The sequence below is a fragment of the Centruroides sculpturatus genome, unplaced genomic scaffold (assembly GCF_000671375.1).
Source record: "Centruroides sculpturatus isolate CEXI.00-Female unplaced genomic scaffold, Cexi_2.0 scaffold1248, whole genome shotgun sequence".
NCBI classification, from domain to species: Eukaryota; Metazoa; Arthropoda; class Arachnida; order Scorpiones; family Buthidae; genus Centruroides; species Centruroides sculpturatus.
The window spans coordinates 27,372-99,460 of NW_019385387.1; the positions used below are offsets into that span (position 1 = coordinate 27,372).

At 28.0% G+C, this 72,089-nt stretch overlaps 5 protein-coding genes and 2 long non-coding RNA genes across 9 annotated transcripts; 3 read left to right on the forward strand and 4 right to left on the reverse strand.

Moving 5' to 3' along the window:
- Positions 1-4,675: 4,675 nt before the first annotated feature.
- Positions 4,676-22,561, reverse strand: LOC111638414 (neprilysin-2-like). The gene is made up of 22 exons (XM_023384124.1): positions 21,951-22,561; positions 21,676-21,788; positions 20,808-20,867; positions 20,248-20,403; positions 20,074-20,157; positions 19,816-20,000; positions 19,446-19,625; positions 19,223-19,294; positions 19,011-19,150; positions 18,688-18,928; positions 18,315-18,413; positions 17,015-17,092; positions 16,358-16,461; positions 16,207-16,271; positions 16,025-16,076; positions 15,876-15,943; positions 6,031-6,170; positions 5,754-5,819; positions 5,567-5,662; positions 5,417-5,473; positions 5,045-5,115; positions 4,676-4,942 (listed from the first exon to the last, which is right to left on the reverse strand). The coding sequence occupies exons 1-22, from the start codon at positions 22,025-22,027 to the stop codon at positions 4,834-4,836; spliced, it is 2,313 nt and encodes a 770-aa protein (XP_023239892.1). The 5' UTR covers positions 22,028-22,561; the 3' UTR covers positions 4,676-4,833.
- Positions 7,019-9,449, forward strand: LOC111638413 (testis-specific serine/threonine-protein kinase 4-like). 2 transcript variants are annotated; one of them, XM_023384123.1, is made up of 4 exons: positions 7,019-7,390; positions 7,591-7,726; positions 7,983-8,036; positions 8,102-8,216. In XM_023384123.1, the coding sequence occupies exons 1-4, from the start codon at positions 7,086-7,088 to the stop codon at positions 8,108-8,110; spliced, it is 504 nt and encodes a 167-aa protein (XP_023239891.1). In that variant the 5' UTR covers positions 7,019-7,085; the 3' UTR covers positions 8,111-8,216. The 2 variants fall into 2 exon arrangements, with proteins under 2 accessions (XP_023239891.1, XP_023239890.1); XM_023384122.1 differs by having other exon boundaries at positions 7,983-9,449.
- Positions 22,562-26,598: 4,037 nt separating the features above from the next.
- LOC111638411 lies at positions 26,599-28,392 on the reverse strand. Its single transcript, XM_023384121.1, has 7 exons — positions 28,240-28,392; positions 28,066-28,149; positions 27,808-27,992; positions 27,438-27,617; positions 27,215-27,286; positions 27,003-27,142; positions 26,599-26,920 (listed from the first exon to the last, which is right to left on the reverse strand). The coding sequence occupies exons 1-7, from the start codon at positions 28,286-28,288 to the stop codon at positions 26,659-26,661; spliced, it is 972 nt and encodes a 323-aa protein (XP_023239889.1). The 5' UTR covers positions 28,289-28,392; the 3' UTR covers positions 26,599-26,658.
- An 11,385-nt stretch (positions 28,393-39,777) lies between these two features.
- LOC111638402 (serine/threonine-protein kinase 17A-like) lies at positions 39,778-46,046 on the reverse strand. The gene is made up of 7 exons (XM_023384108.1): positions 45,856-46,046; positions 45,568-45,780; positions 45,342-45,480; positions 43,519-43,672; positions 43,120-43,132; positions 42,606-42,785; positions 39,778-40,902 (listed from the first exon to the last, which is right to left on the reverse strand). Exons 2-7 carry the CDS (start codon positions 45,669-45,671, stop codon positions 40,506-40,508), a joined length of 987 nt encoding a protein of 328 aa, XP_023239876.1. The 5' UTR covers positions 45,672-45,780; positions 45,856-46,046; the 3' UTR covers positions 39,778-40,505.
- A 1,347-nt stretch (positions 46,047-47,393) lies between these two features.
- Positions 47,394-56,054, reverse strand: LOC111638409 (serine/threonine-protein kinase 17A-like). 2 transcript variants are annotated; one of them, XM_023384118.1, is made up of 8 exons: positions 55,896-56,054; positions 55,443-55,629; positions 53,075-53,287; positions 52,849-52,987; positions 51,053-51,179; positions 50,483-50,531; positions 50,218-50,397; positions 47,394-48,514 (listed from the first exon to the last, which is right to left on the reverse strand). In XM_023384118.1, exons 2-8 carry the CDS (start codon positions 55,586-55,588, stop codon positions 48,118-48,120), a joined length of 1,251 nt encoding a protein of 416 aa, XP_023239886.1. In that variant the 5' UTR covers positions 55,589-55,629; positions 55,896-56,054; the 3' UTR covers positions 47,394-48,117. The 2 variants fall into 2 exon arrangements, with proteins under 2 accessions (XP_023239886.1, XP_023239887.1); XM_023384119.1 differs by lacking the exon at positions 55,443-55,629 and having other exon boundaries at positions 55,896-56,051.
- A 4,275-nt stretch (positions 56,055-60,329) lies between these two features.
- Positions 60,330-63,382, forward strand: LOC111638415. Its single transcript, XR_002758861.1, has 3 exons — positions 60,330-60,418; positions 62,065-62,747; positions 63,069-63,382. It is a non-coding gene; the product is annotated as an uncharacterized LOC111638415 (long non-coding RNA).
- A 2,366-nt stretch (positions 63,383-65,748) lies between these two features.
- Positions 65,749-68,850, forward strand: LOC111638416. The gene is made up of 3 exons (XR_002758862.1): positions 65,749-65,837; positions 67,485-68,167; positions 68,489-68,850. It is a non-coding gene; the product is annotated as an uncharacterized LOC111638416 (long non-coding RNA).
- Positions 68,851-72,089: the final 3,239 nt, after the last annotated feature.

A 72,089-nucleotide genomic window follows, 5' to 3' on the forward strand; every position in this document is an offset into this window, starting at 1 on the left:
TGTAAAAGACTGTAGAATGTTAAACCATACGAGAGTATAAACTTGTATGATATTTTGAAAGTTTGAAAATTAAATAGAAATGAATCAAATATTTTGAAAATTTCATCATTTATATTAAGAAAAATTCCATTTTTACTCAAATATATTCGTAAAAAAGTTTCTATTTATAATAATCAGCATACAAACTAACTCCAATGTGTTATCATTGCTTATCAACTATTGACAAGTTTCTTAAAAGAATTAAATGCTTTATTTTGTTTTTCTTTTTAGTCCTAGAATGGATTATAAATTAAAATTAAATGTTAAAATACTGTCAACATCGAGATGTTCACCTGCTTAAAAAAATTACAGAATTTACTTCAAATTTCTTTTCATGTTTTCATATTTGTTTGATGTAGAATATAATTATTCTTTTCATTAATTTTCTTATCTAAGTTTTATTTTTATATTCGTTAATTTCGGTAAATTATACACCTACATTAATTAAAATATATAACTGTCAATTAAACAATAGAAATAAATAAATTTCGAAATTTAAACTTATTTATAGTTTTAATTAACACGAGAATACATCGCGTCATCCTACCATTTACTGACTTCTCTCTCTCGCTCTCTCACTTTGTATTATAATCTCCAGCTGTCCGCCATTCGATATTAGCTTCGCGGGCACCAAATGAATTTACTCTCATTGGTGATTATTCGTAAAATCAATTAAATTGCGTATTTATTATCGATAATAATAATAATTATTACTATATATGACGATAGGAAAACAATCAAGGAAACTCATATAAACAGCATTAAACGCGTGCAAAATGAATAAATAACATGATGAACAATCATGAAAAATCAACCGGAGTTCTTACGATTTCCCTAATATGAATCGTGGATTGAATTGGAGGAACAAAGAAACGCAACATAGGGCGATCCTCCAAGAAAAAGTGCCTCACACGAGGACATTCTATGGGAAAGTAGCCCTTATTTAGGTGTTAAACACGTGAAGAAAACCGGAAAACTTCACGTGGCCCACCCTCGGTCGGGGGCTAATCCGCGACCAGTGATCTATGAGTTTATCTGCTTGACAACTGGTGAGACTAGCATGAATCTCTATTGATTATGCATAAAGACATACAGGATTTAACTTAGAAGAATATGGACAGTGAACTAGCCAAGGCTTCTTGAAGTATTTCTCTAAATAAATGGAATTAATGTATATGCAAGTTTCCAATTGCAGATGTGGGACTGTACAGATACCACATCATATCAAACTGCTTAATTTATAATTTTTGAAAATTTTTAGCATATTTCCACAATATTAAAGAAGATACAACAAGAAGATGAATGAAAATATTAAAGACGAGTTTTTATTTTCGCAGTTTTTATTTTCATATTTCACAATACTGTATCTGTAATTTACAAGATTAAAGAAATAAGTAAATGTAAACCGTATGTGGAATGATCATCATTAAAGTCACTGGTATGAGTAGCTCTGAATGAAATGGTTGGGATCTTATCGGAGCTGTNGTAAAATTTCGCTATTTTTGGAAAATACAGTCGATAAATAATAATAAAATGCAGCTTTGTAAAACAACAATAAATATTACTTATATAACTGGTATCGGAACAAATAATTTTGGTATTTGCTCGACAAAAATCAGAAACTATTATGATATATAAACTTCATTTTTTCGTGTACAGAGTTTTTGTGATTTTGGCCTAGAACAGTTTTTATACAACATTTATTTTACATCTGGAAACTTTTGCATAAATATATTTGTTATTAAGACCATTGTTTTATCTAGATGCAAAGGTCTGGGAGGAGATTTGGCTTAATTGGAAGTTGGGTATTTCCAATTAAGCTAATCCCACTCTACCTCCAATGATATAACAATGGTTCCATAAAAGATCTAAACTTCTACTGCGGGTATTATATAAAATTTACATTAATTGCTTTTATTAAGGAATTTATAGACTATTTCGCTAATATTTTATTTGATGATCCAATATGGCATTTGTAAGTTTTAATGTACAGTACATTATGCATTGAGGAGAAAAACTGTCACATTTATTTGATAAATACAAATAAAAACTATAATATGTATGTAAAACTGTTCGTAATGCTTACGTGTTTGTATTTGTAACTGAATTTTCTTTGGATGTACTGTATTGTACTGTATGTACAGTACAGTACATTGTGTACATATAGTACAACATGCATCCAAAGAAAATGCAGGTGCCTCGGCATCACTCATCTTTTCTATACAAATTCATTTAATTTTAAAAGTGCTTGCTTGGACTGTTTTTGAGGAAAATTTCTAATCCCTTAAATTTTCAGCTTATCCATGTATAGTGCTCGTTATTCTTACAAAAGAAATATTGATAATTTCTGTTTTTCCCATTAGTATGTGTAAGGCAGTAGCGCACCCAGAAGGCCCAAGGAGCCATGACTCCCTCCAAAGAAAAAGGAAAACAAACAGTAAAAATTTTTCAAAAATCTTTTCCTAATTAAAATTCATTACTTTATTTATATTCTGTGGTGTCTTCCATTTCTATACTAATTAGGAATGCACATAAGGTAGGAATTTAAATTATTAGTTTACGAGATTTTTTTAAATTGTCTGACAAACGCTCTCCGGAAGAAAAGCAGCTCAGTCTTTAAACAAAACTCAAATTTATTTCTTTTATTTACTTATTTTACTACCTTTATCAATCTATATTTCTTACAGTTTCTATCGTTCAACTTTGTGAGGCCTGGTTCCATTGAAAATATTATTGAGGGCCGTGTATGAAAACCTTAAAACAGCATATACAAATAATTTAAGGAAAAAATAACAAAATTAAATACCCTAATAATAAATTTAAACACGAAAAGAATAAATAAAATACATAAACACTGTAAAATAAAATGAAAATTGTATTTACTACTTGCACGCGTTCGATTTTGGCTTCATAAACTTCATAAACATGGCTGCCAGATCAGTCACACGTGTACAACTTTCATGCTTCGCAATAAATACCTTTCATGCTTCGCGGTAAGTACTTTTTCATCTCAATAGTCTGTCCTGGATGTTGGGTGAATCCCTCATTACCCGGTGGCCCTATTGACTGAATATGAACATGGTAAAAAGGTCTTAAGCCTGTTTCACATCGTCGAGAAAGTGGAATCTGCTTCTGTTTCACAATTAACTACATTCTTTAAGAGTATTCCTATTGGTTGAAATCGATAGTAAAACTAAGTTTATTATTGGAAGCTATCTTACCAAAATGTTTCACGACTTTACTGCTCTCCGTTGGCTGAAATGTTTGCGGATCCGCAAGATTTTAAGCACGACTTTAAGTAGAAAATCCACTGGTAAACTGGTTGTGGAAACTGATCCACGCAAGTTTTCACTATTGTGAAACGGCTGGCTTAAGCGGTAAATTTGCGATTGCGATGAGAAACCGTATCCGCCTGTTTTCCGTGTCGTAAAGTAAGATTATGAAACAACCTTTAGTGCCCATAGGGCGAAGATAAAAATGAAACAAATAAGTTCAGTCATTTAAGTTCGAGATGAAGATAATTTATAATAAAATTTGCTGTAATTGTTGAGAAGTGTACAATTTTTCTTCAAAAGTTTTACGTCAAAATTGACTTAAAATACATTTGATTGTTAAAAAAGTAAATGAAATTAAATAAAATACATTTTTTTCATATATTTTTCAATCTATTTAGCAATATAAACAATTTAAATATTTATTGTTTATATCAATGTAAATAACAAACAATTCCAATAGTATTGACAACCATCAAGCCCATCTAAATTGAACTTTTTCTGATTTGACCAGGCGATATTCCTCTACTGTTCCTCCCGGATCATGTGATTTCTGGCGCAAGTCATACTGGCAGCCTTATGTTTGTGTGTAAGCTTTAGTTCTGCGTATTTCTTTTGGCGTATTTGAGATAATTGGTGGCATGAACTTTGTTCCAAGCAGTCCCCAAGCTTACTCCATATTCGGGTTTCACAGCAATATTTCTGAAAGAGCGTGTTACGTTCGTAATTTCTCTTAAAATTTTTCATTTCTTACGTGAATTGTTCACTTCCAGGACTCTTCTTAATTCCATATTCTTCGCCTAACTTCAATTAATTCCTGATCACTCAAATCGATCTTTCGTGTCTTTTTAGCAATAGATCTTATTGGCTCACTATCTTCACTTTAAACACTTATTTACCCTTTTCAAACGCCGAAATTATCTTGTCCTTACCCATTTGCTCTTTCCGAATTAACAATGCCTTGCTATACAAGTAGATAACAATTTTTGGTTGCCACAGTACAATAACAAATATCGATAGTTAGATGACATGGTTCCACAGATAATTTTTAAATATGTTTAACTAGATAATGAATTACTGTATATGAATTAAAATTTTGTGTGTTCTTATCGTTATTAAACGTACCGTAATATAACTTTTAAATGTTAAGTATCCCGAGATTTCATGTTTAATAGAACTTTTCTTCTTTCGTTAATTAGCGTTAAAACATCATTATAAGCATATAACTACCGTGTAAGTTTATAAGATTTGTAAGTTAACTAAAAATTCTAAAAGTAATGAAAAATACAAACAAATTATAATAAAAAAAAACTTAAAATTTTATTTTATATCTTTTATTTTTAATTATAACATTAGAATATTCTTTAAACTACATTTTTTAAATGGTATTTGTATTATCTGTTTATAAAATTTTATAGAATTAATTTGCGTTGCATCTAGTTCTGATATTAATCGGAGTATAATTTTTTAAAGAAATTGTTAAAATTATATTCCTTAAAGTTTAGCTTTACATTCAAAATTGTTATTTCCAACCCCATAATTTACATTTCTCTTCTGGATTCATATAACTATTCAGTGGACAATTGAAGACTTTGGAGAATTCTGGAAAATTCATAAGAGGAACAAGTACCCTAAAATTTTTAAATATAATTTTAAATTGTTCTTTATTAACAATAAGTATTGTTTAACAGAATAAAAAGTAAATAAAAACTAAGCAATATAGCATTTATTACCTATATCTTCCTGGACTATGCGATGAATGATCGTAAGATTCCTTCATAGATTCCAATCTCTCACACTTCGTCTGAATAAAAGTAATTTTTAAACATTTAAATGAATGTAAATTTACGAAATTCACATTAAAAAATCTTATCATCATTTTAGTATGATTATAAATAAATTGCCAATTATAAATAATTTATTTTATATCATTTAAATTAATTCAAATGAAAGTGGATAATAGATGATCAGCACGACTCTATTGTTAAAGGAAAAGTATGATGTACATGGGCAAACCAGTACTAATTTGAGGTGGAGAGCATATATTTTAAATGAAATAAATTATTAAAGCAATATATAAGACGAATATAATAATAAAAACATACATCATGCAACGTATTATTCAATGGGAGCAGTACCGAAAATCGTTCTATTTTCTGAACCTTTTTAAAACAAACTGTACATAACATATTGGGAAAATACGACTAATCTTACTTTATAAATTTGCTACATAGTTTTGAAAACTTTTTTAATACCTGTGCATATCCAATAAAGAACATTTGCCTGTTGCTAAAGTCAAGTCCTGGAAGATTGGGCTCTAATCCATGCTCTTTAAGATAATTATCATATGCCTGAAAAGTTATTAAAATTTCTTTAAATAACATAAGCGTTAGCTTTAGTTTTCAATGTAAAAGTCATAAAATTGCTGAAATCTTTAATTACCCAATAAGCTTGAATCACTCCGCTATTGTCAGCGATATTATCTCTAATTGAACTATTTCCGTCAATCTAAAAAAATCAAGAAAATTAAACCAAAAACAAATAAAATTTATATCATCCAATAATAAAAATTATACTAAAACATATCCATTCAGCATTAATAAAGCATCTATTGATTGAATTTCATTGAGAATAACAAGCCTTGAGCAAAACTTAAGAATATGTAAAAACTACAAAACATAACTTGTTATAGATCAATTTAATTTATATTTAAACTCACCGTAACATTTCCTTCCAGGATAAATTTGGAGTATTGATTAATTAAACAAAGTTTTCTCTTCGTATATTCCTCTAGAAATTCTTTTGGCCATATTATTGTTTCGTTATTTTCATTTTCTTCTTCTTCTGTCTCGTTTATTTCTAGAGATTAAAAATCCTGTATTATCTACATTTATTTACGTTGGTGAAAATAAAGGTTAACATTAACATCTGTATAGTTTCTAAGTACAATTCCATGTACTGTAACTTGTTTATTCAGACAACATGGTTTGATTTGTGTTCATTTTGAAATATTTTCGGGAGTTTTTATAATGGACAAGAAAAGGTAATAAAAAACAATTATACATTATTCACATGGGATATCTTCGGGATTATCATGAACTCTAAGTCAGGAGAAAAGGGTGTTTAGAGAATTATATAAATTTAATTATTGAAATGCATAGAAATGTTAAACCGAGTGTAGGATAGGTTAAAGTGTTAGAAAAAGCAATTAGAATGTAATAGAATTACAGTAATTACAAAATAATTACTACTCCTGTTCTAACTATTAAATGCAGAATTAATAATTCATCTTCATAAACATTTATTGAAGTAAATTTACAATACAGTAGTAGAGAATTCTAAATGTATTGTCATCAATGATAAGGCGATAAAAAAAAACGAGTATGTAAAATAAACATTGTTTTTTTAGCTGACATTGCAAAAAATTCGAGTAACTAATGATCTAAACTTAATTTTAATACAGTATGTTTGATCCAAGAGAATTAAATTAACTTATATATGGTAAGTTTAATAATCCGATTATTTTTATACTAAAAGTAGCAATTCTGTATGATTAAATCGATTCTTTCAGAACAATTTTCAATAATAATTTATTTTCTGAATTACGGTTTTTATAGTGCTTATTAGAAGAGAGAACTTTTGAATGTAATTTAATATTGTTATTCAATAATGAAATTTTACTTATCTGTTATTATAAGAATTAGAGAATTTTAAATAATTAATTTCATAAAAAGAATTCTAAATAATCGTAAAATATATTAGTTTAAAGCTAGGATGAAAACTTTAGTTGAAAATCAACTGAATTTTAAAAATAAAACGGAAGATTATACAAAACTCAAGTGTTCATTACAAGAATTTTATGGCTATAAAACTGGAGAATTATTAGGCAAAGGAGCTTTTGCAGAAGTTAGAAAAACTTTTTATGCAAAAGAAAACTGTGAAATTGCTGTGAAAATTGTAAAGAAGACAAAATTTTCAAATACAAATGATCAATTTTTAAGAAATGAAATAAAAATTATTAAATTTCTAAATCATAAGAATATCATCAAATTCCTGAAATGTATAGAAACTAATAAAACGTAAGTATTCAAGTTTTATAATTTAATATCTTAAACTCCTTGTTTTTAAAATGAAATGTAAAAAATCACTATTAAGATTTATCTGGTTTGTTTTTTTATGTTTTGGTGTTTGTTGTTTGTTTATACACACACACATCAAATGCCAGACTTTTCCTATAAATATAACGAAATAAATTTAAACTTAAATAGTTTCTTTTTAGAGTTTACATCTTTATGGAATTTGCCCAAGATTGTGATTTATATACTTACATTAAAAAATATCATTACATTGATGAAGAAAATGCTTGTCGTTGGTTTCATCATCTAGTTGAAGGAGTTGAATATTGCCACAACAAGGTAAAAATTTACTTTCATAATTTGTAAAAATATACATGACCAAGTTTATAAAATAAAACATAAAGAAAACCACCCATTTACAAATTGAAAAAGTGATTTAACTTAAGGTTACTGTATTACATTTCAGAGATTCGTTGTATTTCGTGATGTCCAAGTATTTAATAATATATTGTAGTAAATGATATTATATATTTGTATTGAATTTACCTCGAACAGAATTTAAAAATTTATATAGAAATAATTTTTTTATTTTCAGAATATTGCACACAGGGATTTAAAATGTCAAAATTTATTGATTTGTAAAAATAAGGTACTAAAAATTTCCGATTTTGGATTGGCTTGTCATATTATAACATCAAATGAATATACTAATAGTTCAGATAACAAGCATCTCAGCACGACGTTTTGTGGAACTTTAAATTATGCGTGTCCAGAGATACTTTGCAGAATACCTTACTATCCAGATGAAGCTGATATATGGTGTATGGGCATTATTCTCTATGTTATGATTGTGGGAAAAATACCTTTTAAGGGAAAAAATGCGTGTTCTATGATTATCAAAATGGCACAACCAATAATATTTCCTCATAGGCCAAAAAGTATAATATCGCAATCATGTATCTCTTTAATCAAAAAGATATTGAAACCGATGGAGGATCGCATTAATATTCAAGATATTAAGAATGATCCATGGTATCAAAATACGTGGGATTTAAGATGGGAATTAGTCAAAAAGAATGCTTTAAAAACGTCTTGTAACAAATAAAATGTCATGGAGCAACAGTTAACAATTAAAACAATCTCATCTATTAAAATAAAAAATTTAGATAATGTTCCAAAAATAAATTTACTAGACAATACATTTCAAAAATCGATCGCTCTTGATAAAAACTATTGATGATAAAATTCCATATTCCATAATAAAGTCCAAAGTCAAAAATTCCAAAGAAAATGTACAAAATATATGTGAAAGAAAGACAATTATTTCTGAAGATAAATCACATTTTTGAGAGCGATTAACGATACAGTACAAATAAAACATCGTGTTAATTTAATAATATCAATAAAAATATTAACATAAATTAGATTTAATTTTATTATTATTAAAACATCAATACGGAAATTACCTTAATTAAACCAATTAATACAATAATTAAATCACTTGTAAACCGCTAATCTCAGTTCGGAAGAATCGAGCTTAATTGATAAACCAAATACAGTATTTTCTATTACAATACGCAAACTCCTAAGATTTTGTCTTGTATCAGTTAATTGGGCATGGATATATCACCCCGTGGTAAAGTGTGGCGTAATAGTCATGTAATAGTAGTCGTATGCGTTTATGGTGGTCTTTACGCGGGGAATAATGGCTCCCGGGGTCTTTTAAGGGTAACTGGTCCCTTATTCATACGTTATAGACATGAAAAAACCCGGAAAACTCCAAATATATTCGTCCGGGAGAGGCGCGAACTCACTATCGAACTCCCAGTGATCAGGAAATGGAACCGCTTGGCTACTGGTGGACCCACTCCTAAGATTTCTGAGACAATATGAAGCGGCTTCTAGTGACATGAGATGATAAAAGTGCTTCGGCCGGTTCATTTTCTTTGTTTATCGTTACCTCAATACAGTTTATTAACAAATTTGTTCTATTAATTTTTTTCTAATATTGTATTATAAATATTATAATGGTTTTCTCTCTTTTTTTTGATAATTCGGTATTCACAAACCATACTTATAACTTTTTTTTTTTTATTAAGTACGGTAAATTGGGGTGATTTCGGTCCATGTAGGCGATTGTGGCCAAACTTTAAACAACAATAATAAATTTCTACAATTTCTGGATATCAATTTGATTTATAGAAAAAATTATATTAAAAAAATTTGAATACATTTATTTTTATAGTTATTTTTTTATATTTAACCATAATGATCATAATTAACCTGTAAAAAGTTGATCTAGAAAAAAAGAAATGGTGATTGCATTTGAGTCTATATTTTGATAAAATAATTATTAATTTACATTGCAAGAACAACTTTACAAAATAAAATTAATGGAAACTATCCTTTGAAACGAGGAGGTCAGACATTTTGACCACAGAAGAGGAAAAAAAATCATTAGTTACTATCTTATTATGGCATTAGAATTTGGATTTCCATTACAACAACTGTGTTACGACATGTGATAAAAGAGCGAAAAATCGTCAGTTTAGAGATAATTTATCTGGATATGATTTTATAAAAGGATTTTTACAACGCAATAAGGAGCTAGCTATACGAACATCTGCTAATATAACAGCAGGAAGAGGTACAATTTCTACTGAAACTATAGAAAAGTTTTACAAGAATTTGGCACATTCATTGGATGGCGTTGAACCAGATGGCATTATTAACATGAATGATCTAATAGGGTTCAGAATTTTCAGGAAAAATATTGAGAGCAGACTCTAAAAATACCATAGTTACCACAATGATAATCAGTAATTCTTATTTGAAAGTAGCCTACTAAGGATATATCCTACTATAGAAGTATCCTACTATGAAAAAAGAAATATAATTCAAGTTATACAAGAACCAATTGCTGTTAACAGGCAAAAGGATGTTACAATCCCTGAAATGAAAAAGTACAGGATGGGAAAGAAAATCACTTAACACCCCTGTTACAAAATATAGAATATACCCAATGTTAATTCCCTCATGTCAGGAACACATTACACCAAAGGGTAAACAGATTGATGTGTATTGAATGCAACTCCAAAACTATATGGGAAGGGAGTCATGTGACACATCATTTAGGATCAGAATCTCACATGAAATTGATTATTGAAAGACTCATTGGCCTTCCTCAAACGGTACAGAGTTATTAATTGTTATAGGTTGAAGAACAGACAACACAATGCTCCTAACACAAGAAAAACGCATCGAAAGTGTTCTAATGACAAGAGAGAGAAGTTCCAGGTTGATTGCACAGGCCCGAATGTTTTTTATCATGGACCAATTCAGTCTCCCTAAATTTCTGGAGTAGGCTAAGTTGGCAATTGGACATAAGCTCTCGGTGTGGATTATATTGATTAAAATCATGTGCAATCACTCTGGAATTCTCCCCCTGCCATCAGGACAATTTCGATGCATTTTTCCAGTGTTAGGAGCATTATGCTGTCTGTTCTTCAACTTGTAACAACGAAGGAAACACATTAATAACTCTGTAACCATTTAAGGAAGATCAAGAAATCTTTCAGCAATTAATTTTTTGTAAAGTCTCTAAATGATGTGTCACATGACTCCCTTCCCATTTACAGTTTCGGTGTTGCATTCAAGATAGCGGCCATGAGTGTAACACACATCAATCTGTTCCCCTCTTGGTGTAATGTCTTCCTGACATGAGCAAATTAACTTTGGGTGTACAGTACTGTATTCTGTATTTTGTAGCAGGGGTGTTAAGTGACTTTCTTTCCCATCCTGCATTGATGAAAAACATACCAATATCTTATTTTATTTTTATAATTTTGTAATAAAAACTTTTATTTTGATAAAAATATTATCTGTGATATTTTTGATAAAAATGTAATCTCTACGACAAAAATATTTTTGTTAATGTTGTGAGAAAAATAATCTCAGTAATATCTTTATGATCAAAATGTCTATAATAATTATTTTATGATACTTTTTTGCGGTTTTAGGCCCTTTACCGCTCAGAGAACACAAAAAGGCCAGAAATACTATTTCTAATATTTTATTTTGAACTAGCAGATCCCTCCACGCGATGTTGTGGCTCAAAATGTATCTATTATAAATGTTTAACACTTCCCCCGTGGGGGAATTTTTCGAAAAATCCCTTCTTAGTGTACATTCTCTTGACTTACTCTATTAAAACGCAATCAAAAACGCAAAAAACCGCATCTAAAATAGTATAAATAGAAGCAGAGTTCTTTATGGTAAGTCTTAATCCTGTCCATCTCCCCCCAGTGGGGGGAATTTCGACACATATATTATATAAAAACACTTGCGTATTCTAATGCATCGTTGTGTCAAAATTTCAAAGGAATCGGTAGAACAAACTAACATTACATTTTTATTTATATAGATAGATAGAAGATGATCTGCTTTAGTTCATCCTCACAGAAAAGCATAATGCCTCACAGAAAAGCAAACTTAGGTCGTCGTACTCGTAGCGCCATCTGTTGGACATAAAAGCCTTAATCCTAGATTATATCTTTTAATTTATATGAATGTTTAACGGAATAGTATACAGCCTATGTCCACCCTGAGGTTCCATTCTAAATATTGGTGAAAGAATTTTTGAAATCGGATGAGTAGTTTCGGAGATTACCCCTACATACAAACTTACAAACATTACTTCGTTATAATATTAGTATAGATGAAAACATTTTAAATCTTGTTTTATATACTTTTTCACGGTTTATAAAGTTTAAAACTTTAAATAAATAACATAAATAAATAATATAAATAAATAAGCTTTAAAAGCATAATTTTTATGGTCATATTCAACTCATAGAAGATTAAATGTAGCATAAAATGCAGTTTCCAAAGTCAGGACATATTCACCCATCATAAAGGTAAATATGTGGCCACCATGTAACTTTTAAAGAAATGAATTGCGTGATTTAAAAATTAAATATTTTCTATCAGGAGTGCATGATACTGTTATTATTATTCAATATATTAATTGCAATTCTATGTTTATTAGTAATGATCCCATCTTTTTGAAACAATTGGCCGAAGTCACCCCATTTTACGGTTGCCTATATCTCAACTTTTCTCTTTGTCAAATGCTGTTGTAGCAACCGTTCAATCTTTTCGATATCTCTATTTTAATATTGGAAATAATAGATACTGTCAATTATGTTAAAACTATTTGTATCCCTATAATTTTAATTAATATTCAGTTATTAAAATTAATTATTTCTCACTGGGATTATATATTTCAGTATAATAATACGGGTGGTATAATTATGTATAAATAAATACTGTATATAAATATATATATTGTATATGCTCTTAATGAACTATTATTGTTATTCTGGTTTTTATTATTGTTTTGGGATCTGGTACTTACTTGCTTTTAGAACTCTACCATTGTAATTTAATTAATAGATAAATATTAGAAAAATATCCATGTATTAATATTAATTCTAGTTTAGATCCCCCAACAATATCGGTTCTAGTTGCGCTACTGATAAATAATGTAAATCATTAATGTGTAATTTTAATATTGATTAACGTAATGAGTACAATTACTGTATTACGTTAAAAATATATACAATGAGATTAAAGTGATTTTTATTTAAATATGTTACTTTTAAGTTGACTTAAGATCTGTATATTTTCTGTCTCTACAATATACTGTATATTTAAATCTGAACAGAAATAATTGAAACACATTAAATTATTTTACTGTTACGCATCTTTCTTACACAAAAAATATTTATAATAATAAACTAATTAATGTAATTAAACTTATATGTTTTTGTTTATAATAACATAATTTTCTGTATTTTACTGTTCAGTTTTATTTTATCAAAATTAAGAAATAATTTGAAGTGAGAAACATAAATTCAAAATATATTTATTAACGTAATTAAATATATTATATTAATGATTGCAATTGTATCATCTACTTACAAAAGATGGTAGTGTAAAACGTGTCTTCTATTTTTCTTTATGTTAATTAATTAATTAACTAAACAAAGGAGCGTCGCGTGTTGTTAACGAAAGTATTTGAATAAACTACGATCGAACAAAAAGCGTTGCACCAACCACATTTGATCCACGATTCGTGGAAATAAGTTGAAATGATGTAGATCAAAAATTTGACCAGAGAAAAATGCATTGGGCATCGTAATTAGTGCGTTCGTGTCAGCTGTCTTTCCAATGATTCCACGAGTAGGGGGAAATGGGGCAGGATGAGGACGTTAAGGTTTGAAAAGTCATAAGATGGCAACCACTTTAACGAGAACAATAATTTTTTTATTCTCGGCAACTACAACATTTGATAATATATAATACAATATTTGATTTTTGAAAAACGTTTTTAAAAACAAGAAAATTTAATATTTTAAAATTATACGTAAATGCATCATCTCGCCCCACCCGTGGGGTAAGACGGGAATATTATTTTTATATACAAGAAGGACAAATTAAAATTAATCTTCAATATTGGCACAAGAACAATGCGCCCATTTATCACAGCGGCTACATTTATTATTATTTTCCGAATAAATAAATATAAAAGTTTGAACTTACTCGTATTTACTTTACCATTACTTTACGATACCGTCACTTGGCGCAAGATGGGGCCATGGAGTAAGACGGGGACGTCTGTTTATTCGTGGTTAATGCGCTTTCATCTAGCCGTTATTTGGGGAATTAAATGTCAACCTCAAAAGAGATCGCGGGATGAGAGAACGTCCGAATCGCTCTCTTTGTTTGGAAGTAAGACATTTTCCACGTTTCGGCAATACTTCATCTAATTTTACGCCCGCTACAAAGTTTCTACAAAGTAAGCATCATTGCGAACCTCTACATTATCTTACAGATGAAGATATTATGGTATTCGAAGTAATCTTTAAGACCGAAATTGTTTAGTTTTGAAATAAAGTTGACCCGTGTTTGCAGTCGGTATAAAAAGTGCACGTTGGGGCAAGATGGGGTATCCCGTCTTGCCCAAAGTTGGCCACGAATTCTGCCGCTGGCTGCACTGCAGTATAGTGCAGCGAACTAGTTTTAAATTCGTTGTCATTGTTAATTCTATATCATTTTTTCGAATATATAAAATAATAAGTTTAAAAATGATCTTTTTATAGAAAATGAAATATTCTACTTTTAAATCATATCTAGCTGTAATAAATTTATACACTATATACTGTATTACTTTATTATTTATGTTTTACGTTTTATTTTATTTGCGAAAACATTTTTTTAAATTTAAATACTATCTTAACAAGAAATAAAATGTGAAATAACAATCGAAATAAAAATCTTTTTCCACGAAAAAAAATATCGTCTGCTTACAAAATAGCGAAACCGAGCATGCGCGAAGTAACGGTATCGTCTGGTAAAGTAAATACGAGTAAGTTCAAACTTTTATATTTATTTATTCGGAAAATAATAATAAATGTAGCCGCTGTGATAAATGGGCGCATTGTTCTTGTGCCAATATTGAAGATTAATTTTAATTTGTCCTTCTTGTATATAAAAATAATATTCCCGTCTTACCCCACGGGTGGGGCGAGATGATGCATTTACGTATAATTTTAAAATATTAAATTTTCTTGTTTTTAAAAACGTTTTTCAAAAATCAAATATTGTATTATATATTATCAAATGTTGTAGTTGCCGAGAATAAAAAAATCATTGTTCTCGTTAAAGCGGTTGCCATCTTATGACTTTTCAAACCTTAACGTCCTCATCCTGCCCCATTTTCCCCTATATAGTAATATACAGTTTCTAAATATTCCAAGAGCATATCACTATCAGACTCCGCCATTTCCTTTCTGATTCGATCACCACGTTTGATCAGCCAAAATCGGGAGGATCAACTTGATCGAAGACGTGAAAGTCGATCATAATTTAAATCGCATTGGTGCAACGATTTTTTCCCTTTATCCCGGATCAACTATATTTGATCTGAGATCAAGATGTTGGTGCAAGTGATCCTAAATAAAATATTTATTATTAAAAATTAATTATTTATTAATGTAATAACTATTTTGTAGATTGTAATAGATAAAAACATCAAAATATAATTTAAATAATTTTAAATTAGCACATTCTGTGTCTCTTTAATATGTGGCCGGCTCTTTATTCGGCAACCGAGTTATCATACGGCAACCGGGATAAATACGGTGTTCAAAATTTTGTTCGTTATCCTAATTGTTTTAAAACCGAGGCGTTCGAAACCCGAGGTTTGACTGTATTTAATAAGTTTTGAATTTAATTAAGCTGCAAATAGATTTTATCATTGTCTTATCTTTATCTAAATGATTTTCAAGTACAGTATATTGAATTTATTAAGTTATAGGAATATTATGACAAAAATAATTTTGTAAATAAATAAATATTAAATAGTTAATAGAAATAATGAAATGTATTACATTAAAATAATAGAAATGTAAATTAAAATACGAACCTAGATCATCGAATTTATGCGAAAGTTCATGACCGATAATTCTTCCAATTCCTCCGTAATTAAGATAACTGCCAATAATCTTAAAGTTAAAAATATACATATATATATTGAATTGCAAAGTATATTAATACCGGTATTAGATCACTTACTTCGGTGCATCGTGAGAATAAAATGGCGGAAGCATTATTCCCAAAGGTAAAACTGTAATACATGTACAGTACTTTCAATTTCCTTTTACTAATATACTTAAAAATGGCACTAATATCATGCTTTTGCAAAAATGAATACCATTAGTAATATATTCTTAATTATTTAGTAAAAAAAAACTTACTAAATCTTCCCTTAAAGCGTTTTCCAAAGTAAAAAGCGTTAACTATAAAAGGATTAAATGTCTCCCTGGAAAAGTAACCATTTAAATGCTTATATTATTGATTAAAATAATAATAACTTGAAAAAAATTAGATTATTGAAAATATACGTACTCTTTATTGAAGTTTTGATTTATTATTCCATTGAATAAAAAATCGGAAAATTGGTATTTTTTTGTATTAAGAATATTTTCTAAATAATTATCGCCGATATTTATCTAAAACAATATACAGTACATTTAGCATAGTTTACTTTAAGTTTATTATACTATTTAAATAATTCATTTAATTTTTATTAAAAATTCCACTTTCCAAATGAATGTTAAGAGGTAATATCTCAACCTACGACCACCCGACAGATTACTTTCAATTCATTTATTAGCAATTTTAGAAATAAAAAGTATAATAATTCAAGGAAAAATTATAGACTGGGTTAGATTGGATTAAATTGATGGAATAAAGCAATATAACACATGGGCGGTCTGCCAAGGGTTAGGTGCCACCCAGGAAGACTTTTTATGGGGAAAATGGCCTCTTATTTAGGTGTTAAACACGTAAAAAGAACAGGAAAAACTCCAGGCGGCCAGTACGGTGGTGAGATAAGAACCCACGTCAAACTCTGTTTTCAGTGGTTTTATACATTCGACCACGAAGCAAAGAAAGAAAAAAACATTAAAAATGTTTTGTTTAAGCTGAATTAAATTTTTGAAACTAAAAGATAAAATGTTTATAAATTAAATGAAAAATTTTTATAGTAAAATATTTACTTACTTTATCAAAAGTCATCTCAAGTTTCTTTATATCCAAAGAAGAATTGTGGTATCCGATTCCGTATTTCATATTAGCAATCTTTAATAAGAATATATTTTTTATAAGTTGACGTTTTACTATTAAAATGTAGTATATATATTGTAATACTAAAGAAAAAGTTATGATTCTTTTCACTCATTATTTTATTCTAATCCATTCTGATTGTTAATCTGTTCTGATGATTGATAGCTGAGGAGAAGTAAAAATGACAACAACAGATACACGCACATACACGACAATCCACCATTTTGAAAACGTACGTAACGTGGCCCCTCCGTATTTTCAATTTCGCTGTAGAAAGAACATAAGGAGCAGTCGTGATCAACCAGGGCCCCATTGGTATGCCCCAGTCAAGAGATAATTAAAATAGTAATTTCTTTATCTTTAAAATGAAGTAATTTACTTCAGCACGAGTAGCTATTACTGTCTTAAATAAAATATTTAAGGACAGGAGGCCTCGATTAACTAACTATATTTGAACTTCCGAAAGATATTAGATAGATGATTCTATTGTTAAAGGAAAAGTATGATGTACAGGGACAAGCCACTACTAATTTGAAGTGGAGAGCATATGTTTTAAATTAAATAAATAAAAAATAAAATTAAAAATTGTAGCCCGGGATTGTGACTATGTCACAATAAATAATTGCTCGTTATTACAGGAAATAAACTTAAAAATTATATAACAGTATAATTTACAGCAATGTAAAATGTTTAGTAATTACAGTAATATAATGTATGGAATTACAAAGACTCCCGAATATCGGAAATACTCGCTAAATATTATTTTTTTATTGTCAAGAAAATCTAAATTACTAAACAATTTTTCGAAATTTGTCCGAATCAGAGATTATTTGCTATTCCAACAAATATAACAATCATACAATGAGTTTTTTGAAACATTTTAATACAAAGAAAAACAATTGAGATGTAAAAAAATTGCGTCAAGTAAACATAAAATTAAGCCATAAAAGTAAAATAGCTATGTGGGAAATCCCGTGAACTTTGACCTATTGACCCGGAAGTTTCGCCAATACCTCACTGATAACGTGAAAGGCTTAAGTTTAAAATCTGAGTATTCTAGACCCAGTAGTTTTTTCTCTAAGAGCGTCTACAGTGAAGGATGAAGAAAAAGAAAATACAGCTTTATTTTATATTTCGGTAATCTCTTTATAGAAAAATCTGAAATAAATTCTAAAATAATAGATTTATGAATCTATGTACACGAGGCATCAATTGAAAAAATTTAAATAATTCTTACCATTATTTTTGTAATGTTTTTACTGTAATCGTCAATCCAAGATTCTTTAGAAAATATTTTTTCTGACTCTTTTATGATCCGTTTAGCGTAATTTTCCATCTAAAAACAATACAGAATTTTATATATTATAAAATAATAAATTTTAAAATCATAAAAAAAACTGCATATGCTTCTAAGTTGGAAGAACGAGTATTTAATACATGTTATTTAATTTCTTTCATCGTATTACAATTTATTTAAATTTATTTATTTTAATATTCTGTAATTTTTTAGAGGAGATTCGCTAGATAATAACGAATATAGAATTAAATAAATCAATCCCTTTGTAACAATTTTATTGCAGAAGAATTTTTTAGAGAATGGAAGAGCTTACCTTTCTGACTTTATCATCGTAGTGATCGGTTTGAGTATTTAACAGCATAAAACGTACTCCAAATTCAAATATAAATTGGAAATTTGATATACAAACTTTCCATTTCAATTTATTAGTCATTGATTCTGTTACACGAAGTTGAGTATCAAATCCCATAATGTTTACGAGTTGAGAAAAAACAAAATCGGTTCTATATAAGTATTTGGCAAAAGTGTTCCAAACAATCAGATTATACATTATCCTATTGAAAGTTAAATTTTAAAATACAGTTACGAGTGTAAATAACAATTACATTAATTAATTAATTCACTAATTTTATATACCTGTGGTCATTTTCTTTTACAAATTCACATATACTGATCATATAATCCATATCGTTTACGTTAATCGTAAGATTCGTGCTATAATTGCTCGAATAATCCAAGTAATCGTAGATAAGTTTAAAGACGGATGTCCATTTTATCTAAATACAAATTTATTATAATAATTTATTTAAAATTTAATTCAATATTAAGTTTATTAGAGAGGTTATTACCTCAGGACATTCCGACTCTAATTCTAAAACTGTCTTTTTTGTAGAATTTGAACTGTTTTCTTTTTCCGTAATCTGAAAAAAAAAATTGTTATTTAAATATTATTAGCTGTGTTTTTCATTGTTTATTATAATTATACTGCAAAGTATTTAGAAAAAATAAGATCTGGCTCTTAATCCGTATGGAACAATTAGAATTTAGAATATTTCTTTACGAAAATCTTACTTGAGCTAAAGATGTTTCCATCTCAATTATTTCCTCTGTAAAAGATTCTGAATCTTTTAAATCTAATTTTGAAAAAACGTATCGAAATAAATCTAAATAATGCGTTTTTAATCGAATAGAATCTTCTTCAGTTGTGTTTAATAATCCATGTTCGTTTATTGTGATTCCAGCGGGAATAAGCTGAAAATTATAATGTCATTGATATTTTATAATTTAAAAAATTAATTATTAAAATTTATATTACTTATTTGATTTTAATATACAATTTTGATAATATACAATGTTGATTTTAATATACAATTTTTATTGTAATAAAAACAAAATTATTAATATACAGTATTTTTGTAACGAATAAATACAAAACTCTTACTCCAATATACTCGAAAAAATCATCTTTATATGAAGTATACACATCAAAAATAAATCCTGTATTTAAATAGATAATTGACTTTGCTATTGTTTCTTCCAATACTACAGAATCGGTTTTGGAGAGAGGCCATTCATTAAATTCGGTAACATTTAGAAAGATTTTCAGAAGATCTTTGACAGAAGGAGCTGAAATATATATATACCTGGCATATATAATAAATTCACTATTTATTATTATTAAATGATATTAAATACTTACATTTTTTCAGACACGAATGATAATATTTCCTCACTTTACTGACAAATCGAGGTTCGTCTTGCTCTTCCGGCTTTTCTAATACTTCTGCAACAATTGTTGTATATAGAATTGTTTTAATTCTTCTCCTGAGCTGTAACTTTGTAATTTTCAATAAATAACGGTAAAATTAGTTACCTTTTTTTAAAAGTTTGATCCATCCACTTAATTCATCATATGGATTCATATTCTCTTCATAAACATTTTTATATTTTAAATAAGATCCGCAAGAAAAGTTATAGAAATCATCACAAGGATGTACAGAGAAATCTAAATTATTCAATATTCTTCCCGCTGGAATGAATATAAAAAAAATAATAATAAATTATTTGCCTCCGTGCGTAATTCTGTTTATAATATCTAGCATCAATGGACATAGAATTATTCCTGCCAAGTTTCAAAATTTTCGGTCTATGCAGTCATGAGATAACTTATAAAGCAAATACAATACCTATACATACACCTATACAATGCGTGTATAGGTGTATGTATGGATACATACACCTATACACGCATGTATCCATACATACAGAAGTTTGTTCTCTCTTTTTTTGGTGACTATGGAATCGGAGGTTTTAAAGAATCAAAAAAATACAAAAAAATCTGGGTGTTTAAAATACTTTTCGTCTATTGTATAACAGCCAGAAAAATAAAAGTGAAATCTTAAAATTTTATACATACATTTAATTTTCACTTACCTGCATTTTTACATACAGAAGTGAGACATACAGGTTCTTTAGAATTTCTTTTAAAGGTATCTGTGAATATTTAATCTATATTGTTACATATAATAAATAAACAATTTGTAAATCAAAAATAAAAATCTGTAAAATACATATTCATTTTATTTTTAAATATCTGTTAATTATTTAAATTATTGAAATTTCTATATTTGTATATTATATTAATTTGCATTTATTTTAACTGCTAAACTTTTCTATAAAAGCTTTAAAATTTGTTAAATAAAATGCATATTGTATATACATTTATTTATTACAAGTAGAGTTGCCAATCATCCCAGTTTGACCTGCAATCTACCAGAATGAATCGGTTTTAAAGTCTGGAATTTTTATAAGAAAGAAATAGAATTTTTGTATGAAGTAAAAAGGTTAACAAATATTAGACTATACAATGAAAAGTCTTCTTTGTCCTTGTTCACAACGCAGGAAAACAATTAGTATCTTAGGGAAATGTAGTATATATTTTAATATAACTTTAATTATATTCCTCGTTTTTTCTGTGATAAATAATTAAATTTCCTCAACTTTTGTCCTATTACAAAATAACAGACAAGCAAAAAAAATCAGTCTATTTCTATATACAGAATATAGAAAAAAGTTATTTCCATTAATACAACATCTTAAAATTGATTGTATATCTAGTCAAATAATTAATAAATTATAGACTATTTATAATTTTATTAATAATAATATTTTTAATGTGTAGAGATAAAAATATGCAAATATATAAATACGATAATCTGCTATGATTCTTTAAATAATTTTTACAAATATAAATTTCAATCTTCATTCTAAAATTGATAATATCTAATTTAAATAAACTTACTTTTAAAATGTACGAGAACTCCGCTTAATACGATAAAGGCGACAAAGAATACGATACTAACCAATATAAGATAACGCTCCATTAATGTTCTTTTTTTCCACGCAGCACATTTTCTATGTTAAGGAATACATTACATGAATATTTTACATTTCTTAAACATTTTTTTTAAATTAAAGACTTTTAATCATAATCAATTTCATTAATTAAAAACTACTATCATAACTTATAAAAATTATCTTTTTTTTTTTTTTATTTAAGGTTTATAAATCTTTGACTTGTATTTATTATTTCCTAGTTGAGGCAGAACGTTAGAGTATATCCTCTTGTATGCGGCTTTCAGAATTGTGTTCATTCTCGAAATTTGATGGGCCGATTTTGATGAAACTCTGTCATTTTCCAGTAATTCAGATAAGGAATTTTTTTTTAAAAAAATGTAATGAGGCTCCATTTAAATGTAAAAATTAGAGGTCCACGACTTCGTTTTCGATACACGGTGGACTCAAAGTGACAATGTTCGTGGTCCCTGAAGAGATTGAATGAAGTCGCGCGATGTCTTAGTACACGTTTAGATTTGCAACAAGTTTTGTCCAGTGATTGAACGTTATTCTTCGTTCTTCCTCGAATTAGCTTATAATTTAAATAGAAATAATATTTATTTATGGCAATATAATATACAGAAAAATAATAATTAAGAAATCTAAAAGAAACACGAATCATTGTGTAGCAGATTCAAGAACATGATTCGAGATTGCGTGCGTGTTGGGGTTGATTGGGCGTATTCCCACTTTGGGATTTTACAATATGGTAACTGTATACAAATTAAAATACATGTAACCTAAATACATTAATGCAATATGCCGAATTTGAAGCTATTAGTACATCTTTTTCATTATTTTTTTGGTCATGCTACCAGAAACATTATTTTCGTTTATGTACAGTACAGTACAGCATATATTAATATATACAGTGTACGGCAAAATATATATAATAGATATATGTAAATATGCAATGAATATACAGGTAATCCCCGTATAACACGGTAGTTACGTTCCAAAAAATTGCCGTGTTATGCGAATCCGTGTTATACGAAACAAAGAACTAATACGAAAAGGAGGGTTAGGTTCCAAAAATTAAAAAACATGCTAGTATATTTTCATAATTAAGATAAATATCTTCATTAAAATTTTTTTAAGTGATACATATTAATATAAATTAAACAATGTTTTCTTCGTCATCACTAAAAACACTATTAATTAACCGAGAGCGTTTTCTTTTTGGCAAGTTATCCTTATCCTCTGAGCATTTTTCTGCATTATCTTCAGATCCATGCTTTACCTTTTGCAAAATGTATGTAATTTTAGATTGCTTGCTTCTAGTTAAAAGGTCTTTATAAATTTCCTTATATGGTGCTAAGCACTTATGAAGAATAAAGCAAGTATGGAATAAGGGAAAAACATTCGGCAACATCAGAAGCAGAAGCGTCGCGATCTGGCAACATTGAAACAAGTTTCGAGAAGGACCACGTGTATCGACAGAAGGCGAGAAGAGAAAATTTACATACTTAAGTACTAATAGTTCACGAAAATAATAATTTTCGTGAACTATTATTACTTAAGTATGTAAAAATTTATTACATTTCCTGTTGTACGAGGGTTTTACCCAATTCTCGAACCGTGTCAGAGTAAATCCGTGCTATAAAAGTACCGTGTTATACGGGGAATGGTACCAATTCTCGAACCGTGTTAGAGTGAATCCGTGCTATAGAAGTGCCGTGTTATACGGGGGTTACCTGTATGCTATTGACTGGTGGCAGCTCAACAACTTCCCATCGGCGTAATAGCGTAATAGCGTAAAAAGTATGCTATTAATTAATTATTTTTCTTTCTTTTAGACAAGTTTCTGTTTTAAACAGGTTTTACTTTATCAAAATAAAAAATAGAAAGTTATCAATAGAAGTAATCAATTATAAATAAATATTTTTTCATAAATATTATTAATACATATTTTTACAATTTAATACAAAAATATAATAATAATCGAATTTAATTCTACTTTTGTAACGTGTTAAAGAAAACCTTCATATTCGTTTGAATTTGTCGGTTTAGATAGATGCTTTAATAATATTAAGTAATAAAACATATGTTGAGACTAACTGAAAAAGCACTTCTTTAATTTATCCTTAAGATTCGATATAACCTTGTAAACAATTAGAAATAATCAACCGATTTGATATGATAAAGAACATCCTGGAACATATTTTTTTTTTATAAAGAGAATTAGAATAATCTATTTATATAATTCTTTTCGGTTTTTGTCAACTTTAAATCTAATTTTAGTTTCCTTATAGTAAGGAAAACATAATTAATTTTAGTATAGAAATCATGATCCTATTAAAAACATCGACATTATGGTTAACACCAAGATAATAAAGGTTTATAATATAAATATAAAATGTTAAAATCTTTTTTAGGATATTATAGAATAAGAAATCTATACAGTATTGAAATTTTGTTAGCCCCGTATAGATTGTATTCGCATAAGATATACATTATATAAACATACGTAAAGAATATGGATATAACAAAAGCATTCCTTCTTAAAGTTATAAAATTGTATTTAGCATTGTTATTGTATTTAAGTTTAATATTGTTATTTATATTGTAAATTAACAATAGTAAACTTAAACACAATAAATTTTCTTTCGTTTATTTGACAATAAAAAATAAACTAAAGAAAATTTTGGATTAATTTCTAATGATAAATTCTAAAACATATTTCTTGTAAAAGTAATGTTAAAAACTGTTTTAGAAATTCGTTTATTATACTAGTTTGTATTCATTGTGTTAAATGAATTTCTACACAATAAGATAGTGAATATAAAAAGTTACATATTTACGTCTTTTTAATGTACTAATATTAATGAAAATAGATTATTTTTTTAGAAATAACTAACTTAAGAAGGATAGTTACGTCACTTCTCCATCTTGTTATACTTCTACCACTTCTCGATTATCTAATTTATGACTACAGCAAAGAAAACAGGTTAAAGATAATTGCCTTGAAGTAAAGTATTTATCTTCACTTCGGATCTTTCATCGGATCTTTTAGAATGGAAGATGAAATAATTATAAATTTTCAAGATTATTTAACAAATAATTGTTTATTTTTAATGTTTGCTAGATAAAAACTAGTCAGCTTATAGATACTGAAAAAAAACGTATAAATTCAGTTTCATCTTGCTGCATACGAAAATAAAAAGCTTAAAATACTGCCTATTGTTATTACAACTATATTAAATTTGGTTAAAATTATTGTAATTCAGTTTAAAATACTATTTATAAACGTATTTTTAACTGAATTATCCAGCCAAGTGTTGTAAATAAGTACAATAGACCCCCTATAACACTGTTGATAACTTCGTGTTATTTGAATTCCATGTTGTACGAGTCACTTAGATTTTACAAATAGGTGAGCCGTTCACAGCCCGGCACACGTATTTGTAAAATCTAAGTGACTCGTACAACATGGAATTCATATAACACGGAATTATCAACAGTGTTATAGGGAAGTCTACCAGTATGAATTCTTACTTAAATGTTACAAGCCTATAAATTTGCAGTCTACATCGACTTTATAAAAGTGTAATACAGTATTTCATTTTGCATTGAATTTCAACGTAATATATTATTTCTTCTTAAATATATTTTTATTTGTTTTAATAAAGTTATTTTCATTTAAAGTTTTTAATAAGTTAATTAATACATTAAAATTATGTAACTTTTTCGTGTTACAAAAAAATTTACTTATCTCTAAGCGTAGAGAATGATTTAACAATTGCCCATACTTAAAAGATTTTTAATGATTGTCAAAATTTTCTTTATGACATACTTTCGTAGTTATCAAATCACTCAAAACGAATGATCATTCAAATGTTCGATAATGGCTGGCGCATTACAGTCGTCATCTGCATATGAGCAGCTTAGTATCATTCGATTCATCCTCTTGAATTCATAGTGGAATGGTTTCAGTGTACAGTGAGCAATGCGTACAGTGAAGAAAGAATTTCAAAATAGGGTATTTTTATATTTTATGCATAAAGAATTCCAAAATGGAGACCAACATTGTATATCGATCAAATGTCTGTGTACAAACATTATTCTAGTGGAAGAAACTGGTGCAAGAAAAGTGCATGATACAGAGAGGGAGTCGCTACAAACTTGAATCTATCCTTCATACAAAGTACAACATTCTTCACTATTTTTACAATACAAGAAAGTTACGTATTGGAGGGACCGAAAGAACCCTTTGGGTGAGAACAAGATTGCAGTGGAACGTCTTTTGCACTTGAAAAAGGATAAGAACTTCTTGGATAGAATTAGCCCAGACAATGAATCATCGACATACTCTGACAGACAAACAACAAAGCGTGGCTTGAAAGCATTCTGGTTCACCTTCATAAAATGCAAAATTGTCCCAGCCAATACCAAGATAGTGTTGATGACTTTCCGAAACCAACGTGTGGAGTTTCTGCCCAGTAAAAGCTTTGTGACCGCCATTTATGAAAAGACTCACGCTTTTGCGAGAAAAGCAGACGAGAAGGCTGATTTTGAAATGGAAGACATTATCTTCTGTTTGATAAGTTAACACAAGACCCCACAGAGACAACGGCATTCAGCGGATAATCGATGGACTGTATGCAGTGGTGATATTCGAAATATTTAACAAAGGGTTCGCTAACAGAAAATTTTTCCTTAACAATTTTTTTTCGCTCAAATGGTGCATTAGCAACATTAGCGCAAAAACAGACCTTANAAGAACGAGTATTTAATACATGTTATTTAATTTCTTTCATCGTATTACAATTTATTTAAATTTATTTATTTTAATATTCTGTAATTTTTTAGAGGAGATTCGCTAGATAATAACGAATATAGAATTAAATAAATCAATCCCTTTGTAACAATTTTATTGCAGAAGAATTTTTTAGAGAATGGAAGAGCTTACCTTTCTGACTTTATCATCGTAGTGATCGGTTTGAGTATTTAACAGCATAAAACGTACTCCAAATTCAAATATAAATTGGAAATTTGATATACAAACTTTCCATTTCAATTTATTAGTCATTGATTCTGTTACACGAAGTTGAGTATCAAATCCCATAATGTTTACGAGTTGAGAAAAAACAAAATCGGTTCTATATAAGTATTTGGCAAAAGTGTTCCAAACAATCAGATTATACATTATCCTATTGAAAGTTAAATTTTAAAATACAGTTACGAGTGTAAATAACAATTACATTAATTAATTAATTCACTAATTTTATATACCTGTGGTCATTTTCTTTTACAAATTCACATATACTGATCATATAATCCATATCGTTTACGTTAATCGTAAGATTCGTGCTATAATTGCTCGAATAATCCAAGTAATCGTAGATAAGTTTAAAGACGGATGTCCATTTTATCTAAATACAAATTTATTATAATAATTTATTTAAAATTTAATTCAATATTAAGTTTATTAGAGAGGTTATTACCTCAGGACATTCCGACTCTAATTCTAAAACTGTCTTTTTTGTAGAATTTGAACTGTTTTCTTTTTCCGTAATCTGAAAAAAAAAATTGTTATTTAAATATTATTAGCTGTGTTTTTCATTGTTTATTATAATTATACTGCAAAGTATTTAGAAAAAATAAGATCTGGCTCTTAATCCGTATGGAACAATTAGAATTTAGAATATTTCTTTACGAAAATCTTACTTGAGCTAAAGATGTTTCCATCTCAATTATTTCCTCTGTAAAAGATTCTGAATCTTTTAAATCTAATTTTGAAAAAACGTATCGAAATAAATCTAAATAATGCGTTTTTAATCGAATAGAATCTTCTTCAGTTGTGTTTAATAATCCATGTTCGTTTATTGTGATTCCAGCGGGAATAAGCTGAAAATTATAATGTCATTGATATTTTATAATTTAAAAAATTAATTATTAAAATTTATATTACTTATTTGATTTTAATATACAATTTTGATAATATACAATGTTGATTTTAATATACAATTTTTATTGTAATAAAAACAAAATTATTAATATACAGTATTTTTGTAACGAATAAATACAAAACTCTTACTCCAATATACTCGAAAAAATCATCTTTATATGAAGTATACACATCAAAAATAAATCCTGTATTTAAATAGATAATTGACTTTGCTATTGTTTCTTCCAATACTACAGAATCGGTTTTGGAGAGAGGCCATTCATTAAATTCGGTAACATTTAGAAAGATTTTCAGAAGATCTTTGACAGAAGGAGCTGAAATATATATATACCTGGCATATATAATAAATTCACTATTTATTATTATTAAATGATATTAAATACTTACATTTTTTCAGACACGAATGATAATATTTCCTCACTTTACTGACAAATCGAGGTTCGTCTTGCTCTTCCGGCTTTTCTAATACTTCTGCAACAATTGTTGTATATAGAATTGTTTTAATTCTTCTCCTGAGCTGTAACTTTGTAATTTTCAATAAATAACGGTAAAATTAGTTACCTTTTTTTAAAAGTTTGATCCATCCACTTAATTCATCATATGGATTCATATTCTCTTCATAAACATTTTTATATTTTAAATAAGATCCGCAAGAAAAGTTATAGAAATCATCACAAGGATGTACAGAGAAATCTAAATTATTCAATATTCTTCCCGCTGGAATGAATATAAAAAAAATAATAATAAATTATNAGCCATCTTGTATTTTCTCGCGTGCGTGGGATTGTGGGATCTCTCTTATGACTGGATCTATAGTTTCGAGCACTCTCTCGAGTCGATCGCGATTGAACCTCGTTTCAGTCGAGATTGAGACGGTCGATGGAGGTTGTACCAGGCGAACAGGGAATAAGGCTCTAGTTTAGTAGTGTTACAGAGTATAAAACATATACTTTAATATATTTTTTAAAAGAAACAAAACCACTGAGAAATGTTACGTGTGTTTAACAACGGGTTCGGAAAACTTTGAAAATGTTAACAACGGGTTCGGCCGAACCTGTGCGAACCCGCTGAATATCACCACAGTCTGTGTGAGGAATGTTTCGGATCGCTCAGTGAAATTGGGAGATCCTGAAGCATCCCCCCATACAGTTCTCACCACGACCCTTCGAACTATCATTTATTTGTTCGTTGAAGTTCCTCAGTGGATAACTTTTTGCCGATGATGAAAATGTCACAGCTGGTACGTATTCATGGATCCATACTTGAATTACATGGGAAATGAGGACAGTCCAACGTATCATGCCCAAGTTTAAAACCATTTCTGTGCATTGTAGTTTTCGAATAAAATATTGCATACAAATCCTTTTTGATCATGTCATATCGAAAATTATAATGTTCGAATGATAAAATATTATTTTGATGCAAGTTCATTTATATATTTACATAAAACAAATAATGGCGGTAGATATCGATAAATAAAAATCACGCATCACTAAAAATTACGAAAAATACGGGTAATCCTCGTATAACGCGGTAATTTGGTTCCACAAAAATGTTGCGTTGACTGAAATTACATATAATAAGTGGGTTTACTTTCCAAAACGATTTTTACGAATATAAATTTTATCTATCGTAAGAACAAATAAATTTCCAATTGTCGTTGAAATTTGCTGAAGTGCTCGATGGAGGGATTTTTTTCAATTAGGGCGCCAAAAATATCTTAAATTGCCAAGTCCAGCCATTCTCTTAATTTTTTTTTTTTTTTTTAAGTAAATTCCTTAACAGATTTACCAGAATCTTAGGCTGAACTGTTTTCATCAATATTCTTTACATCACATAATTTGGGTCAACGTTATCTGTTAATTGTACCAATTCGTCATCATTGAAATCTTCCACATTATTAATCCAAACTGAACTCAGTCGTTTATTTCTATAGTTATTTCCACTCGATTTTCTTATAATGTGCATCTAATTGTACTTCGTTTTGAATTGATTTCGATGTAATGTATTTTTACAAAACATCAGCAATTCGATAAATAGTTGTTTAAATTATAATATTGAAATACAAACTAGTTTAAAAATTGATTAAATTTTTAAATTTTGATAGAACAATTTACTTTATATCTATTATAATTTGTAATCTTTGCAGCGCATAATTCTAGAATTAAATTATTTTTCTTTCTTTGCAATTTTCATAGTCTTAATCTGGTGGTTTGAATTCTGCTAAATCATGTGCAAGTAGCATTACGTTTTTTTTAGATTAATTCAATTCATTTGCAACTCTGCTGCATTAGGAAAAAGATTGTGTCCCCTTTTGAAACATGTAGAAAATCTCATACTCAGACCACGATCTAAAATGCCAGAATGCTGTATCGAAAGCCTCAAATGCTTAAAATATAAATTTGTTAATATTTTCAAAGCATTCATTGGAATTGCTAACAGCATGACATTTGATGCTAATTCTCGCTAAGACAACCTTGGAAAGTAAATGCTGGACTTTGCTTTCTCTGTTCTACTAGTAGTCTTGTATAGTCTGGTGTTCTGAGTGAATGCACTCAGCAAAGATCTTCCGTTTGAGAATGCTGATTTGAAAAAAATTAATACAAAAATAGAAAGGTTGGAACGAACTTAAAAATAGGAAGCTTAGGAAATCGACATAGAAAAATATTTCACCCGTATGAGGAGGAGGAAAAAGACATTTGTTATAAAGCCGCTGATGAAACAATTGAGTATCAAGAACAGCTATTTCGCGACGAATACTTTAATTTATTGTGGACCAGGTATTTATATTACATAAAACTCGTTTTGATACTTTGCAATCTCATTATTACATATTTGAATTTTTATATAGCATTCTCGTTTATTCTGGACCTACAATCAGGAATTGGCCCACAGATACTTCGATTTGGAAAGTACTTTGACTGATCAATGGAATCCATACAGATCAAAAAGATATCACATCAGAATTACAAAATGAGATCAATTTAATGGCAGATATGTTTCCTTATCCTGCCAAATCTATCGACGTTATCTCTTTTACTATCCGAAAGAAATATATGAATGTCTTTTCCAACTCTATACCCCAATAAGAATTTTTCTAATGCTAATTATTTCCATTGCATCAGCAAAACGGAGCTTTTCTCGCCTAAAGGTCATTAACTTTATTTTAAAAACTGTCCTGGACCAAATTGAAGTTCAAGTCTAACCTAACCTATACGCGACAATTTTCATCCACATTCACGATGATTGCACAATATGATATAATAAAAACTTAAATAATAATAATAATAAATTATTTAAAACATCAACTTAATTTTTATTAGAAATTTATAATCAATACTTTCGCCATTCGTATAGCTCAAAAAATCAATGAATACTTTTATAAAAGTATAGATTAATAGTTGTATATGCTACAACTATTAAAATATGTTATTAAACATTATTCTTCTAAATTTTATATATTTCGTTTATTTATATATCAATAACATAAGAGTTAATTTAAATCGACAATTTGATAAATTCAATACTTACTTTTTATGGGGAGATTTATGACTCTTTTCCATTTTCACTGGACGTATTATAAATATACTTTAGAAACAGTTTTCTAGCGTATACTATCCTATCATTCGATGTAAGTTCTCCTATTCAAGAAGCTAATGATCGAACATTCCGCATCACTAAAACCAAATCATCTCATACTATTCACGTCTTTATTTCTATTTTTGCCACTTGTTACAGTTAAGACACGATCTACTTCAATTATCCCGTCCTTGAGTCGATCACAAGCTATTCAGACATCCGTCGGTGGTGTGTCGAAATTTAATTAATTAAAAATATTTATTAACGTTTAAGGCATTTGTTATTTTTCTATCGAAGAAAATAGTTTTATTAAATAACTGCACTGTTAAAAAAAAAAAAGAGCAAAAAGCGAGCGTAACTCTTTCTGAGGAACAATGACACTATAAGGATGCTTGTCAAGAACTTACTTTATCTTTCCAGTTCGTTTTAAAAGTCTTGTTTCAATTATTTTTAAAACTGTTCATAAGTTGTTATATGGATTGACCTATATTAAATTTTTAGCATCCTCAGAATAAAAAAGTTTTTAAGCATTATCAACTTTATCTATTTATACATTTATTCAAGAATATTATACATTACTTTATATAACAAAGTATGTAGTCAGGTCACAAGATGGGGCAGAAGAATTCCATTTGGCTCTTGGATCTCACATATAAGAAGTCTCAAAAACATTTGTTACAAATTAATCATTCCATTGCATTTTTATATCCTATATTAAGGAAAATCTTTAATTCCTATCAAATTTTAATATTTAATACGATTTTTAACGCTGTTGTGTACCTTATTATATTAATTAAAAGACTAAAATGAAAAATAATTGGCACAGATTCCCTCGACCTGTGAGAGTCCTGTATTCTTGTTCCTTTTACAATAATTGCTGATTTAAAATGTCATTTTTTATTAATAAAATAATAATAATTTACACAACATAAAGAGTATAAATGATACTTATAATTTTTTAATGTAAAAGATTTATATTAAAGTTACAAAATTAATAAAAAATATAAGAAGCTAACGTACGATTTAGTCATATGATTTTGTTACATCTATTGTTTTGAAATTACTCGACTTTAAATCGGACATCATCTCATCATTGATGACGTGTTGACCGACATCCTCATTATTGCGACGGATTTATTCTTTGTGGATATTACAACAATTCTATAAATTTAGACGTTATTTACTGGATATTGTTGCTACATAAAGAATACGTTGTTTACAGTAGGAACAATTTGGTGTTTTAATTGATAAACTTCGACACAATTCCTATTGAATATAGACTAATGATTAACTTTATTTGTTATTTCCGAATTCATGTCTGCTGTTATGTCTGTTCGAGTATTAATTACTTACTGAAAACGGCTGAACCCCCCTCGTGTTATAGAATGTATTTAGAGTAAATTTCTATAAAATTGTTTTGATTCCGATATCTTTAGGCTATATTTTTGGATTCAGGGGACTTTAAAACGTCGAAAAATGCAAAAACATTTGGGGGTTTTCTATATGTATGGAAATGTATGTGTGTAAGGAAAACATGTTTGTTCATCCACTTTGAAGTTTAATAACTCTTGTTCCATTTGTAGAAAATTTCTGAAATTTTTCACGGAGATTTGTGTATTAGGGGGATTGAAGCTATTAAATTTTGGTTGATAACGATCGACGGGATGAAGAGATAAAGGAGGTTCGTGTATATATTTCGAATAGGGTCGGACTTAATCACGGTTTGTTATCGGCATTTACAATTTTTTTTTATAAAACCAATCCCTGTCCTCAAAATTAAGCTTTTTTTGCCATTTTATAATAATTAAAAACATTTAAAAATTTTTAAATAAAATATAACAGATGGCTCCACATACACAGTTTCAAATGTTGCCAGGAAAGTCAAGCAACTCGTTGCTGGATTATTATTATTATTTTTTTTGTGACTCATTATTATGCCGACGTAACATGCAACATATATTATTGTCAAATAATTTCAAGAAAAGTTGAGCAAAAATTGAGTAAAGCTCAAGTAAAGCTCAAAGACAGAATGGTTATGTATTTTTCGCTGTATGTAAATTTTCGTTTGTAATGAATAACTTATGATAGTCATGGTGATAAAAACTGCCTTCCTCTCCGGGTGATCTGCATATGATTAAAAGTCCCTCATTATGTTTGCAGGGTGGAAAGAGTTAAAAGTAACATAAGAAATTTTCTTGGAATGACATAATAAGGAATTCATCGCGCAAATCTTTGTCTGAGTTCGTATTAGAATTTCCTAAGTGTTTCATTGATTTTTAAACTTTTGTCGTCGTCAATGTTTTAGTTTCGGCTTCGACCTTCATTTAAACAATATTCTTTTTGATGTTATCAATAGTTATATCTTAACAGTTATTTACGGCTTCCGGCCATAATTTTCCTCAAACTAATCGTGGATTTTTTCAGAGTATTGGTGCTTATATTCATATATAAAAGTTGTTTTTAAAGTGAAATCCTTTGACAAATCTAGGATTAATCGTTACTGTGTAATCTTTGTTATATTTCGTATTAATCGACGGCAAAAAATTAAATTTTTACATCGTTTAAATATAGTGAATATAATTTTTTAATGTAAAAGATTTATATTAAAGTTACAAAATTAATAAAAAATATAAGAAGCTAACGTACGATTTAGTCATATGATTTTGTTACATCTATTGTTTTGAAATTACTCGACTTTAAATCGGACATCATCTCATCATTGATGACGTGTTGACCGACATCCTCATTATTGCGACGGATTTATTCTTTGTGGATATTACAACAATTCTATAAATTTAGACGTTATTTACTGGATATTGTTGCTACATAAAGAATACGTTGTTTACAGTAGGAACAATTTGGTGTTTTAATTGATAAACTTCGACACAATTCCTATTGAATATAGACTAATGATTAACTTTATTTGTTATTTCCGAATTCATGTCTGCTGTTATGTCTGTTCGAGTATTAATTACTTACTGAAAACGGCTGAACCCCCCTCGTGTTATAGAATGTATTTAGAGTAAATTTCTATAAAATTGTTTTGATTCCGATATCTTTAGGCTATATTTTTGGATTCAGGGGACTTTAAAACGTCGAAAAATGCAAAAACATTTGGGGGTTTTCTATATGTATGGAAATGTATGTGTGTAAGGAAAACATGTTTGTTCATCCACTTTGAAGTTTAATAACTCTTGTTCCATTTGTAGAAAATTTCTGAAATTTTTCACGGAGATTTGTGTATTAGGGGGATTGAAGCTATTAAATTTTGGTTGATAACGATCGACGGGATGAAGAGATAAAGGAGGTTCGTGTATATATTTCGAATAGGGTCGGACTTAATCACGGTTTGTTATCGGCATTTACAATTTTTTTTTATAAAACCAATCCCTGTCCTCAAAATTAAGCTTTTTTTGCCATTTTATAATAATTAAAAACATTTAAAAATTTTTAAATAAAATATAACAGATGGCTCCACATACACAGTTTCAAATGTTGCCAGGAAAGTCAAGCAACTCGTTGCTGGATTATTATTATTATTTTTTTTGTGACTCATTATTATGCCGACGTAACATGCAGCATATATTATTGTCAAATAATTTCAAGAAAAGTTGAGCAAAAATTGAGTAAAGCTCAAGTAAAGCTCAAAGACAGAATGGTTATGTATTTTTCGCTGTATGTAAATTTTCGTTTGTAATGAATAACTTATGATAGTCATGGTGATAAAAACTGCCTTCCTCTCCGGGTGATCTGCATATGATTAAAAGTCCCTCATTATGTTTGCAGGGTGGAAAGAGTTAAAAGTAACATAAGAAATTTTCTTGGAATGACATAATAAGGAATTCATCGCGCAAATCTTTGTCTGAGTTCGTATTAGAATTTCCTAAGTGTTTCATTGATTTTTAAACTTTTGTCGTCGTCAATGTTTTAGTTTCGGCTTCGACCTTCATTTAAACAATATTCTTTTTGATGTTATCAATAGTTATATCTTAACAGTTATTTACGGCTTCCGGCCATAATTTTCCTCAAACTAATCGTGGATTTTTTCAGAGTATTGGTGCTTATATTCATATATAAAAGTTGTTTTTAAAGTGAAATCCTTTGACAAATCTAGGATTAATCGTTACTGTGTAATCTTTGTTATATTTCGTATTAATCGACGGCAAAAAATTAAATTTTTACATCGTTTAAATATAGTGAATATAATTTTTTAATGAATATCTCTTAATAATATTTCATCAACATTCTTGACTATTTCTTCACTATAAATATCTTTTTAACTCTCCTCCCTGTGGGAACTAAGAGAAATTTTCAGGCCCATAATGATGAGAAAAGGGACCTTTTATATTCTGGAAAGACCACCCTTAAAAATTAACTATTCTTTTTCATCCAAGAACAGAATATAAAAAAATACTTCTGTGATTAATTTTGTATTTATTAATATGAATTCTATTATATATTCTTATAAATAATAAATAAATAAACTGTAATAAAATATATAACACGCAAGTTTATACGTAACAAAACAATTACCTGTTTCGTTACGTATATACATCCAACTACCATCTGGTGACAAAAAGTTGAATTAATTTAATCGTATTTCTTTAATGTATATTATAAAAATTTTTTCAGTGTTAAAAAATTCTTATATATAATTAATCTTTAAATTATATACAAATATCTCGAACTGTAATCTTTTACAACAAAATCTAAGTTTAGAATGATTGTATTTCTATACATTTATTCAATAATCCTTACAACTAGAATATAAATTTAGCATGTTATTATCCTATTCTATTGTTATAAATCGATACGAAACAAATAAATTAACTAAATTATTATAATTGCAAATAAAAGAAAAAATATATATATCTATTCGTGGACGCATCTATAATATATTTATTATGTAAAAACTATCCTATTTTATTGTATAGTACCAAATAACTTATTATTGAATAATTATAGGTTAACTTTTATATTATATAGTATAGATTACATTTATTTTTAGATGCATCATTGATTTTTCAATAGAAAAATAGATGATTGTTCTTAGAGAATGACGTGATGTACAATACTGTAGTTTGCTTTGATGAGCACATATTGTATACAATAAGGAACTAGGAAAAATTTTACTTTTCTAAAAATTGTCCTATTTCTGCGATTTTAAATAGCTTTTTTTTTTTCTAATGCGAAAAGGAAAATGCTTCCAAAAGCAACAAGAATGTTGATGAAAGTGATTCAAACGGATGAATAATTTCTTACTTATTCGAAACAACTAAACGTGTTTCTCCCGTTGAATAGATGATACAATGATTACTTAACATTTATTTTTAAAAACAGGATGAATGAGAACTTCATCAAACTATGAAAAATACATACCGAAAGGAATTTGGGCGTATCCAGATTTATTTTTCAGGTCGAGTTAATCGAAATAATGAACTTTAATGGGTTCAATATAACAATTTAATAAGAGTTATAGCATGAAGTATACTTGTTAAAGATATTGAAAGGAACATTCCATTATGTTTTCTCTATTATTATTTCATATATTTTATATAAGATTATTCATTATTGTTTAAGATATTTATTTTCGTGCGCAATTTAAAGAAGGAAAAAAATATATATATTCGACCTATAGTAATTGATAGATTATAATGGCCTTTCTACTTCAAAATAAAAAAGGAAGAATAAATAAGATAATAAATATAAATACAAGTTTTTGTTATTGGGAAAAAATTCAAACCGTTAAATACTTCTGTAGAAAAAAAAGCAAGTTTTTATATTAAAAAAATAGAAAATAATTTAAATAAAATGTCATATCTATTACCAAAAATGAAGCTTTTATAGCAATAGAAAATTTTTTAAATGTAGCATTTTATTATTATTTTTCTTTTTATAAATACAATATTACAAATGAGGATTATTAAAATTAGGACAATATATATATTTTTTTAATTTAAAAACTTTGAAAACAAATTGTAAAAATAGAGCAAGAAAACAAATTAAAATTTTGATTAAAGCACAATAAAATTAATAATAGTTTTATATTTGTTGTTATAAATGTGGATAAGAAAATCAACTAATAAATAAGTAATAAGCATTAAAAAATTCTGTAATAAAATTACAAGTAAAAAATAATAATAATAATAAAGTAAAGTGATTTTGTAATAATAAGAAACTAAAAAGTAAATTTTTTTATTAAGCTTGCAAAATAATACAAAAAAATAAAAAATAAATAAAATTTTACACTAAACAATCTATTATAAGATTACAAAATCTCTTTAAATTACTCGACTGAGTTTGAAAATTAATTTTCTACGAAGAAATTTATATACCAAGAAAGACAAATGAATAATTATATAATTTATTTTTATCTAAACGTATTAAATTAATATTAAGAATGCTAAAATATATATAATTAGTAATATATTGTTTTAACAAGTGACGATTACTACTGCCATCTTGTGCGTAGAAGTGCAAAGAAATTATGTGAATTAATGATAAAATTTTTAAGTTTAAATTTCTTTATATTTATACATAGGGGTGCTTGTGTGCATAATTTTATTTTAATTAAATTTGCCGATAGTAAATATTTAGAGAAATATGAGCATCCCTCCTGCTTGAAAATCTCATATTATTTATATTTGAAAAGTATAGGTGAAAGTTTTTATCACTTCTGTACAGAAATTTTAATCAAAATCGCTAAAATTTAGACCGAATTTTGTTTGTTAGAAAGATGTAACATGTATACAATTCATCAGAGTTAAAAAGAGTAATAAGATACGCAAGGAAATGCATTAAGTAAAGATATAGATATCTGGATAGATTAAATTTCAGAGCACGAAAAGTGATAATTGCATGTAAATTAAAACCCATTCAATTACAAACACACTTAACAAAAATATTTGAACGTTTAACCTTTCTTTTTCAAGTAAAATATTTCATGCAACATAAATAAAATTCATAAATAAAAAAGTAATATATTTATAATATTTAATTTGCTAAAATAGAAATTTTTAAGAATTATTAGAATCGGTGATGAATAAAGATTAGGAATTATACTACATTTTTCATTAGTTTTATGCATTAATTATGACTAATAACTTGAAAATTGATGATGTTCAGCTACTCCATATATGTATCATTTTCTTATAGATGTGGAAGCGCATCAATTAGCTATTGATATGTAAATTATAGGTTCTTTGAAAATATAATTTATTAATTAATCGGTTTCAATAATTATTATAAATCATATTTTCATTAATTGATGTAAACCGCTTTCTTTTTTTCTTTTAAACACGTGTTAACTATTAAAACTTATCAATATCATTCAGATATGAATCAATTACAGTCGACCCTCCTATAACACTGTTGATAATTCCGTTTTATATGAATTCCATGTTGTACGAGTCACTTAGATTCTACAAATACGTGAGCCATTCACAGCCTGGCACACATATGTGTAAAATTTAAGTGACTCGTACAACATGGAATTCATATAAAACGGAATTATCAACAGTTATGGGGTCGACAGTATTTCCTAATTTCATCCTAACACTCGAGTGTTAAGAAATTAAGGATAAAAATTATCATCTTGTAAGACAATTCGTACATTTTAATATTTATGATTATGATTTATACAATAAAGAAGAAAAAATACATAATCTAGTGCAAAGACACTGTAGATGTGTAGAAGGTTTTATATAATGGGTTGTTACAGATCTAATTTTATCCTAAGTAACCGAATGAATACATCTTCAAAAAATGAACTAATTAATGAATATGATGATGATGATGATACTGAGAAATAATTGTGCACTTAGAAACAGGATTTGCTTTATAAAAAGAAAAAAATTAAATATTAATGCTTTTGATCTAAATTCGAAATTTTTTTCGGCCTATTTACTTATAAAAGAATTGAGATTGTGTGTAATTCTATGCAATAAAATGTAAAAAAAAAAATTAATGATTATTTAAAGTAGCCATTAATCTACACCCATTAAAAAAAATTCTTTAAATTATATATACATTGTATTTAATATTAATTTTTTAAAAATTTCTTTACAATTTACTTCTAGCTAATCATTCAAATATTTTTGAATTATATGTTATCAAGAGATAAAAACTTATGACGACAAAACCATTTGAAATTTCAAAATTTAAATTGGTTAAGCAACAAATTTCAGTAATTTAGTCATTTCCAAATTTACTCATAAATATTCATTAAGTAAAAATTTCTAAAAAAAAACTATTGCAAGTTTTCAATATGTAATGTCATTAAATATATTACAAAATTATCTTTTGGTTGTGGACATCATCATCTCAAATAGAAACTTTTATATTTAAAATTTTTATTAATATAGACTAGTTCTAAAATAGTTTACTCATCTCACATTACTTCATGCACTTTTAACATTCACATTTGCTAGTAGTGTATAAAATTATTATTAGTTGTATTTTTAAAATAAAAAAAACTTCTATATATATATATAATTTTTTTTATTTAAAATTGATGCTTAAACTAAATAAGCACATAAATATTTACAAATAACCTCAATGGGTGATTAAAAATAAAATAAATAAGCAAGCAAAACAAATATTTCAGATAAAAAAAAAAGCCCCTTAAAGTAGGAAAAACATTCCCATTATAAACATTTAAAAAATACCAAAATCTCTTAACTCTCTTCTGTTTTCTAACTTTATCTATCGTACAAAACTCCTTTTCGTCGGAAACAGCAACGTATGCTATACATATATAATATACAGTATATATGAACTTGGTATGACTGTGATTGTCCACAAACTGTCTTGCACACAATGTTTATACAATATAGAAAGGCACGTGATATAACATTATTTGTATATTAATATTGTTAAACTTGTTACATTTAAATTATTGCCACAAAATGGATTAGTTAATTGGCAGATATGATACAAAATATTCCATCTTTATGAAAAAGGTAAACATTATTTGAAGGGAAGACTTCACAATTATGATATTTAAAAATCAACAACTTGTAGGCAGTGTCCATATTGTACTTTACAGGTAGAAATTTCTTAATTCGGATTTTAGATAAGGACTGGAAGAACAAGTGGGAAGATCATTTCATACTATGAAACTATTTTGTTGCATACAGACGAAATTTCTAAATTTCCTATTATTACGAACATTTGTAAATAGAAGTTCAAATACTAGATGTATATGGCCTGAGGTACTATTCTAATATTTTAGTCGAAAAAAAATTTTTTTAGTACACTATGCCAACTCTTTCATCAATTATAATTTCTTCTGAAAACATTAATCTATTTGTAACTATTCCTTTAAATTCTACAACCATAGTTTTTATTTCAGAAATATTTCTATTATTCTGTTGATGTTCTTCTGTACATCCTCGTTCTTTAATATACTGCGATCGTTTTTCTTCCATTAATTCATTTTGTTGCTGAGATAATGGCATTAATGGATTAGTTGAATTTTCATCCAAAATGTTTTCTGCATTTGCAGAAACTTGATGAGGAACTTCTATTACACCATTCTTAATGTCCGTATTTGTTGCCGACGAGGCTGAAGGAATAGGCTTATTTAACACAGTTTTCTCACAAATCCAAGAATGCTGTAGGCATTCTTTGGCAGTCATGCGTTCACTGAAAGAAGAGAAAACAAATAAAGAAAGTTGCTTATAAAAAAAACTTACATAACTAAAACTAAACTAACAATGTATGAGTATTTTCCTGTGGACATAAAAATAGCTATTGACTTTTTAAATTAAATTAAACTAATGAAAAAAGCTTGTTTTTCATTAGTTTAAACATATTCTTAGATGTAATATAGAATATATATTAATAAAATTATATCATCATAAGAGTATACATTATAAAAATTATTTAAAATTAGAATGAAATTAAATCAAAATTAGATTTTATTAAGATTTCTTATTGTTCTAAAGTTTTAGCTGTATATCCTTATAAAATAAATATTTATATAGTATAAAACATAATATTATAAAATTATTTATACTGTAAAAACAGAGATTTCAGTTGACTGATATACATATTTAGAATAAATATTTTGTCATTATTTGATAAGTTTCAACTTTATTTCAATCTTATAAATATAGTACCAATATGAATCATTTCAGTAAATATTTAGAAGTTTAAATCAAATCATGCAATTAAAGTTTTTATTATAAATCACAGATAATGAACCTCTTTATTTATGCAGCATCAATAATCAAGTTTAGTTATTTAATTATTTTAAAAGTTAAGTCATATATAAATTACCTTTCCTTAAAAATATATATACACACACACACACACTTTGAAAATGGAATGGCTATTTGCAATAATATTTAATGCTTCACCCATTGACACTTTAGAGAGATCACAATTTCAGTTTTTTAGATAATGATATGCTACTTAAATCTACTGTTCAGTTTTTATAATTTGACTTACAATGATATGACACAGTCTTGACCCAATAATTTGCTATCAATAACTGTTCGTTTAATGTGCCAAAACAAGAAAAAACAAACAATTAGCTAAAATCTGTGATAGTACAATTTGAGGACAAAATTGATGATTAATTACAATAAAAATCTTCAATGTTTGTATTTTTAATAGTTCTAATGACATGTTCATTACATACCACATTCAGCATTGTTCTAAGTTTTATAAGATTGAAATAAAACAATAAACAATATATTACATAGCTTGGTCTATGCAATACTGTTCATTGTCAAAATGGTAAACTATGAAAGGAAAACTGTGCATTACATATTTCCATTGTTATTTCATTCATGCAACCTTCATTGCTGACTCCAATATCTGATAAAAGTCAAAGGATTATAACATGCTTTATCATTGATATGACCTTCACGTACAGTTACATTACATAAAAATGTATTCATCTAGCAATTATTGTAAGGTATGTGAAAAATGAATACAATCTTCAGTAAAAACACTAAATTATAATCATTGAGTAATGAATTACAAGTAATGTTTTATATACTAATGCTTGAGAATGAAATATCATCATTATTATTATTAACAATTTTAAATCAAATATTGCTCAAAATTGAACATTTACTAAAATTTTAAAAGTTTTAACATTTCTTTTCATTAAATGTTATCAATTTCAATAAATCATGGATAAATTTTATCAAATTTATAAAAACAAATTTACTAAATTCAATTAACAATATAGTAGATTCAATTTTATTGTATCACTTTGTAAAAGAAAAAAGACCATTATATAATAGTTTTATTTTGTTAAGGGACACACAAGAAAAATATTTATTTAAAAGAAGAAAACTATAAAGTATCACTAAATTAAAATAAATTTAACTCACCATGGTTCTCTAACTAGCAACCTTTGAATAAAATCCTTGGCATCATTTGATATGTTAGCAAACATTTCTGGGGGAAATTCTAAAGGAGCATGAGTGATATTACAGAATGTTTCCTGCTTTGAATCTCCACCAAATGGAGAATGACCAGATAAGAGAACATATGTTAAAACACCAATACTCCTGAAAGTATCAAATTAAATAAATAAATTTTTAAAAATTAAAATAAACGAATATTAAAAACATAGTTTTAACTCCATAATAAAATTTTAAATTTAAATTTGGCCTATGTTACTGTCTCATGTTAAATTAGAATAAATTTTTAAAAATTAAGTGAAAAATTAACAGAATTTTAGATGGCACTGTTATCGGAACGTTACGTATCACGTGAATTGACAGATAAATAGGTGTTGTGATATTTTTTTGCTTGAAGTAAAGCTAAAACAAGAAAAATGCTCAAACCAAAAGCATTGACTCAAGTTTTGAGTCAGGCTAATACAGGAGGAATCCAATGTACTCTGTAAGTATCACTACAGGAANTAAAAAGCAAAAATACTAAAATAATCATAAGTAAGACTATTTTTATTTTTTTTATTTTAGATTTGTAAAAAGTCCATGTATAGATGTTTGAAGAGTTTTCACTCCACATCTAATTGCCAGATGGACAAGGTCTTTTCTAAGTATAGCAGCTTGACAGAAAGGGTGTTGGACTTTTGCCATTAAATGCTAAGTGAAACAACTCTCTAGTTGTTTGACAGATGTTCAGTCAGCATGATTTTTAAAATACCAAAAGTAGTAAGCTCTTTATTACTTGACAATGAAAGATGCTGAACATTGAATTAGTCAGATGTTTTCGTGTCTTAAAAACTATTAAAAGTCAATCTTAATAATGCTGAACAAAGTCAAAATCATTTTTAAATAGATAATCTTTTTTTAGTCTTACCTACATAATCGGGAGTTCCTACAATTTCTCTTATTTCGATATCTTTAGTAATAAGACGAGAAATACCGAAATCACATAACTTAATATTTCCTTGGGGAAACGCACTTGTTAAAAGTAAGTTTTGAGGCTGAAAATAAATTTTAAAATTTATTTTTAATCTTTAAATGTTTAAAAATATAATTACTTATTTAATATTCTATTTAATAAGAAAGGTGAATGAACAGATTTTTTAAAATTCTTTTTTCCTTAAACTTAAAGAAGGAAATTGTTATAATATAAAGCATACTAAACAGTAAACAGAAAAAATATATATATATGTATATATAAAAAACTTTTTAAATATATTATAATCCAATAAAAATCCTATAAGCGAAAGGAATTTATTTCCTGAAATTGGTATTATCTAACTATTATAACTACTACTACTTATCTAAAATTTACAGGATATAGGGGGGGTATATCAAGGACATAAAGTAACGTTTTGTAATACAACCTACAATCTATATTTACAACTATTGTAAATCCAAAAGAAAAACTAAGCTCATATTTTTACAACTGAATCATTTGTTATTTTTATTAACATATTATCAAAAATGGACACGAAATATCTATTGATAACAATTATTAAAATAACTGTAAACATATTCTGACAATTGTTTAATGTTATCATCATTAGTACATTTATTTCATAATAAAAGTAAATTATATTATAGATTCTGAAAAGAATTAACTTTCAAAATAATTTTATTTAAATAATGAACACCAAAAAAGTAATATAAAAAAAAAGTTAAGGCATTCTGTTTCCGAGCCGTAAATTATAAAAGAAAATTTCACGTCTAGCGGTTTAGTGTAAACTAATAAATAATCATCAGTAATGTGTTTAAAATTCTACGATGAGTTTAGCTTCTTTTTTTTCCTTTTTAAGTTTCGGTTTTCCTGATTAAGGCGTAAATAAACCAGGATGGTGACGATAAGTCTGGAGTACTGGTTAACAGCTGAATAGATACTAAAATCTAGCATGGGAAAAAAAAGGGTCGAACGACTGAATGGCACCAAAACGACGTCAATCCGGATTCCCCATGGAGCCGTCAAGACAGTAGCTTATTTTCAATGAATACGTGACGTAAGCGGATGAACTTTTTTCTGGTATCAAATACAGAAGGTCACTAACAACCAGTTATCAGTCCTAGCACGAAAACCATTCCCCGTCTGTCATAAACTGGAAAATCATTACTTGGGAATTTTTCGTTCTTTTTTCAAAAAACAACGTTTAAAAAATTCGATGGAATTTTTAGGCGTGGTTAAAACAACAAACGTCCTTGCGACAAGCCAGAAAAATGGTTCTACGGGTCATTCCAGTACGGCATCAGCATTTGCTCAATTTAATTTCGCTGAATCGCTAAAGAAGTTTGCAGAGTCAGCAAATTAATTGTTTTCGGTCAATCGGTTTTTACCCCTGACCTCATTGCTGGAGCTAGTTTATGACAATGTTAAGTCCTTGGGGGTTTTACTTCTATACAAGACGCATAGGAATCTTAATACCGGACATTTTGGTTCTACACGTTATTATTACCAGCATCTATCCATCTCGTATCGAAGTTTTTGGAGAATCGAGGGCAGATATATTAAAATCGGCCACTGGATATGGGACAGCCGGGAAAACTGCGGGGAAAAAAACCGGTTTGGTATCATAATATCCTTTTTTTTTTAAACAGAAGGCTCGAAAAACATTCGATATTAACCCCGGAGCGGAACTAGTCTAGAATGATAATAAATTATACAACATATTTTTATACCTTAAGATCTAAATGTGCTACATTGAGATCGTGAAGAAAGATCAGTCCTTCCAATATCTGGCGCATCAGACGCGATGCATCTCTTTCACAAATTACCTCTTCGTCTTCTAAAACACGCTGCACTTCACCACCCGTTGCCCTGTTCAGATTTATAATAAAAAAAACCATTGTTAAAAATAAATTAGTAAATAAAACATTTGTTCATTTTGTTTGTTTATTCACTTACATTTCTAGAACTAGGATGATTTCTGATGACGTTTCATATATTTCATGCAAGCGCACAATTCTAGGACAGACTGCACTCAATTTCAAAACATATATCTCATGCATAATTTCGTGTCTAACATCAGACGCTCTTCGTCTTTTGCGTATGTATTTGGCTGCATATTTAATGCCTGTTTCCTTATGGCAACATCGTCGGACTGTAGCGAATTTACCCCTATAATTAATTAGAAAAATCATCATTAATTGTGTTATTAAAACTTGGAATAAGGACAAAATAGTAAATATTCACCGATTGAAGTTAATAGGTTATATTTTTGGCAGAATTTCATTAGATTTCATAAGAATATTTATTTACTTTCAGAAAAGTCCTTGTACTCGGCTCAAAAATTAGGCTAATAAGAGTTCAAAGCTTTTTTTTTTCTTTTGCACAGATTTCCTCCGATTAACGGATTATATTTCATAATTTTATTATTACTAAGAAAATTTTAATATTGGAATTATTAGAGTTCATTAACACCGAATACGAATCGAATATTAAGATGCTGCGAGCCGTAAGCTTGTTAATGGGTGTCTTTAATTTAACAAGACAGCGTCCGAAGAATGATTTTGGCTCGGCGCTCACTTAAGATAGTTTTCTCCTGCCAAATATTCCTAGCGACACTGCGAGAAATACCGACGAAAATTTATTGAAAAGGATAAACAACCCGCGACTTTTGATACATCAAAACAATCACCCGGACGCCAGTTAACGAAACATAAATTTTCATTATGCGATATGCGCGGTTGGAAGGCATTAAAAATATGACGTCAGCCGTTCAAACACGTTAGATTGAATTGGAATCTCTAACAAATCTGACAACGCCCGTTCGTCCACATTCCTCCAACGGAAAGTGCATCCGTTTCCGGCGGACGTCACATGACCGGACATCCCGGACAATGTCGCATAGATACCAGACAATATTACGAGATGGATCGTAACCGGATAGATTACATTTTGCATAATCCAGTTCTTCAAAATTATGCATTTATTATGTACACACGGCAAAACATGCCATCCGTTTAGTTTTTATGTACCGAACTCGCATCGTATTGCGGAAATCTGTAGCGAGGAACTTAAATCTAAAAAAGATATTTAAACTTTTGAGAAACGATCCCGTTTGGTCTTAAGCCAGACATAGTTGGCATAGCGTTTCGGTAGACGGGGAAAGTCTGTCGGCCGGAAAGACAGTAGGAAATGTTTCTTTTGGAAAGGACTTAAAATAATGTGTTCGTTGACCCAGACATCGCGGGAGGCCCCACTTTTTTTAAACGAAAACAAATCTCTAATTTCTAGGTTCGTCACTGTTTACACTTAATTCGGATCCCCCGCTTTATAAAAAAAATGCAAGGTACACAACAAACATATCCAGGGCTTCCGTGTCCTATTTCTCGTAAACAAAATATTAATTCGTGTTTGTCTATTCGAGACAATCGACCTCAATCTAATTCATGCGACATTAAAACGTTTTGTAGAAAAGAAAAAATGTTTCCGATTAGCCTAAAGGTGAATGAAATAGAAAAAAAATTGACCTTGATTCGCCCTATTGACCCGAAGTCGTCTTTCACCTTTTTTTTTTCTTCTTATNTCAAATAGAAACTTTTATATTTAAAATTTTTATTAATATAGACTAGTTCTAAAATAGTTTACTCATCTCACATTACTTCATGCACTTTTAACATTCACATTTGCTAGTAGTGTATAAAATTATTATTAGTTGTATTTTTAAAATAAAAAAAACTTCTATATATATATATAATTTTTTTTATTTAAAATTGATGCTTAAACTAAATAAGCACATAAATATTTACAAATAACCTCAATGGGTGATTAAAAATAAAATAAATAAGCAAGCAAAACAAATATTTCAGATAAAAAAAAAAGCCCCTTAAAGTAGGAAAAACATTCCCATTATAAACATTTAAAAAATACCAAAATCTCTTAACTCTCTTCTGTTTTCTAACTTTATCTATCGTACAAAACTCCTTTTCGTCGGAAACAGCAACGTATGCTATACATATATAATATACAGTATATATGAACTTGGTATGACTGTGATTGTCCACAAACTGTCTTGCACACAATGTTTATACAATATAGAAAGGCACGTGATATAACATTATTTGTATATTAATATTGTTAAACTTGTTACATTTAAATTATTGCCACAAAATGGATTAGTTAATTGGCAGATATGATACAAAATATTCCATCTTTATGAAAAAGGTAAACATTATTTGAAGGGAAGACTTCACAATTATGATATTTAAAAATCAACAACTTGTAGGCAGTGTCCATATTGTACTTTACAGGTAGAAATTTCTTAATTCGGATTTTAGATAAGGACTGGAAGAACAAGTGGGAAGATCATTTCATACTATGAAACTATTTTGTTGCATACAGACGAAATTTCTAAATTTCCTATTATTACGAACATTTGTAAATAGAAGTTCAAATACTAGATGTATATGGCCTGAGGTACTATTCTAATATTTTAGTCGAAAAAAATTTTTTTTAGTACACTATGCCAACTCTTTCATCAATTATAATTTCTTCTGAAAACATTAATCTATTTGTAACTATTCCTTTAAATTCTACAACCATAGTTTTTATTTCAGAAATATTTCTATTATTCTGTTGATGTTCTTCTGTACATCCTCGTTCTTTAATATACTGCGATCGTTTTTCTTCCATTAATTCATTTTGTTGCTGAGATAATGGCATTAATGGATTAGTTGAATTTTCATCCAAAATGTTTTCTGCATTTGCAGAAACTTGACGAGGAACTTCTATTACACCATTCTTAATGTCCGTATTTGTTGCCGACGAGGCTGAAGGAATAGGCTTATTTAACACAGTTTTCTCACAAATCCAAGAATGCTGTAGGCATTCTTTGGCAGTCATGCGTTCACTGAAAGAAGAGAAAACAAATAAAGAAAGTTGCTTATAAAAAAAACTTACATAACTAAAACTAAACTAACAATGTATGAGTATTTTCCTGTGGACATAAAAATAGCTATTGACTTTTTAAATTAAATTAAACTAATGAAAAAAGCTTGTTTTTCATTAGTTTAAACATATTCTTAGATGTAATATAGAATATATATTAATAAAATTATATCATCATAAGAGTATACATTATAAAAATTATTTAAAATTAGAATGAAATTAAATCAAAATTAGATTTTATTAAGATTTCTTATTGTTCTAAAGTTTTAGCTGTATATCCTTATAAAATAAATATTTATATAGTATAAAACATAATATTATAAAATTATTTATACTGTAAAAACAGAGATTTCAGTTGACTGATATACATATTTAGAATAAATATTTTGTCATTATTTGATAAGTTTCAACTTTATTTCAATCTTATAAATATAGTACCAATATGAATCATTTCAGTAAATATTTAGAAGTTTAAATCAAATCATGCAATTAAAGTTTTTATTATAAATCACAGATAATGAACCTCTTTATTTATACAGCATCAATAATCAAGTTTAGTTATTTAATTATTTTAAAAGTTAAGTCATATATAAATTACCTTTCCTTAAAAATATATATACACACACACACACACTTTGAAAATGGAATGGCTATTTGCTATAATATTTAATGCTTCACCCATTGACACTTTAGAGAGATCACAATTTCAGTTTTTTAGATAATGATATGCTACTTAAATCTACTGTTCAGTTTTTATAATTTGACTTACAATGATATGACACAGTCTTGACCCAATAATTTGCTATCAATAACTGTTCATTTAATGTGCCAAAACAAGAAAAAACAAACAATTAGCTAAAATCTGTGACAGTACAATTTGAGGACAATATTGATGATTAATTATAATAAAAATCTTCAATGTTTGTATTTTTAATAGTTCTAATGACATGTTCATTACATACCACATTCAGCATTGTTCTAAGTTTTATAAGATTGAAATAAAACAATAAACAATATATTACATAGCTTGTTCTATGCAATACTGTTCATTGTCAAAATGGTAAACTATGAAAGGAAAACTGTGCATTACATATTTCCATTGTTATTTCATTCATGCAACCTTCATTGCTGACTCCAATATCTGATAAAAGTCAAAGGATTATAACATGCTTTATCATTGATATGACCTTCACGTACAGTTACATTACATAAAAATGTATTCATCTAGCAATTATTGTAAGGTATGTGAAAAATGAATACAATCTTCAGTAAAAACACTAAATTATAATCATTGAGTAATGAATTACAAGTAATGTTTTATATACTAATGCTTGAGAATGAAATATCATCATTATTATTATTAACAATTTTAAATCAAATATTGCTCAAAATTGAACATTTACTAAAATTTTAAAAGTTTTAACATTTCTTTTCATTAAATGTTATCAATTTCAATAAATCATGGATAAATTTTATCAAATTTATAAAAACAAATTTACTAAATTCAATTAACAATATAGTAGATTCAATTTTATTGTATCACTTTGTAAAAGAAAAAAGACCATTATATAATAGTTTTATTTTGTTAAGGGACACACAAGAAAAATATTTATTTAAAAGAAGAAAACTATAAAGTATCACTAAATTAAAATAAATTTAACTCACCATGGTTCTCTAACTAGCAACCTTTGAATAAAATCCTTGGCATCATTTGATATGTTAGCAAACATTTCTGGGGGAAATTCTAAAGGAGCATGAGTGATATTACAGAATGTTTCCTGCTTTGAATCTCCACCAAATGGAGAATGACCAGATAAGAGAACATATGTTAAAACACCAATACTCCTGAAAGTATCAAATTAAATAAATAAATTTTTAAAAATTAAAATAATCGAATGACATTTAATTGTTATAGCAAATTAAAACATACCACATATCCGTAGCTAAGGTAATTGGTTCATATTGAAGAATTTCTGGTGCTAGAATAATAAAATTTTAAATTAAAAATAAAATCATTTTATTACTATTTTTTAAAAGATTTTTATATAATTGAAAAATTTGTTTTAAATTTCTTTTCAGTATTAAAAATAGCATTAATAAAAAGCAAAAATACTAAAATAATCATAAGTAAGACTATTTTTATTTTTTTTATTTTAGATTTGTAAAAAGTCCATGTATAGATGTTTGAAGAGTTTTCACTCCACATCTAATTGCCAGATGGACAAGGTCTTTTCTAAGTATAGCAGCTTGACAGAAAGGGTGTTGGACTTTTGCCATTAAATGCTAAGTGAAACAACTCTCTAGTTGTTTGACAGATGTTCAGTCAGCATGATTTTTAAAATACCAAAAGTAGTAAGCTCTTTATTACTTGACAATGAAAGATGCTGAACATTGAATTAGTCAGATGTTTTCGTGTCTTAAAAACTATTAAAAGTCAATCTTAATAATGCTGAACAAAGTCAAAATCATTTTTAAATAGATAATCTTTTTTTAGTCTTACCTACATAATCGGGAGTTCCTACAATTTCTCTTATTTCGATATCTTTAGTAATAAGACGAGAAATACCGAAATCACATAACTTAATATTTCCTTGGGGAAACGCACTTGTTAAAAGTAAGTTTTGAGGCTGAAAATAAATTTTAAAATTTATTTTTAATCTTTAAATGTTTAAAAATATAATTACTTATTTAATATTCTATTTAATAAGAAAGGTGAATGAACAGATTTTTTAAAATTCTTTTTTCCTTAAACTTAAAGAAGGAAATTGTTATAATATAAAGCATACTAAACAGTAAACAGAAAAAATATATATATATGTATATATAAAAAACTTTTTAAATATATTATAATCCAATAAAAATCCTATAAGCGAAAGGAATTTATTTCCTGAAATTGGTATTATCTAACTATTATAACTACTACTACTTATCTAAAATTTACAGGATATAGGGGGGGTATATCAAGGACATAAAGTAACGTTTTGTAATACAACCTACAATCTATATTTACAACTATTGTAAATCCAAAAGAAAAACTAAGCTCATATTTTTACAACTGAATCATTTGTTATTTTTATTAACATATTATCAAAAATGGACACGAAATATCTATTGATAACAATTATTAAAATAACTGTAAACATATTCTGACAGTTGTTTAATGATATCATCATTAGTACATTTATTTCATAATAAAAGTAAATTATATTATAGATTCTGAAAAGAATTAACTTTCAAAATAATTTTATTTAAATAATGAACACCAAAAAAGTAATATAAAAAAAAAGTTAAGGCATTCTGTTTCCGAGCCGTAAATTATAAAAGAAAATTTCACGTCTAGCGGTTTAGTGTAAACTAATAAATAATCATCAGTAATGTGTTTAAAATTCTACGATGAGTTTAGCTTCTTTTTTTTCCTTTTTAAGTTTCGGTTTTCCTGATTAAGGCGTAAATAAACCAGGATGGTGACGATAAGTCTGGAGTACTGGTTAACAGCTGAATAGATACTAAAATCTAGCATGGGAAAAAAAAGGGTCGAACGACTGAATGGCACCAAAACGACGTCAATCCGGATTCCCCATGGAGCCGTCAAGACAGTAGCTTATTTTCAATGAATACGTGACGTAAGCGGATGAACTTTTTTCTGGTATCAAATACAGAAGGTCACTAACAACCAGTTATCAGTCCTAGCACGAAAACCATTCCCCGTCTGTCATAAACTGGAAAATCATTACTTGGGAATTTTTCGTTCTTTTTTCAAAAAACAACGTTTAAAAAATTCGATGGAATTTTTAGGCGTGGTTAAAACAACAAACGTCCTTGCGACAAGCCAGAAAAATGGTTCTACGGGTCATTCCAGTACGGCATCAGCATTTGCTCAATTTAATTTCGCTGAATCGCTAAAGAAGTTTGCAGAGTCAGCAAATTAATTGTTTTCGGTCAATCGGTTTTTACCCCTGACCTCATTGCTGGAGCTAGTTTATGACAATGTTAAGTCCTTGGGGGTTTTACTTCTATACAAGACGCATAGGAATCTTAATACCGGACATTTTGGTTCTACACGTTATTATTACCAGCATCTATCCATCTCGTATCGAAGTTTTTGGAGAATCGAGGGCAGATATATTAAAATCGGCCACTGGATATGGGACAGCCGGGAAAACTGCGGGGAAAAAAACCGGTTTGGTATCATAATATCCTTTTTTTTTTAAACAGAAGGCTCGAAAAACATTCGATATTAACCCCGGAGCGGAACTAGTCTAGAATGATAATAAATTATACAACATATTTTTATACCTTAAGATCTAAATGTGCTACATTGAGATCGTGAAGAAAGATCAGTCCTTCCAATATCTGGCGCATCAGACGCGATGCATCTCTTTCACAAATTACCTCTTCGTCTTCTAAAACACGCTGCACTTCACCACCCGTTGCCCTGTTCAGATTTATAATAAAAAAAACCATTGTTAAAAATAAATTAGTAAATAAAACATTTGTTCATTTTGTTTGTTTATTCACTTACATTTCTAGAACTAGGATGATTTCTGATGACGTTTCATATATTTCATGCAAGCGCACAATTCTAGGACAGACTGCACTCAATTTCAAAACATATATCTCATGCATAATTTCGTGTCTAACATCAGACGCTCTTCGTCTTTTGCGTATGTATTTGGCTGCATATTTAATGCCTGTTTCCTTATGGCAACATCGTCGGACTGTAGCGAATTTACCCCTATAATTAATTAGAAAAATCATCATTAATTGTGTTATTAAAACTTGGAATAAGGACAAAATAGTAAATATTCACCGATTGAAGTTAATAGGTTATATTTTTGGCAGAATTTCATTAGATTTCATAAGAATATTTATTTACTTTCAGAAAAGTCCTTGTACTCGGCTCAAAAATTAGGCTAATAAGAGTTCAAAGCTTTTTTTTTTCTTTTGCACAGATTTCCTCCGATTAACGGATTATATTTCATAATTTTATTATTACTAAGAAAATTTTAATATTGGAATTATTAGAGTTCATTAACACCGAATACGAATCGAATATTAAGATGCTGCGAGCCGTAAGCTTGTTAATGGGTGTCTTTAATTTAACAAGACAGCGTCCGAAGAATGATTTTGGCTCGGCGCTCACTTAAGATAGTTTTCTCCTGCCAAATATTCCTAGCGACACTGCGAGAAATACCGACGAAAATTTATTGAAAAGGATAAACAACCCGCGACTTTTGATACATCAAAACAATCACCCGGACGCCAGTTAACGAAACATAAATTTTCATTATGCGATATGCGCGGTTGGAAGGCATTAAAAATATGACGTCAGCCGTTCAAACACGTTAGATTGAATTGGAATCTCTAACAAATCTGACAACGCCCGTTCGTCCACATTCCTCCAACGGAAAGTGCATCCGTTTCCGGCGGACGTCACATGACCGGACATCCCGGACAATGTCGCATAGATACCAGACAATATTACGAGATGGATCGTAACCGGATAGATTACATTTTGCATAATCCAGTTCTTCAAAATTATGCATTTATTATGTACACACGGCAAAACATGCCATCCGTTTAGTTTTTATGTACCGAACTCGCATCGTATTGCGGAAATCTGTAGCGAGGAACTTAAATCTAAAAAAGATATTTAAACTTTTGAGAAACGATCCCGTTTGGTCTTAAGCCAGACATAGTTGGCATAGCGTTTCGGTAGACGGGGAAAGTCTGTCGGCCGGAAAGACAGTAGGAAATGTTTCTTTTGGAAAGGACTTAAAATAATGTGTTCGTTGACCCAGACATCGCGGGAGGCCCCACTTTTTTTAAACGAAAACAAATCTCTAATTTCTAGGTTCGTCACTGTTTACACTTAATTCGGATCCCCCGCTTTATAAAAAAAATGCAAGGTACACAACAAACATATCCAGGGCTTCCGTGTCCTATTTCTCGTAAACAAAATATTAATTCGTGTTTGTCTATTCGAGACAATCGACCTCAATCTAATTCATGCGACATTAAAACGTTTTGTAGAAAATAAAAAATGTTTCCGATTAGCCTAAAGGTGAAAGAAATAGAAAAAAAAATTGACCTTGATTCGCCCTATTGACCCGAAGTCGTCTTTCACCTTTTTTTTTTCTTCTTATAATTTATCAATAGCGGGAAGCCAAAATACTTAAACGAATTAGGACATATGTAGTGTTTCGATTAGAAAGTTTACCATATTCGATGATATCATAAGCCGCGGGAGACTTTGTTCCCCCTTCACATAATCAGATAATGAGCAAGGTCGTTAGAGGTGAGTCATCCAGGGAGCACGGTCTTGGTTCGAGTTCAACGGGCTTTCGTTCCTCTCTAACATCATTCTAGCATCGATTGAAGTAAGACGGTAGCTAAAGACTATATTAGGCAGGAAACAATTCTAAAGCCACCCACGCCTGAACGGGTCATTGTTCTACAGTTTGTATTTATAAAGTGAAAGGGATGACCCATCTCTGTTTAGCGTTATTTATGGAGCGTATGTTAAACCTCCATGACCATAAATGGTGGCGGCAGTTTTGCAGCTGACTCAACGTCTAGCTACGGATTTCAAGGTTCTCCCCATGCACACAGATCGGGGGAATCGTTCATGATTCATGACCTGTTCGGCGACAGGTATGTGGGACAAACAGGCTACAACGTTACTAGCCTACAGGCTTCATTTTTTATTATTATTATTTTTTTCTCGAATGGCAGGGGAAAGGTTGAATCCGGTAATTACCATACCAGGAAGCCAGTTACTACCACTGTATAAACAGAGACAATAGAAGTTTTACCTATACCGACACCGAAGAGCGCATAATCTAAAGAATTAATATGCATTTAGATCAGCAAACAAGCTCTTAACTTACCTGGCAAAAGGTCTCGATTCGACCGTGTACACATCAGTGATTGGTTGTGTATTAATATAAAGTGGTTGAGGACAATGTGTTTCGTTAAGAAGGCCTTGCACGCCGCCGGGATTATTATTCAAATTGTCGTCCAGGTTAAGGGCCATTTTGTGACCTCGAACCCTCTTCGACGTTTGCTAATGGCTACCTAAATAAGGAAACGAAAAACATTTGTGGTCAACCATACTTTAAAAGGAAAAAAAAAAAAAAAAGATTTTAAAACCGTTTAAAACTAACAAATGCCGAAATATTTCTATTTCCAGTTCACGTTGTCTATTCTACGGAGAAAACATAACACTAACAGTTCTATTACTAGTACTTTCTATTGTTGGATACGCTTATTATGTGTACGTTAACTTCTATTGTAATCGATTAATATAAGAAATAAACTAAAAAGAAAACATTTATACTTACTTTCTAATTCTATTAGTGTTCACTTATAAAGTACGACTGTTCTGTTTTTCCAGCTACCTGTACATTAATTATTATAATTAAACTAAATGAACGTGGACGGAATTAATCGTAACGTCCACGTTCGTCTTCTCATCTACAATGAACGTCTCCCAACCGATTCCAATTGGGAATGAAGTCGGAGTGGCAGCTGATTGGCTGCAGCTCGTGTCATAGACATCGTAACTAATACGTAGAGTTTTTTTTTTTTTGTTTGCTTTTTTAATTTCGTGCAGTTTCCTGGTTACGTTAATATTTTCCATTTGATTTATTTAAATTTTTAATTAAATACGTTTTTAAACAATTTTATTATTATTTTTTTATTCCGTTAAATTTAATTGAAATTTTGAATTTATTTGAACTTTTGAGAAAACGCATTTTAAAAATGGCGTATCTCCGAACGGTCAACCTCACTTATTAGTTACATCATTGTTGAGAAACGGAGAAAAAAACCTATTATTCATTAATAAATTTCGAAAGAAAATGACAAAAGAAGAAGAAACGCAAGCCACGATGAACCATTTGTTTTATTACAATTAGAAATTAGTCATAACAAATTTCTACAAAATTATTCTGCTCATTTCGTAAGTATTAAGAATGGCATCTAAAATATTTTTTATAATGCATTATTTTGCAATATATTATTAAGAATTATATGATAGGCTTTATTAGCTTATTCTGTAAATGAGCTCTATGTTGAGTAAAATATTCTATTTAAGATCTGCCATACTAAATATTTGTGTTGTATGCCATGGAAAACAAGTTAATATATTCGTAGTGCGTAAAATTATAACTACGTGGTGGAATGATATTCTAATATGCCGATATCATAAAATACGATCGTACGTATCAATGAAAATTAGTTTACAGCTTCTCCAATTACACAACATTGAAATACTCAAATTTCATATTTTAATAAAGTTTATTCGATAAAACCTATTTTTTATAACGTTATGTATTTTGTTTGTATTTTTTTTTCTTTTTACTCTTTCCGTCTTGTAAGCACTAAGAGGGCTTTCTTCCAGACCTATTGTGGGTTCGGCCGAGTTCGTAATGGGAACGATTTGTGGTGAGGGGTGGGGCCTGAAATATCCGGAATAGAACATCCATGAAAAATTCCTGGGGTTCTTCATACACCCACATTTTATCCTTCGCTCCGGAGAGGTATACCGCTTTTCCGCCATTTTGTCGGCCGGCTTCATAATTTTTATTACTTGCGGTTTTCAATTTATGCATTATTTTTATACCTTTTTTGTTATAGAAAAGCATTTATATATTGGCTTTATATTAAACGATGCCTTTTAATCAAACTACACCTCCGAGAAATCTTCGTTTTAATAATCTGAAGTTTCGTCTTACGTATTTTACGAAAAATTACTTGTCTACACGAAAATTCTTTTTTGAGATAAGAATGAAGGAGAAAAACGTGTAATAATTTCAGAATATAAAGAAAAATTACTTTTTTCTTTTATTTTCTTGAAATTATAGCATTTCATCCTAGATTAAATTACTTTTTTACGGATATCGGATACACAAACGTCTGGCTATTCGATTGTTTTCAATTTTGTCCATTTTGACTGGACAAACTTGCAGTCTAGGCTTATATTTGTAATGGAATTAAAAGAATGCGCTTACTAAAAAATGCTCTTGGAAAATTAAGAGTCCAAATCAGATTCAAACCCCGAAAACAAATGATTTTTTTATTCATATGTTTATAATACAGAAACGATTCCAGCAAACACGATAGTGTTTGGAACATTTCAAATACTCCAGCATATTTATTCTCGTGATATGTTCTAAAAATATATTGAATTGATCATTTTAAATTTGTATACTACAGCAAACTGTTTAAATCTTATATTGTATCACATTATAGGCCTACAAGTGGAGTTATGAAGTTAAACCTACACAAATCTCATAATATGCAAAAATATATAAATAAATAGGATTATACTTCATTCAATGTCGAGTTTTGTTTGCAGATAGTAAAATTTAATTTACTTTAAAGTAAATTGGTGATAGCGAAATTCTTTAAAGACCTATATATAAAGAAAACAATGCAAATACTTCTTTTTATTAAGGACTACTTTAATAAATAGAATCCTTTGTTCGATAATTTCGCACTTCTAAAGGCCTATAATTATTATTCATAAGAGTCTAAATTCCGATTTCACAACAAATGAAGTCTGAGGAAAGCAAATACTCATACAATTAGATATGAAACTACTTATATTCTATAGAATGTCGCTTTAGTTATTATTTCCAATTGACCTATTTCTTTGCACATAAAATATATCATAAATATATAGAGTATATAGCTTATATATTATCTCGGAAAATTATAAATATAATAAATAATCATTCTTCATATATATAGATAGAAAATATAGATTATTGTACTTAGTATAGAACATTTAATAATTTATCTCGAGTAAAGTATACATTTACTATATTGTTAAAAGCAATCGTCTAAAGGGCATTGTCTATCTTTAATTAGATATCATTCAATTATTTAAATTCATTACGAATTTGCGCTTTATTGTTGTAAAACGTTTATTAATTATCATATTTCATTTTCATTCAATGAACGATTTATACTTACAGTTAAACTATCATAGGGTGGTCTATCCCCTTGAAAAATTCTTAAGGTTCCCCATCCTCCCCATTGTAAACCTGGGCGAATGTGTTAAAACATCCTTCCTACTTCATTAAATAATTCATATAGAAGTTATAAAAAGATAATTTCCATATCTAATATATGACAGTTAATGTTTAAAAGATAATAAACAAACCATCAATTTATACTGATTAAGAATTTATTTTGAAAATGATTATTTCATTTTATCTTGAATACTAACACATTAATATTTTAACTAAAAATAAATATAGTCTATAAATTGAATAGCATTTTAAATTTTTCGTTGAGAAAATATTTAAAGTGTAAATTTACAGATCGAATAGATTACGATTCAATAATTCGTTATGAAATAGAATAATCAATTCTTTATCTTAAATTTTTATAATTTCAACATTTATCCACTCGAAAAGCAAGCTTTTAGATAGGAAATAATAATAAAAATCAATTTATAAATATTATAAATATTTACTTTTCACTCGACAAACTATTAATGTTAAGTATTCGTGGATTTTAAACAAGTGGTAATATTTTAATCATAAGTAATGAATTTCTATTTTTATCCATTCTTACTAGGAAAAAAAAAAGAAAATTATAAATAAAAATAGAATTATTTAATATTAAACAGTAAACATTAAAAATATTTAATTATATTTTAATATTATTAAAATACAAATAATTAAAGTATAAAATATAAATCATTTCTACATTTGTTTTCTCTAACAAATAAGTGTAAATTAGCATTAAATGTCAAATATTTTATTGATTTATTATATTAAATGAATTAATAATCATCCAATTTATAAAATAATTAAATTATAAGAAAAATATTTTTTAAAAGTTTTTAAAAAAAATAGTAATATTAATATAAACTTTTAGTGAAAGTAAATGATCATTTATTTCATTAATTTATGGTTTTATTGATATTGCAATCATCATTTTGCAACTTCTGCCTTAAAAAGTAACCTTATAGATGCCGATAATAAGGATATCTCTGTCACTGTTAAAATTTTCTAAAATAGAAAATTATATAGGTTACAAATCTGCAGGAAAAAATAACCTATTTTTTCCTGCAGATTCATCATTTAATCTAATACAATAAAAGTTAAAGAAGAATTAAAGAACGATAAGAACAAAAAGAGAATTAGAAAAACAGTCGTGACAATTGTTATCTTTCTAAAAATATATAAAAATATTTTTTAAAATTACTTTTAAAAATATATTAAATTTTTAACACAATCTTTTGTTTCAAAATCCTCTACGTTAACGTCACGTTTATAATCTTATTTTTATAAGTTTATTCAAAGCACATATTGCAGCCTCACTTCACGTCATCTCCTTCATCCTTTGGAACAGATTATTGTTCACTGGTTTAGTTAAAAATTACTTAAATTAANTTTATGATTATATTAAAATAATTAAATAAAATATTCATCTAAATAACTATTTTAAAATTTATTAATTTAATAATTTTAAAATAGCCAATAAACTGTAACTTAAAATAATCAGGTGTTATATAGATAAATTGGTTACAAAAGAATGAATAATATCCATGTTATGTACGGCTATTTCATAATTATTTTATTTAAAAATAAAATTGTATAAATGGAGTTTATTATTTAATTAATAATAAAATAACAAAGAAAAAGTCATATAGAAATTCGTAATATTCATTGTTGTTAAATCTACTTTTTACTCTGATCGCTTTGCTCAAAAGAAAGCTTTTTTTTTAAAATCTTATTTTAGATTTTTAAATGATTACTCGACGTTAACAATAGAATATTTTATTCTACATAATAGGTTTATATTTTTAGATAAAGTTTATAAATTGAACTAATTTAAATGCCAACATGTAAGTTGTTTATTTATAAATTTATAATTAACTTAAACAATATTTAAACGTTCTTTCGAATTTAGCAAAAACTCTCAATTATGCACTATATAAGTTAATAATATCATGCAATAATTTTTTTTCTACCATAAATTTTTCCAACAATATTTTATTAAAAAATTTAATTTGTCAAATAAAGTATTGTTTAATTATTAAACAGGAAATATAAACATTTCTCTTTAAGCTTACAATTTATATTTATATGACTAGGTTTATGTATTAATTCATTATATGTTATGAAAATATTTAATTATCCTTTAATTATGCTTGTCATTCTTAAAATACTAGAATACTCTAATTTTCTTTTAATTTTTTTTTTATTTTCTAGCATTTATATTTATTTTTTTATAAATTTCTACACATTAAATATTATAACTCTTCATACATATTTTAATATCATCCAGTTATCATGTTAACACTTAGGCTACTTGTGTTAGTTCAAAGTTACCTAACATAACAATAATAAAGGTCAAATTAGAATAGGCTATGAGTCGAGCATTCAATTACATACATAAATAATAGGTCTTTAATTATTAGTGTATACTTCAATATTAGGAACTGGAAAAAAACAAAACAATACTATTAAATAACTGGTAGTGTCCTCTCTAGGCAGTAATTATAATTATTTCAAGTTTAACAGAATAGAAATTGTTTATTTATTTATTTATTTATGAATATTTCAAATTAGTTTTTGAATTATTTACCAGTAGTATAATTAGAGCATAAGTATACTCTAATTATAGTAATTATAAGTAGTATAATTAGAAACGATATTGTGGGACCGAATTAGAACATACACACCTAAATTCAACCCTATACCATCGTGGATGTAGTCACTAACGCTGTGGATGAAGAATAAACTCTTAAATACTGTATATACGTGTGTATAAGTGTCATATTTAATTTGATTTTTTCTTCATTTATTTACAAAATACAATAGAAAAAGAATTTTTAAAGTTTTTAATTATACAAATACTTGATCTAATTTTAGAAGAAAGATTAAATTACATATGAAAAAAAATTATGAAAGTAAATATAAATATAACTCTGGTGATAAGTTATTAGATGAGGGATTAATCCAGGATAAATTATATACATTAATATTTTTAAGCATCCTGTTTTGACTGATCTAGGACACTTTATTGGCATTGATATATTCGAAAAAAATCAAACCAACTAATTATAGGTCCTAATAGAATAACAGGAGAGAAAAATCAGTTGTCATTTGAACTAAAACCAACAGAGTTTTAACACATGTCATTAATCGTCTTTACGGAAATGTCACGATAACAAACGTGTCTTAACTTTATACTGATCATACTTTAAGCAGAACACGAAGATAAATATTTATGAAATAGTATATTATTCATAAATAATATAGCGGAAACATAACGTATTTAGAACTAGTACTCAAATGCGGAAATACAAGACTTAACGGATAAATAGAAATATCATTTCTTTATCTTTCTATTTCCGTTTTTGATGTTATACTCACATGTTACATAGTTGGTTAAGCTAAGTGTTATTTGTTGACCTATAAAAAATAGATTTATAATGAAAGAAAATGTGATAAACAAGATAATTCAATTTTATTAACTTCTTTCTAGTCTGTCCGTAAATTATAAGTGTGTGACTAACGAATAAGATGATGACAGAATGAGCGATGTTACAATAGAAGATTCTACGTATGATAAGATTTTGGCTTTTAAAAATGTTTTCTTAAATGTCTTCTTGGTGTTTACACGGAAAAAAAGTTAATATTAATAGAACAAAACATAAATTTGATACTGATAAACGAAAAATACAGTAAACCATAATTTTATAGGCCTTCGTGATATTGAACCACTACGAGAACACTTTTCACATTTGGATGATTATAAATATTCATCTATCTTCAGTTGCAAATACCAGGTAGATTTTCCGAATGATTGATTGATCTCATACATTATCAACGATCATTACATTTAGCCTACACTCAGGCTTTAGAGGGTGTGCCAGGGAATTTTCCCCGAACCTAGAGAAAACTTAGTTTCCAAAGCGGTTTCTACCTTATAAAATTTATGTTGTTTTTACTAATAGAAAATAAAAAATCTTAAAGACTATCTTTTATTAATAAAGAAACATTTTATATACACTATTTCATAACTATTGAACACTGATAGTTGGTCGTGTGTTCGTGCCTCGCCAACGGGTTGGCCACGTAAAGTTTTCCTGGTTTTCTTCACATTTAAAACGCCTGAATATGGCCAGTTTTCCTTAGAAAGTCCTTCCGGGAGGCATCCCCTCGGAGGTGAGTTTCGGTATACAAACAAAGAATCTAGGAACCTATTTCATTTGTATATTATAATTTTATGATAAGAATATTTAATAATTCTTTTATTAAAATAAATCACTTTATTATATACAGTAAAATCTTTAATACGTTTTTAAAAAAATTTATGCTAGTAATAATAATAACATTTATATTAATATTTGGCCTTTTAAATTAATAAAAATATTTTTATCGTAAGTAACCTAAAGATGGCGGTACATATCAATATTAGTATAAATTTAAATTTCTTGAATTCAACTTATATTGAAAAATAATGAGAGATTATATTTTTTTTTATAGATAAAGGGAAAAGATTAGATAAAGGAAAAAACATCCGTTAAGATAAATAATCAAGTATATTGCAATACAAAGAAAGCATCAGTCAATTTTATCAATACTTGGCTATAAATATATTAACGATTTACTTCACATTTAAGTTAACAATAAATTTTCTTTGCTTTAACGTTTCCCCTTTTAAGTTCCACAAGATATAAACACTAGAATTATATCAAAGTTTGGAAAATATTAAAATGTAAAATACAGATTTGAAATTAGCATCACTTTGTAATGTAATTTTACCTAATCATTAAGATGAAGGTTCATTTCCTGACCTATTCCTAGCAGGAGTGTGTGTCCCTGTATTGTATCTGAGCGGTGAAATCCAGGGGTAGCCAAAACATTTCTCTTTAAGCTTACAATTTATATTTATATGACTAGGTTTATGTATTAATTCATTATATGTTATGAAAATATTTAATTATCCTTTAATTATGCTTGTCATTCTTAAAATACTAGAATACTCTAATTTTCTTTTAATTTTTTTTTTATTTTCTAGCATTTATATTTATTTTTTTATAAATTTCTACACATTAAATATTATAACTCTTCATACATATTTTAATATCATCCAGTTATCATGTTAACACTTAGGCTACTTGTGTTAGTTCAAAGTTACCTAACATAACAATAATAAAGGTCAAATTAGAATAGGCTATGAGTCGAGCATTCAATTACATACATAAATAATAGGTCTTTAATTATTAGTGTATACTTCAATATTAGGAACTGGAAAAAAACAAAACAATACTATTAAATAACTGGTAGTGTCCTCTCTAGGCAGTAATTATAATTATTTCAAGTTTAACAGAATAGAAATTGTTTATTTATTTATTTATTCACGAAAGGCTTGACCGTTAAGGAAAGAAAAATGGAAAGAAAATTATTAAAATCTATTTTTGGTAAATTTCTAACTTGAAAATCCATCATCTGTGATAAATTCAAAATATTTTCTTTAGAAATTTCTTTTTTCCCCCCAAGAACAACCTTGACTACATTACTTTGACCTTTTGTTACTTAATTATGATACATTTACTGAGAATTTTTTAAGAAATATTTTATATATATTTCATAAAAGTTAAATTTATCTATATATATTTTTTAATACTTTACAATAATTAAAAAATTAATGCTTAATATCTTTGTAATTAATATAACTGTTATAGATCTACTTCGATATAAAAAATGTTTAAAATAGGGAAATAATAGAATGAAAATAAGGAGAAAAAATGAGAATTTGGTAAAAGTATGAGTGTTTTAAATTATTTATATTTTCAGGAACTAACATTATTTGAACAGTAAGTGGCACACGTTAATACCAACTATACGTCAATATGAATTAAAATAATTATTTTAAAATAATTTAAGCGTGAAATCATTTCGAAAACAATGTTTATATTTATATAATTAAATATAACTTCCACAAGTAAGGATACATCAAATACATCACATCTTATATGTATTTTCTAAGGCATATTTGACATTTATGAGATCTGAAGTTTTCCATTCTGATGTAAAATCAATTATGCAAATATTATATAGGAATGGAAAAAGAATTCCCGAATTCAGTTCTTGTTATAAAAGTATGGAATTCATTTAATGAAATTTATTTGTCAGCTTTCAAAACGTTTTAAAAAATATATATATAAGTATGAAATAGCATTTAAACAGGAAATTACTTCATGTTTTCGCGTAATGTCACATTTTCTGTGTTCTAAATTGCTAGTAACGTGATTTCCCACACCACGTAAGTCTTGTTACATATAATAATTCAATTTTATGAAATAAAATATATATAAAATTTCATATTTTTCTACGAGAGTTATAAAACAAATTATTTTTAAACTTAAATTTTTAATTTGTAGTAAAAATACCACGAATATCTTACAATTTTCTTTTGTATATACTGTAGACTGTATCATTTCATATATATGTGAAAGAGTTATTATAATATTACTATGATGAGGTCTTTAAGAACTATTAACCTCTAAGAATTACGATAACCTTCGTTAAAATTAATTAATTGCTGTAACATTAAAGTTATTGAAGGTTATCATGCACTTAAACAATTATTCTCTATCTTGGTTATAAGTCATAATAATAGGCTTCCTATACAAGTATTTACTGCTGATTTAAATTTAAAATTCGTTAGTTAAAATTTAATTATTTTGCATTTATAACCTTCGAATTTTATTAATTTACGTTTTAGCAATTTTTAAATTTGAAAAATTCATAAATTTTGTAATTGTTAAAAATTCAAACGTTTTACTTAATAATTTTTATGATTATATTAAAATAATTAAATAAAATATTCATCTAAATAACTATTTTAAAATTTATTAATTTAATAATTTTAAAATAGCCAATAAACTGTAACTTAAAATAATCAGGTGTTATATAGATAAATTGGTTACAAAAGAATGAATAATATCCATGTTATGTACGGCTATTTCATAATTATTTTATTTAAAAATAAAATTGTATAAATGGAGTTTATTATTTAATTAATAATAAAATAACAAAGAAAAAGTCATATAGAAATTCGTAATATTCATTGTTGTTAAATCTACTTTTTACTCTGATCGCTTTGCTCAAAAGAAAGCTTTTTTTTTAAAATCTTATTTTAGATTTTTAAATGATTACTCGACGTTAACAATAGAATATTTTATTCTACATAATAGGTTTATATTTTTAGATAAAGTTTATAAATTGAACTAATTTAAATGCCAACATGTAAGTTGTTTATTTATAAATTTATAATTAACTTAAACAATATTTAAACGTTCTTTCGAATTTAGCAAAAACTCTCAATTATGCACTATATAAGTTAATAATATCATGCAATAATTTTTTTTCTACCATAAATTTTTCCAACAATATTTTATTAAAAAATTTAATTTGTCAAATAAAGTATTGTTTAATTATTAAACAGGAAATATAAACATTTCTCTTTAAGCTTACAATTTATATTTATATGACTAGGTTTATGTATTAATTCATTATATGTTATGAAAATATTTAATTATCCTTTAATTATGCTTGTCATTCTTAAAATACTAGAATACTCTAATTTTCTTTTAATTTTTTTTTTATTTTCTAGCATTTATATTTATTTTTTTATAAATTTCTACACATTAAATATTATAACTCTTCATACATATTTTAATATCATCCAGTTATCATGTTAACACTTAGGCTACTTGTGTTAGTTCAAAGTTACCTAACATAACAATAATAAAGGTCAAATTAGAATAGGCTATGAGTCGAGCATTCAATTACATACATAAATAATAGGTCTTTAATTATTAGTGTATACTTCAATATTAGGAACTGGAAAAAAACAAAACAATACTATTAAATAACTGGTAGTGTCCTCTCTAGGCAGTAATTATAATTATTTCAAGTTTAACAGAATAGAAATTGTTTATTTATTTATTTATTTATGAATATTTCAAATTAGTTTTTGAATTATTTACCAGTAGTATAATTAGAGCATAAGTATACTCTAATTATAGTAATTATAAGTAGTATAATTAGAAACGATATTGTGGGACCGAATTAGAACATACACACCTAAATTCAACCCTATACCATCGTGGATGTAGTCACTAACGCTGTGGATGAAGAATAAACTCTTAAATACTGTATATACGTGTGTATAAGTGTCATATTTAATTTGATTTTTTCTTCATTTATTTACAAAATACAATAGAAAAAGAATTTTTAAAGTTTTTAATTATACAAATACTTGATCTAATTTTAGAAGAAAGATTAAATTACATATGAAAAAAAATTATAAAAGTAAATATAAATATAACTCTGGTGATAAGTTATTAGATGAGGGATTAATCCAGGATAAATTATATACATTAATATTTTTAAGCATCCTGTTTTGACTGATCTAGGACACTTTATTGGCATTGATATATTCGAAAAAAAATCAAACCAACTAATTATAGGTCCTAATAGAATAACAGGAGAGAAAAATCAGTTGTCATTTGAACTAAAAACAACAGAGTTTTAACACATGTCATTAATCGTCTTTACGGAAATGTCACGATAACAAACGTGTCTTAACTTTATACTGATCATACTTTAAGCAGAACACGAAGATAAATATTTATGAAATAGTATATTATTCATAAATAATATAGCGGAAACATAACGTATTTAGAACTAGTACTCAAATGCGGAAATACAAGACTTAACGGATAAATAGAAATATCATTTCTTTATCTTTCTATTTCCGTTTTTGATGTTATACTCACATGTTACATAGTTGGTTAAGCTAAGTGTTATTTGTTGACCTATAAAAAATAGATTTATAATGAAAGAAAATGTGATAAACAAGATAATTCAATTTTATTAACTTCTTTCTAGTCTGTCCGTAAATTATAAGTGTGTGACTAACGAATAAGATGATGACAGAATGAGCGATGTTACAATAGAAGATTCTACGTATGATAAGATTTTGGCTTTTAAAAATGTTTTCTTAAATGTCTTCTTGGTGTTTACACGGAAAAAAAGTTAATATTAATAGAACAAAACATAAATTTGATACTGATAAACGAAAAATACAGTAAACCATAATTTTATAGGCCTTCGTGATATTGAACCACTACGAGAACACTTTTCACATTTGGATGATTATAAATATTCATCTATCTTCAGTTGCAAATACCAGGTAGATTTTCCGAATGATTGATTGATCTCATACATTATCAACGATCATTACATTTAGCCTACACTCAGGCTTTAGAGGGTGTGCCAGGGAATTTTCCCCGAACCTAGAGAAAACTTAGTTTCCAAAGCGGTTTCTACCTTATAAAATTTATGTTGTTTTTACTAATAGAAAATAAAAAATCTTAAAGACTATCTTTTATTAATAAAGAAACATTTTATATACACTATTTCATAACTATTGAACACTGATAGTTGGTCGTGTGTTCGTGCCTCGCCAACGGGTTGGCCACGTAAAGTTTTCCTGGTTTTCTTCACATTTAAAACGCCTGAATATGGCCAGTTTTCCTTAGAAAGTCCTTCCGGGAGGCATCCCCTCGGAGGTGAGTTTCGGTATACAAACAAAGAATCTAGGAACCTATTTCATTTGTATATTATAATTTTATGATAAGAATATTTAATAATTCTTTTATTAAAATAAATCACTTTATTATATACAGTAAAATCTTTAATACGTTTTTAAAAAAATTTATGCTAGTAATAATAATAACATTTATATTAATATTTGGCCTTTTAAATTAATAAAAATATTTTTATCGTAAGTAACCTAAAGATGGCGGTACATATCAATATTAGTATAAATTTAAATTTCTTGAATTCAACTTATATTGAAAAATAATGAGAGATTATATTTTTTTTTATAGATAAAGGGAAAAGATTAGATAAAGGAAAAAACATCCGTTAAGATAAATAATCAAGTATATTGCAATACAAAGAAAGCATCAGTCAATTTTATCAATACTTGGCTATAAATATATTAACGATTTACTTCACATTTAAGTTAACAATAAATTTTCTTTGCTTTAACGTTTCCCCTTTTAAGTTCCACAAGATATAAACACTAGAATTATATCAAAGTTTGGAAAATATTAAAATGTAAAATACAGATTTGAAATTAGCATCACTTTGTAATGTAATTTTACCTAATCATTAAGATGAAGGTTCATTTCCTGACCTATTCCTAGCAGGAGTGTGTGTCCCTGTATTGTATCTGAGCGGTGAAATCCAGGGGTAGCCAGCCACACACCGTTTATTATACGTAAATTTTTTTTTCTAATAAGAATAATCAAAACTTATTTCATGATTATTAACTGTTTTAAAATTATATATAAATAAGTATAAAAGTAAACACTGTATAGCAAATTCTTAATTAGGCTAAATAATATTAATAAGGGCGTCGATATTGTTTTTCCACCTGGGCGATCAACAATCCAGGAATGGCTCTGTTCATTTCTATGTTACATCAACAAAACAAATCAAAGCGGAAAAGCACACCTTGGATCTGAGTTTGGATGTCAATGCCTTTCTAACAAACTCTTTTGAAATCCCTAAAAGTCTTTCAACTGTGACCCTTACGCTGTAGGCTGTCGCTAAGCATCTTCCCACCTACGGCTTTTATCAATATATCTTGCAAAGTCAAACCACCGTGAAAAGGCATAAAAAGACTCCAGGAATTAGATTTAATCTTCCCCGGAGGTTTCCCGACTAGCACAGCATCTAACATCATGGAATTAGATTAATGTTCTCTTGAAGCATTTCAATTCTGATACTTTAGGTTGCGGTTTCTGAGTCGCTAAAGCCCATAACATAGCTCATCTCAATATATCTCGCAAAATCATGCCAAATGGAAGAATATAGGAAGATTCTGGTAAATAAATCTACTTTTTTTCTAGGAAATTCTGGCCGGGGCTCTGATTCGATAGCAGGGGCGTCCATATACATGGGGAACTTGGGGTACGTGCCTCCCCCCTTTGTCGTCGGATTGCCCTTTTCTTAAACTGTGTCACAAAATTTTTACCGGGTTGCTAGTGGTAATCGATGGTAAAAAAAAATAGACTTACAGATCGTCATATCTGATGAATACTCGAGTAATCTCAACCACTTTGCTAACAATCCTTGAATGGAGAGTGGTATCTCACCTTTGTAAAACAACAAAGAAAACGCAAAAGAATGGTGAGAGCGGTGGAACCTCTGTCACTTCCGGCTAGCTGTGTGCGTATATAGTTCTATTATGCTTGTACTTTGCTCGTTTAACACGTTGAAATCATCTTAATATTTTAAAAACTAAAACAGTTATAAAATACAAATAAATAATTATGAGTTGTTATTATTTTACTTTGGATGAAGAGGCTAAAGCTGGATATAAAGGAAAGCTTAACTAGCATCCTCTCGTTCAGTTTTACACCAAACTAGGTGAGTACTCTTACACTTTGGTGACAACACGCAAGCCACATCATGACCAGGAAGGCACTTTTCGATTTTAACGTTGCCCACAACCCTCCCGATCCTATTAACTTCCGGTTTCAGGGCCTTATTAACTATACGTGAACTTCAGATGCAAACCGAAAGTCACGTTATTTCAATTCAAAGATTTTTCCCTGAAAGGTGTTAGATAGATGACCGGCATGACTCTATTGTTAACGGAAAAGTATGATGTACAGGGGCAAGCCACTACAAATTTGAGGTGGAGAGCATATATTTTAAATTAAATAAATAAAAAAATATGATTATAAATTTCAACTCGGCATTGTGACGATCTCACAATAAATAATTGCTCGTTTTAATTTTTTCAAACATATCTAAACAAGATAAAATATAGTGAAACAAATGGGAGAAAACTTGGCTTTTGTCATTTGATTTTTTTGCAAAGTTTACTTAATACAAACCTCGTGTATATGAAGTGATAATTTTTAAGTCCCTTCAACTTATTATTAACGGGGCTTGACTGTACTGTAATCTTAAAATACAGGGTGCCTACATTGAAATGCCGATTTTGAATACTTATAACAATTCAGCAATGAAATAATTTCAGGCCAGTGTTATATTTGGTGTTGTGCAGGAGATTAAAAAAACCTGTTAGGTGGCTGCATTTTTTACGATATTTTATGCCAAAATTTCAGTCGTTATATCATTTTTATACCTGTTCACTACACAGACAATCATTATTGCCATCAAGGTGACCTTCATTTCACCTTGTTGCGATCTCTGAAGGTCAATTATATTTTATCCAAATGTATCTCCGTTGCTACCATACAACTACGAAGAAACGGGATTATGATAGTTCACTTATGTTAAGAGATATTCAAGGTGGCAATAGTTATTGCCTCACCCTGTATATTATGAATCTGGATAGTTTATAAAATATATTTATACTGGTAGTATTATTATTTAATGTTAATGATTAATATTTCTCTAAGTTAAGGCTGAAATTTATTATAAAATATATGATAATTAAGACAATAATTATTTGCTCTGAAACATTCTCAAATCACTTTTATTTATTAAAAATTCATATTTATTAATTACTAAAAAAATTATTTAATTTTTTACTACAGATAATAGCTATACTTCACATTTATATTATTGATAAGAAAGTGCAGAAGTGATAAACTTAACTGAATATCTTTTCCAAATAATATTTTGTGATTAAAAAAAATAAGGCCTGATATGGATTTCTAGACATTTATCAATACATCATATCTTTTAAAAGTTTATTAGTATATATTATTGTAATATAATATAATTATCATGCAATTTTTGTTGTAAGAGGAAATCTACACGGCGACACCAATCCTAGATATAGTAGTGTATACACTTCTGGACAACACCTAGATTCGTGTGTCCAGACCAGGATTTTTTTTTACTCTTTCCGCCCCGTGGGCACTAAGAGGGCCTCTTTTAGAAAGTCCATTATGGATTCGGCCAGGCCCATAATGGGGCAGCCTAACAGTTTAGGCCAGTCGCGGATCGAGAAGTAACTAAAGGGGGCTAACTGAAAAATAAAAATTTTTGAATAATTATAATACCTTCATTAACACGGGCATGATGTCAGGTTTAACACGATTCCAATCTTTCACTCGTTATGTATACATAACAGCCGGGAAAGTAAACAGCGAAAAAAGGAATAAAAGGAAAAAAACAACAAACTGCACAAATATGGGCGCTAGCAGACGTTAATCCATGTTGATTTACAAAGACTATACGGTAAAAAATAATTTAGATCAAGTCACTTCCGTCACATGAGTTGTAGACAGTCTAAACTGGGGATGACGAAACTATGGCAAGCGTGCACAAAGTGCACGTAAGGAAAAATCATCTGGCACGTAACGTATCATATTATTTCGATTTATCATCTGTCTTTTTCGATCACTCTTTCAAGTTTATCACCAGATCATCCTTTTTCAATCAGCTATTTTACATTTATTCTAATTAAAACATATTCGTTTAATTTATTTAAATATCGTT

Excerpts from the sequence above, each read along its gene's own strand:
- LOC111638414 (XM_023384124.1), bottom strand. The coding sequence starts at position 22,027 with ATGAACACAATTCTGAAAGCCGCATACAAGAGGATATACTCTAACGTT. Across the intron at positions 18,929-19,010 it reads GTAAAAGAAAATGACCACAG|GATAATGTATAATCTGATTG; the intron begins GTATATAAAATT and ends AACTTTCAATAG. Across the intron at positions 5,663-5,753 it reads GAGTGATTCAAGCTTATTGG|GCATATGATAATTATCTTAA; the intron begins GTAATTAAAGAT and ends ATAACTTTTCAG.
- LOC111638409 (XM_023384118.1), bottom strand. The coding sequence starts at position 55,588 with ATGGCCCTTAACCTGGACGACAATTTGAATAATAATCCCGGCGGCGTG. Across the intron at positions 52,988-53,074 it reads ATCATCCTAGTTCTAGAAAT|GGCAACGGGTGGTGAAGTGC; the intron begins GTAAGTGAATAA and ends AAATCTGAACAG. Across the intron at positions 50,398-50,482 it reads ACCTTAGCTACGGATATGTG|GAGTATTGGTGTTTTAACAT; the intron begins GTATGTTTTAAT and ends TGATACTTTCAG.
- LOC111638402 (XM_023384108.1), bottom strand. The coding sequence starts at position 45,671 with ATGCATGAGATATATGTTTTGAAATTGAGTGCAGTCTGTCCTAGAATT. Across the intron at positions 45,481-45,567 it reads ATCATCCTAGTTCTAGAAAT|GGCAACGGGTGGTGAAGTGC; the intron begins GTAAGTGAATAA and ends AAATCTGAACAG. Across the intron at positions 40,903-42,605 it reads TTGCTAGTTAGAGAACCATG|TGAACGCATGACTGCCAAAG; the intron begins GTGAGTTAAATT and ends CTCTTCTTTCAG.
- LOC111638411 (XM_023384121.1), bottom strand. The coding sequence starts at position 28,288 with ATGAATCCATATGATGAATTAAGTGGATGGATCAAACTTTTAAAAAAA. Across the intron at positions 28,150-28,239 it reads GATCAAACTTTTAAAAAAAG|AAGTATTAGAAAAGCCGGAA; the intron begins GTAACTAATTTT and ends CAATTGTTGCAG. Across the intron at positions 27,618-27,807 it reads ATTTTTTCGAGTATATTGGA|CTTATTCCCGCTGGAATCAC; the intron begins GTAAGAGTTTTG and ends TATAATTTTCAG.
- LOC111638413 (XM_023384122.1), top strand. The coding sequence starts at position 7,086 with ATGAAAACTTTAGTTGAAAATCAACTGAATTTTAAAAATAAAACGGAA. Across the intron at positions 7,391-7,590 it reads TGTATAGAAACTAATAAAAC|AGTTTACATCTTTATGGAAT; the intron begins GTAAGTATTCAA and ends GTTTCTTTTTAG. Across the intron at positions 7,727-7,982 it reads TTGAATATTGCCACAACAAG|AATATTGCACACAGGGATTT; the intron begins GTAAAAATTTAC and ends TTTTATTTTCAG.